General features: G+C 40.7%; 1 protein-coding gene across 1 annotated transcript; it reads left to right on the top strand.

The window, feature by feature from the left end:
- The first annotated feature begins 12,380 nt into the window (after positions 1–12,380).
- LOC139452242 (conopressin/neurophysin-like) lies at positions 12,381–40,406 on the top strand. Its single transcript, XM_071233641.1, has 3 exons — positions 12,381–12,628; positions 39,155–39,362; positions 39,918–40,406. The coding sequence occupies exons 1-3, from the start codon at positions 12,485–12,487 to the stop codon at positions 40,028–40,030; spliced, it is 465 nt and encodes a 154-aa protein (XP_071089742.1). The 5' UTR covers positions 12,381–12,484; the 3' UTR covers positions 40,031–40,406.
- The last annotated feature ends 31,683 nt before the right edge of the window (positions 40,407–72,089 follow it).

The following is a 72,089-nucleotide window of genomic DNA, read 5'->3' on the forward strand; positions in this document are numbered from 1 at the left end:
TCAACCAAACCCTCTTTGCTGCATTTTTTATTTTAATCTGTAAATAATAAAAATAATAATAATAATAATAATAATAATAATAATAATAATAATGCAGTATTTGGGAGTCTTCACATTCTCCTAAAAGTACTGCTTCTGTAGCACAAGCGCATGACATGATCCATTCGGCCATGTGTGCATTCCAGCTTCCTTAGGAGTATGCAACCCACGTTGCCCGTGATGCAAAAGCACATTTATTTCATCCTACTGGGTACCCACTTTTCTGGATGAACAAAGGCAATTTTCAATTCAAACAAAGCCATTTTCCCAAGAAGCCCCGCCATGTAGCATGTGTTTCAGCGTTGGGCATATTGAAAACATCTAGGTATATTCGTGTATATCTGATGCAGCAGTCAAATCTTAAAGCTATGCTAAAAAAAATCACTTATAATAGTGGATATGTAAATGAAAACAAACCACATAATTGGAATATGTGTGAAATGCTGGACGTCCCGCAAAAAAACAGTACTCGTCTCGCCTGTGCCGCTATTAATATGATGCTTCATTGGAAGCCATTATTGCAATAGGTCACCACCAACTCTTTCCAGGTCGTGAAAGAGGACTGTCTGGGTCGGGTGGTCTGATGCTTAGAAGTTGGATAAATAGGCGTCACTGTGCCTGGACGATGTGGGATCATGATGCACTCTTGCAGTGGTCTATTTGACCAGCAGGCTAATTAAAGAACATCAGTGTGTCAACGCTTAACCACCCGGCTATCATGTGCTTGTAGTTATAGAGTCAATATCAAGCCAATGTCATTGTCTGTCCAAACATAATCATTAACAAACAGTCGTGATAGAGCTGAAATACGTATGATATTTATTGGGGGTACGGGTGGCCCAGTCGTCTAAGGCGTCACAAGTCGCAGTGCAAAGTTGCATCCCTTGGGCACGCCAGAAACATATGATTGTGGGTTCGAATCCCGATTCGCCCCTATTATGTTTCTTGGTTTATCAGCACCATACCCGTGCTAATGGGTTTCACCGAAGTGGTAAACGTCTGAGACATGCATCACTTCGGGCTTTCATCCCACATCAAACTGACACGCTGTGATATAACTGGAAAACCGCCCAACTTACTCATTCAATATACCTATTCATTTATATAATCATTTCAGCCGTTGTACGGTACATCCACGAGATATTTACCATGCGATTAACATGAGTGATTGTCGACACTTCCATTTACTGCACATGGTATGCTATGCCCAATGGAAAACATGCCTATTTAACCTATTAAACATTTCAATATATTCCAGATTCAAATTATATCCACGTCTTATAGGGGCAATATTCCAAGGGCCAACTTCATTGTGATCTTGATCTCACAACGGATGCTGCCTATAGCTGGACAGGATACCCCGATTAGCGAGCACTTACTGTCCTCTCTCCACGGTGGCTCGTCAATAGCTCTTGAACTTGTTCCTATTTTGTTTCCATTGCTTTTCTTGTAACAGAGACACGAATATAAATAACACCAAAGCATCGACATATTTCAATTGTCACAGCCTCTCATTGGAAATACTCATGTGTCATTATTCAGTTATATTTCTCTCTCGCGTGATTCTCTGGAATGAGAACATTTTATAAATTGTCAGTGTAAAGCTCGTATTTCCTGTTGGCACTCCCACTAGAAGCATTAAAATATAAACACAATATTTCCACATCTCTTTAGTGTAATATTGACGCAACACAAAAATAAAATTGGGACATTTTCAAGTTGATATATTTGCCTCTATTCTGGAGAGACATGTGAAATAAATAAACTTTCCTGAAATTGAAATTCAAGAGAATTAAGTGCAATCAGTAACATGTTTTACAGAAGATGCAAACATGCGTAGTTTAATTATTGTGATAGTGTGGGATGCAATCCACTAGTTATCCTCTTATCATCCACTACATTGGTATCAAGTATTGATGTAAAAGTAGAAAAAACGCTTTCTGTAATCATAAGAAATCTTAGCTAAAAACAAAGTCGAGTGTACAATTCCGACTATGTCCTAAGCATGAGTCTATATCATAACCATAAGTTTTATGAATCGCTTTCAGTTAGTGATGATTCCGGGTGTTCCCAGTGGGTGAGCAGTATCCGAGTGAGTAAGAGTAAGAGGTGAGGTGAAATGGGGTTTAACGTCGCGTACAAGATTGCATGTGCATGTATGTGTATGTGTGTGTGTGGCTGCTTGTACTAGTCCGGACTGATGCCGATTTATAGTGCTAGCTCACTGAGATACCATGCCGCAGTTTAACATGAATACCCCACTCAGATACAGTATACTGACTCCGAGCCGACCAGTCCTTGTTTTAGCCCCTTAATGCCGAGCGCCAGACAGGGTAACAACAAGTACCATCTTTTAACGTCTTTTGGTATGACGTGCCCGGGAATCGAACCCCGGACCTTCCGCTCTCCGGGCGGACGCTCTACCACTAGACCACGGAGGCGGTCTCCCAAACACAGGGAACGTGAAGACCTGAAAAACACGGGAACATATGGTACAAGTCATAATAGAGAATTGCATCTGACATCGTGTTTTTCACTGATGCGACAAATTTAGAAATGTCCTCCAAATGCCTCACTCAAAACTTTTCTCAGGCCTTGAATAGTGTTACCCCAAAGAAACTTTTGAGTAAGAGTCGCCTGACTCTCTTTGAAATCTTCATGGAAAGGGCATGTTCGATTGTATTTCAAAATTTGTGGAATGTAGACACCAAAGTCTGAGGCTGCTGGAATATTGCTCGATTGTTGGAAAGTTGGAAGTCGTCTCTCTTGTCATACAACCAAGGGAGAGTTTCTTTATGCCTATATCTAAAATTGAAACAGATGAAACGATTTCACTGGTCTCTTTTATTTCATGTTCAAGTGGGTATGTCAATGGAAGGGGTTTGGCTATTTGACCATCATTGTACGGTAGCATATAATCGATATACCTGAAGCTTATCTTCAGAGTGAGTGAGTGAGTGAGTGAGTGAGTATGGTTTTATTCCAGCAATATCACGGCGGGGGACACCAGAAATGGGCTTCACACATTGTACCCATGTCGGGAATCGAAACCGGGTCTTCGGCGTGACGAGCGAACGCTTTAACCACTAGGCTACCCGACCGCCCCCTTATCTTCAGAATTCCCCTGAGCTTAATATGACAATGCGACAAAAATTCCGATTCATAGGCATAAAGAAACCCATCAGCAAGGGGGGGCACAGTTTGTGCCCATGAGGATGCCTACGTCTTACCAAAATGCTAAATGCTTACTTCGTACATTTTTAGGAGTGTCCACTTCATGTTGGCTACGCTTGTAGTAGTGCTATTGCCTGCGGTGTCTGTCATGTGTCTGTGTGAAGGATTACGATATTTTTTTGGGCTACCTACGCTACCATATGTTCTATCCCAAAATTTTAAACATATTTTATTTTTCTAGCATTTCAAATATTGTTTTCTCACTGACAGTGAAAATACCCCATAACGCCAATTAAAACAAAGTTACGTGAACTTTAATGACAGTTGGATAGACGCAATCATTTTGCTGACACTTTAATAGTTTGAGTTTGGGTACTTAATCGTCCCATAGTCTTCCTTGAAAGATTCCCTCCCATAGTTAAACAAGAGCGGTCACCCTCCCATAGTATAGCACAGTATAGTGAACATCACTTGAAGGTTAGTGTGAGGCATTAACTTGATTGAACTTTGTTTTAAGTAGGAGAAAGTCCTCAATCTCTCGATAATTTTCGCACGTGAAACTTGTTCTCGGCCTAACAGCCTCGAACAAGCTTCACCGCGAGATTTCAGACATTCTCCTATACATAGACAGGTATGTACGCGTTAGACGCCTTGTGAAATAGGCACCTACGGTTGTTACACGATGAACTATTAAACCCTATGTGCTTGTGTTATCAGCACTGATCATATTCAGAGCTGATCGTGTTGGCAAATTACGATTATATTTGGTCTTCTCTTGATAGTATTTCGTCCTTAATTCGACACCCTGTGACGAAAAATCATGAGAGTGTTGGATCGTGTCGACTTTTAATCAGAACAAATCCCCCGATCGTTATATTGTCTAATTTGCAGCCTTTGGGTACACAGTGAATATTCAGACCGGCGATAAATCAATTAATACTTGATGAATGACTCAATTGTATCAACTCTAATTGATATTCCGAAATTATATTTTTTTTATTTTTCGTTATCGGTGACAAATTGAAGCACTGAGAACCCCCACAGTGTCACATAAGGTCCTTAATTGTGTAAATGATCCATTAACTAAAATAGTTCCATTCAGGTGTTAAGTGATCGTACATATCTGTATCTGTCACCATGGCAACATATCTTATGAATGAGTGAGTGAGTGAGTTGGGTTTAACGCTGCTTTTAACAGTATTCCAGTTATATCGCGGCGTGTCAGCTTAATGTGGGAGGAAAGCCCGAAGTGATGCAGGCCTCAGACGTTTACCACTTCGCTGAAACCCACGAGCACGGGTATGGTTCTGACAAACCTAGAAACATAATCGGGGCGAATCGGGATTCGAACCCACAATCACAGTCAGGTTTCTGGCGTGCCTAAGGGACGCAACTCTGCACAGCGAATCGCGGTGCCTTTGACGACTGGGCCACCCGTGCCCCCACATATCTTATGACACAGATGTAAATACTTATATTGATACAGTAGCAGTGGTACTAAGTAAAGGCCTATCTTCATACTCTTCATCATGCGTAGAATGTATGCGCAATGTACTCGTACTTCTATGTTGTGTATCGCCGCACTCAGCAAAATATGACGGCGGTCTATATATAATAGAATCTGGGCCAGACAATCCAATGACGTGACGAGTATTGATGTACGCAATAGTGATACAATGACATACATCCGCGAAGTCATCGAGCCTGACCGCCCGATCCCGTTAGTACCCTCTAACGACAAGCATGGGTTGCTGAAGATCTATTATAACCTAGATTTCCACTGGGCCAGTGTACTTAGCATTGTATCACCACGTGTTTTACGCTCGTATTTCTTTAGTTTCGGTATAGTTTCTTCAGTTACTCTGTAGCTTCAATTTGGTTTTATTTTGATTTGCGTTGAGGTACCTTATTTCCAAAATGCTGATGGGGGCACGGGTGGCCCAGTCGTCTAAGGCACCTCGATTCGTTGTGCAGAGTTGCGTCCCTTGGGCACGGCAGAAACCTATGGTTGTGGGTTCGAATCCCGGTTCGCCCCAATTATGTTTCTAGGTTTATCAGCATCGTACCCCTGCTCGTGGGTTTCACCGAAGTGGTAAACGTCTGAGACCTGCATCACTTCGGGCTTTCCTCCCACATTAAGCTGACACGCCGTGATCTAACTGGAATACTGAGTGTTAAAAGCGGCGTTAAACCCAACTCACTCACTCACTCCAAACTGCTGATAATGTATTTCGGACAAAATGCTTTTGTATTTTGTCGTTTAGGCAATTTCTGTAAATTCGTTTGTCGCTTTACGTATCCATGTTTCATTAAATATCATAATATCTTCTTGAAGACTTCTTTCGTCATCAAACGGAGCATGTGTATCTGTGCAGGGTTGCCTCCCGTAGCCGTGCCCGGATACACTGATCGGCGTGTTCGAATCCCAGTTTATGTTTTCCTCGCAAATAAATAGGCCCTACTATAGCTGAAATACAGATAAAAGCGGCGTTAACATCATTTGCGCACTCACTCCACTATACATAACGCTGCGCATGAAGTTACGCTATGACAATAGAGTCTTTCGCAGTCAGCGCCATAATATGTACACGTACGTTGACGTATTTAACGGTACCTCCACTGTGGTTGCTATGTCTGTAACAGTAACTCAAGGTAAATATCTAGCACCCTTCACCAGTATACACGTTATAAGTTCCTTGTGATAAATGATCAAATGTATCCGTTACACACGACACGTTTTGATGGATTTTCTTCATTAGAGTGATCATCTATTCGTCCAAATGCCACAGACGGGCGGGGAATTGGAACAACATTTAAAACGATATGTTTTCATTCTCATTATCGTCACAAATTGAGTATCATCAATAGTCGTGTTATCCGAGATGGACAATGAAGGTCCTATCAGACATGTTGTAGGCGATAGGAGGATAGTACCCAGGGGGATTGGCGCAGCCTTGCGCCATCATGATGGTGTATTAACAAGATTCAATTAACGGAATACTCGTTATCACAAAGCATGCGGAAAATACGCTTACATGGGAGACTACGAAAATTATCAGTGACCTTGAAAGAAGGGCCGGAAATGCCACAAAAGTGGTACATTTGACATTAAAAATATGTTAGGTTTATATAATTTCAGAATCAAATCAAATAAACGTCTTTCTCAGTCTTTTTCTTGTCAACTGTTCATGTGCAACAACATATTATATCATTTCATGTACATTGTCTTTTCTAATAGTAAAAGATTAGGAACACTCAGAAAATTATTCAAATGTTGAAATATTATAATGCTGCTATTTAAGCCTATCAATCTGTCTCATAACTGAACCCTATCCTGTATATTTATTTACTGAAGCCGTTGCTCGGTAAATCTGTTGATATAAATTGTATTTTTGTATATAGTGATCTTTGTTTGTTTGTTTGTTGTTTAACGCCGCACTCAGCAACATGACGGCGGTCTGTAAATAATCGAGTCTGGAACAGACAATCCAGTGATTGACATCATGAGGATCGACCCACGCAATTGGGATACGATGACATGCATCAACCGACCCGATCCCGATATAGTGATGTATGTGCTGACGTATCAATTCTGTACCTCTAATGCCGCTAGAAAGTCGACCTGGGAGTAATAAGTTCAGATCAGTTAAGCCTAAAAACACGTGTTCAAACATTGTCCTTTATCATTCATCCAATCACTAATATAAAACCGCCACGGAAGCGGTCGAGCCCTCGCAACAAGAATTAAAACGTTAAAAGGGTGTGCATGCACGTGTGTGTGTGTGTGTGTGTGTGTGTGTGTGTGTGTGTGTGTGTGTGTGTGTGTGTGTGGCTGCTTGTATTAGTCCGGACTAATGCCTGTTTTATAGTGCAGGCCCACTGATATACCATAAAACAGTATTCTGACTGCGAGCGGACCAGTCCTTGTTTTAGCCTCTTAATGTCGAGCGCCAAGCAGGGTAACAACAAGTACCATCTTTTAACGTCTTTTGGTCTTTAGTAACTCCCGACCTACTGCTCCCCGGGCAGACGCTCTACCGCTAGACCACGGAGTCGGTCATTATCAAACAAGTTGTGCTGGCGCTTGATATAGGTACTAACACCGAAAGAATATAGAAGGTAAAATTCATATCAACTCTGTCTTCAATTACGTCAGTTTAAAAATCAGAATTGTATTAATTAACATGGACGGAAATCAATTTGTGTAGAGAAGGTATATAAACGCCATGAATGTATTATAAGTGTTTACTGAGTTGAATTGTAGCCCTGCTTACGTGCGCTTATTGTATTCAAGCTGAAATTCAAATAACGCAGTAAACACGAACACATCTCTGCCTCTCATCGATTGTCAGAACAAGCCGAAGTAACTGCTGTGGAAACAGTAGACATTGTTCGCAGTTTTGTGTTGAATCGACGCCGACAGCGTACGTTTACGCCGCCGCAACGTGAGCGTCGCCCCACGGGGGAATACGCCCATGACAATACAACTTTGTTCGTAACAGCGTCATGAGGAATCCAACCTTGCCACAAACACAACGTCCTCTCCTTGATTCAGAAGGTTTGTTGTCTGTCTGCTGAAACACAACTTGTACATCCCCAGCGGAGGACATGGTACACAGAGCCTGTTATTGACTTACATGATTTAGTGACGTTCTTTGAGGTAAATCCTTTCTACTTGTGAAGATGGTCTAGAAAGTATTTAGCAAGAGCACAAGGTGTTGATGCCCTTTATAGCGATGACTGAATTATTAATTTGTGGTGAGGTCAAGACGGTTTGTAGTCAAATACCGTAACCTTCTTTTACTTTTATGGGAGGGCTGGTTCTGCACAACAACTTTCCAGGCCATAGTGTGTTATGTCGGTGCCATACATTTCATGTAAACAATATATGCACACTGAGACACTCAAGCTCAGTGACAAATGTGGCTTAAAGTGCAGCTATTAGACACATTTGGTGGAGTTTGGGTCAGTTGGTGTACGCACATTGGCTACATGTTTTCTTTACAGCTGGTGGCAACATGTTTTCTTTACAGTTGGTGGCAACATGTTTTCTTTACAGTTGGGAGCAACATGTTTTCTTTGCAGCTAGTGGCAACATGTTTTCTTTGCAGTTGGTGGCAACATGTTTTCTTTACAATTGATGGAAACATGTTTTCTTTACATTTGGTTGCAACATGTTTTCTATACAGTTGGTGGCAACATATTTTCTTTACAGTTGGTGGTAACATGTTTTCTTTACAGTTGATGGCAACATGTTTTCTCTACAGTTAGTGGCAACATGTTTTCTTTACAGTTGTTGGCAACATTCTTTCTTTGCAGTTGGGGCCAACATGTTTTCTATACAGTTGGTGGCAACATATTTTCTTTATAGTTGGTGGCAACATATTTTCTTTACAGTTGGTGGCAACATATTTTCTTTGCAGTTGGTGCCAACATGTTTTCTATACAGTTGGTGACAACATATTTTCTTTACAGTTGGTGGCAACATGTTTTCTTTACAGTTGGTGGCAACATATTTTCTTTGCGTTGGTGTTACCATGTTTTCTTTGCAGTTGGTGGCAACATGTTTTCTTTACATGTTTTCTATACAGTTGGTGGCAACATATTTTCTTAGCAGTTGGTGGCAACATGTTTTCTTTGCAGTTGGTGGCAACATGTTTTCTTTACATGTTTCTATACAGTTGGTGGCAACATATTTTCTTTGCAGTTGGTACACAAATGTTACTATAGATCTTACGTTCACGTATCACCGCATTTCGTTTTGTGAAGTTACAGCAGTAATATATTTGCTGATTCACATCTTTGGTAAATAAAAGCAAAAACCCTTTCTATAATCATAAGAAAGCTAATACAAATAAAGAAGTTGCCTATTCATAGTTTAAGTCGGCCTTTTGAAATTAACCTTTTGTAATATCTGTCTGGTTCCAGTATATTTTAAAAAAAGTATCTTCCTATAATATTGGATCCTACATATCAAGTATGCATTTGTATGTATTATTGGTATGCATTTGGTTTTTTTACATATATTCCATAAATAAACCGTTCTTTCTCTGTCTCAAAGGCCCGAGTTCGATTCGCCGCATGGATACAACGTGTATATAAGTCCAATTCGTAGTGTTCGCCTCCGTGATCTTGCTAAACGGGGTCTAAAACCATACTCACTTTAAAACATATTGCTATCATCATGACCTCATGGCCTATTTTTGTCAGTGGTGCAATGTTTCTATGTTCTTAAAACATAATAGAAAAACAGATCTAGAAATATGTTTATCATTAATAATTTAGTAAAGAAATTAGTATTTGTGAAATTTACAATCATCTGCGTGTCTGAAAATTATATCTTATGAAACCGAATAGTTAATGCTGTACTGCTGAGATCCACGTAATTATATCTGAAGTGTTTGCCACCAAGCCTTTAAGCTCTTGGGCATTCAAAGGGTGGAGCTGTGTAACTCAGAATGCTTGGATATACCTGTATATGAATATGACTTAATATGCCGAATAATTCTTGAATATATCCGAATGTAACTGAGAATATCTGAAAACACATAAATACGTCAGGCCTAAATACCTCCTCATGATACATTCGCAAGCCACAATATGCATTGTCATGCCTGAAAATGTCTATTTGTACCTTAGAATGTCCCCAAGTTCTTGGACATGCCCTCGTGAATTGATGACGATTGTGCTTCAGTGTATATATATATCAGTATACCTCACTTTTCATCGGTATCCCTCACTCAACATGACACTCAGAAGAACTGAATATACCTGATGACGATTTTATTTTTCTTTAAAGGGAAAAAATGTATCGTCTCATCACATAATCGCCTATGTCGGTAGACAGGGAAGCCGCCCCCATGCTAACACACCAATGTCCTTTGTTTGTGACCCTTCGGTATAGGGGTGGAAATTGGGTACGCTTACTAAGGAGCTATAAATCAAGGACATGGAACCCGAATGGTTTGTTTAAAAGAACAACAACGGGTATCTTTCATTTTCAGAAGATATGCCTAACGCCAACAGGTAATACTTTCTTTAACACTCCTATTTCATTTTAATCGTAGTGGTGGTGGTAGAACTGGTTGAGGAGATTTCATTTTCACATTCGATAACCTTTAAGGGTGCGGTTAATACAGTGGATTCTAGTTTGTAACCAAAACACGCTGACACCCCCATCCCCGAATAGTACACTTCGCGGAGAAACACTTGGAGAATATTCCCCACCTTTAACAAATAACTGAACGAAATATGACTCCAAAGTTGGATATAAACTTAGAAATATTATTCACGACAAAAACTAGTTATTTAAAGGGCCTCTTAACCAGACATTTCACTATAAATGATCATGAATATGTCCAAAATAGTGATGTGATAAAATCAATTCTATTCATGCATTCATATATATCTACTCGTTACACGTGCCACAGTCTGTATATTCGTTGTAAAGATTAAATTTGATTTTTAAATGTTTTTACCGATATGTGATTGTTACAGTGGGTGAGTGAATGAGGTGTGTTTATCCCTGTTTTTATATCTATTTTACTATTTCACTATTAAACTATTTTACTATTTCAGTAATATCTCAGCGTGTCAGCTCTATGTGGGAGGGAAGCCGGACTGACGCGGATCGATCACAGTGTTTGATTTACTATCGATCACTTAATGTAACCTTCACTTTGATTTAGCTGGTTCGTGTTTTCAGGTGTCTAAAATATCCATAGACTGCCTGTGAATCTGTGAAGGGCCTAAATGTGAGTTTCATTTTTATATCTTTAATTAGTCTTTTGGTTTTGTCCTTTTCTTATTAATTTGAATTTCAAACCGTTTTTATCCAGAAATAAGTCATGGCTTCAATAACGCCTACATCTAATTTCGTAAATATGTGACTAACATCTTTATAAACAACTTTTTTTTTAATGGATTTGGGAAAATGAGCAAAACCATCAATGAAGCACCATCCCTTAATGTCTACAAGGGTAAAATTTGATTCTTTTGAAACCATGTAAGGTGTAGGGTTGCAACCAGCTGTCCTAACAAAGGCAATACAAAAAGCAAATGCGTATAGATCACCTTACTAATTCCTCATGCTCTTAGTGGCATCTAGCAACGCCCCCAGCCAAGTTATCACAACACAGCTACCAACAGTGTCGTAGTTGTACTATGTTAAATTTATGAATGAACTGTTCGTGTCGTGTGGAGACAAGTCACAGATCTTGCGCAATTCCGCCAAGAACCAGTCAAACAGACCGGGGGAGGGGTCAACAGAGATAACATGGACAGGCCAGTCCACTGAGAAACAGAGGGATATTATCTGTTATCTTTGATGAATAAGATCCTATTTTTGGTCATGTTCCCTGACGAAATGTTAAAATGTGTCCGATCTGGTTTCAAATTAATTCTTGCTCTACATCATTCTCATGCTTTACTAACACTGGAAACCATTGACATTTCTACACTACTGGGCCTTACATGATCATGTATGTATAGCTTGGAGTTGGTGTACATTTTATTGTTTCCTGAAATGGTTCCATGTGTTTCTCAACACTAACATGGTTCCTCTTTGTTCGGCAGAATATAATGTGGTCTTTAAAGTTTACTTCGAGGTTATGATTTAATAGTTTATGATTTTTGTTATTATTCCTCCGCATACACTGTTATTTGGTATTAGCTGGGTGCGGTTCACAGTTGAACCAACAACGAATGGAATATTGTCCCAAACATCAAAGACAATTATCTTGTATGTAACTGTTCCACTGATTATACTATAAATAAATAGTGAGTTTAAATTTCGTTAAACGCTTTTTGTTTAATACATTAATCACATTCGCACAATAATCCATAAATGTTAAAAACTATAAACCCTTTAATGCTGTACCATTGACCCAAATAAATGAGTTTCCATCCTGTCAGACAATAAGAACATACATGAAACAAAGACGTAACCAGTCAAATATCTCCTTTTGAAGACAGAACCCCAAATCGGACGCATCCTTTCTCTCTCTCCCCCCCCCCCCCCCCCCCCCCCCCCCTCCTCTTTTGCACTGCTACCCTGTCACCCCTCCGGTGGGGGCGGGGTGGAACCTTCCAATGTTGTCATTGAGCAGGGATTTCACCACTTGAGGGAGCGAACACCAAGTCACGTGACGGCAGGCGTTGGACGCCGTACAAATACGGAGCAGGTTTGCTGTACCTTGTATTGATCACGTTGACAAGCCGGCGGGATTTAGAGCAGCGGCCAAACAAAAACTTTCTTCAAAACAACCCCAGCATGGTCTCTGCCAGCGCAATGCAAGTGTCTGCCATCGTTGTTTTATTTGGCTGTGTCATTTCTGGAACCTTGGCTTGTTTTATCAGGAACTGCCCACCCGGTGGTAAGCGAGGACTGGACATGAGTGAACACAACGCACGAGAGGTGAGTAACGCTGTACTTTAGATACTTCTCTCGGTCATCATATCCCACCCTGTTGATACCCGATATATCAGCTGCTTGTCTTTAACCCTCTCTGGTCAATGAAGACGTATATGCCGAAGACGTTCTTTTTTTTTTCTTTTTTTTTAAAAATAATTCCGTAGGTGCATTTCTTTAAAAGTTTCTTGTCTGGATCTGATATAAGCTGAAAAGCTGTCTTTTCATTTGAAACAGCTTAACGGGTGTACAATTTCCAACGTTAATATCGCACCCGGTTCATACCAGAGAGATGTTTCGCTTTTTTAACCCTCTTCTGTCTAGCGCCACAAGGTTGAATTGAAGGATTCTATGTTTTTTTTTAAGGAAACAATTGTGTTGCTGCAGTTCACTTTTTAAAGTTTTTTTTCTCAAGATTTGGCATAAGTTTTAATGTTGGATTAAACGTTTCATATTGGAAAAACAAAGACTGGTAAGTATTGTTAAGAGCATGCCAAGAATGCTCGCTTCTTGAAGTCACAAAAGTTAAAGAACTGGTTAAAAACGTTTCCGTTTAGAATTGAGCCAAAGAACATATATACAAGAACAACTTATGATCTAAAACGTTTCCGTTAAGAATTGAGCCAAAGAACATATATACAAGAACAAGTTATGATATCAAACGTTTCCGTTAAGAATTGAGCCAAAGAACATATATACAAGAACAACTATGATATAGAATGTCGAAAGTTTAGCTGTGCTAACAAAATTACAGTTGTGGTTTAAATTTAATTGACGTCAAACATTTTTGCCATGACATTACTGACTGTTAAAAAATGTCAATTGATGCCAAGCACGTTTTGCCGGTTTGCGATGACATTTCCTTGTGGGCGAACATATTTTTATCGTTTCCAGAAGCGAAAGAAAAAGCTGGTCGTACATAGAAATACTGTAAAATATGAAAATAGTTTCTACTTTCGAGGTTTTCGTACGTTTTGATACTTTTCTTTACAAAAATATATTAAGAAAAGAAACCTTGATTGATAAAAACCAAAATGATATAAATACTGCAACAAGAATACATTTTTTAACTAAGTTAACAACCTTTTATTAATCAGTTATTGTCAGACCCGTGAAGATTCCGGGGTAAAATAGGTCTTTAGCAACCCATGCTTGCCGTAAAAGGTGACTATGCTTGTCGTAAAAGGCGACTAACGGGATCGGGTGGTCAGGCTCGCTGACTTGGTTGATGCATGTCATCGATCCCAATTGCGTAGATCGATGCTCATGATATTAATCACTGAATTGTCTGGTCCAGACTTGATTATTTACAGACCGCCGTCATATAGCTTGAATATTGCCGAGTGCGGCGTAAAACAACAAACCAACCAACCAACCAATTGTTGTTGTTATTATTTTAAATAGAGTAAATAATAACAAAACATTCCTACAGTCAGAAGCAAGCGTGTGCATGATAAATGCGCTGAGACCACAGTTCCAGACCGGAGTCTGGCTACTGTTAAATATGCTGAAATATAACGCGTCTTTTAAAGGAAGCAAGCGTGTGCATGATAAATGCGCTGAGACCACAGTTCCAGTCCGCAGTCTGACTACTGTTAAACACCCTGAAACATAACGGGTCTTTGAAAGGAACGAATTAACGGGGTTCCACTTTCTTATGGTTCTTTCCCAATGTTTGTTAGTGTCCAACGCCGCATTCAGCGGTATTCAAGGTATATGACGGCTGGACCAGACAATCCAGTTATTGACATCATGAACATCGATCTACACAATTGGAATACGATGACATTCATCGACCAATCAACCACCCAATCCTGTTAGTCGCCTCTTACGACAAGCATAGTCGCCTCTTACGACAAGCATAGTCGCCTCTTACCACAAGCATAGTCGCCTCTTACGACAAGCAAGGGTTGCTGAAGACCTATTCTAACCCGGATCTTCACGGGTCTCTTAACATATTGCATTCAGGTTCTACCGTATAAAGGGGGTTCACAAGGGTATTCATAAGTATATAATAACGTGCAGTGCACGTGCGAATAAACATGGTTCCACATTCTGATGACCTCTACATAATTTGTCCACTCTATGATGCAATCCCGATACAAAGAATGTCCAACACCTGAAATAAGTACTCTCAACTTTTACAATGAATTTTTACAAAAGGACTTTATTTAGTTAAGAAATACGCCAACATGCGCTACTGATATAGTCAATTACATTTTATTACAAATCATTTCAAATGTTCTACATCCACTTTTCATCCTTAATGATACTGTCAACGTGGGAATGATTTTTCACATGCACACACAGCATTAGAAGGTTCAGCTAACTCTTCTCTTTTCCTGTTGTCACAACTAAATTAGTTGAAAGCATTACATAAAAAATACTGCTGCATGACAACATCAACTATTTTGATAATTTCAATCACTTCCTGTTACTGTTAAATTCAATGCCATCGCATTTTGAAATATATTAAGTAATGCGTTGAAGTTATCTCACGCCGCATCTAACGATAGCAATGATCTTATAACGTGACGTCATCAGGTGTTGACGACGCTGTTCACACGAGTACCCATCAAGTAGAATATGCCGCGAGCAAGTTTGATGACATTTGTATCCCTTATATTAATGAAATGCAATATGTCGGCATCCAATCAATATATGGCAGGCTCCTTGGGGGCCTGTTCCCCTGCTCGTCAACTTAAGAAATCCATTATTTGCTCTTTTAGAAATATAATTAATATAAAGTATTTGTTTTTGCTAATTATTCCGCATTCTTCGAGTACGAAACCACAGTTGTGAAAAGAGAAGGTCACAGCCTCGTATTATTTATTCTACTATTGACATTATGGATGGCAGTTCATAGGCGGATCCAGCCCCCCCCCCCCCCCCCCCACACACACACACACCCTTTGAAAACCATGTATGCCGTAGGCAGTAAAATTATCTGAGAGAGGATTTTGATGTTATAGACGCCTCCCTTTTAAAAAAATGCTGGATACGCAGCGCGTTCCTGAAATACAATATGGTTGTGTGTCATCTTACACTCTCCATACAAGCCAAAGTGCACGCATTTCTTTGTGCGCTAAATCAGTGTTGATATTATTGTTATATTTTATTACAAAACTGTACTGGTCGTCTTATGGAACGTTACAAACAAAATGTAAGACTAACACTTTGTGAAGAATCACCGTGGCGATTCCAAGTTAAAATTGGTCCCCAGTAACCTATGCTTGTCGTAAGAGGTGACAAAGTGGATCGAGTGGTCAGACTATGGAGCACATGATATCGGAATATCGTACATGCATGGTTTGTCTCGTCCAGTTGGATTATTTACCTGCCACCGTGATGTTGCTGGAATATTGTTGACTATGTTAAATAACAAACAAAGAAACATTGTCAAGAATATCAAATTGAAATATGATAATTCATTAAATATAAAACGTCAATGCCAGAGAATAACCAGTCTCGATTATCCGTCGAAACATAGCGGTGAAAAGCCAGTGACACCAAGTGTTCCTGAAAAGGTTGCGCCTGTCCTGCCCGACCGGTAGCACCCTCCACACAATCTGCATCCAGCAAACATGTAAAAATACGAAATCAGCAACAAAATCGCCGTCATGAAGACGTTGATACATTTCAGAGGGTACAATACAGGGCTCTTGGGTTAACATCAAATATACATTCAGAAAAGCTCATTCCGTGACCTGGCGCAGTTTTAGTTCTTAACAGGAGTGTCAAGTTCCACCTGGGTGTTCCCCTGTCAACAAACCTGCCTACCTTCCGTACAATGTAACCACCAAACAGCACGTGCCACCCGGATCTTTCGCAATCTTGGGGTTCCCAAACTCGGATGTCAACACTGCATTTAACCTGCAAGGCGTGTGTCTTATGAAGCTGTGTAAATACTTTATGTCGGTGACAAGCGAAACGTGGTGCGTCTTGGTTTTAAAGTGGTTCTACCCTTGAAGCTTACAATTACATGTATTATTAATACCATATGAATGTGCTAACACGTGATTTTTTTGGCGATTATTTTATATATATAACGGTTACGTACACAAGAGGGGAACTTTACTATGGTCAAGCGAAACCTATACATATTAGTTATATTCAGATCTTGATATATAACGATATGTTCGTGTATTCATAATTGTAAATTTCTTGGTTGTCTTTGTTTATTAGTAACAGTAATTCCTTTTATTCTTCCAAACTTAATGTACTTATAAGTATTTTGGAGTAAACGGTCATCCTGTTTTTTAGAAAACAGTTTCTCTTAAGTTTGTAGTTTGACGCCGCGCTCAGTAATGCTCCACCTATATGACGTCGGTCTGTAATTAGACAATCCAGTGATTGACACCATGGGCATCGGGTGAGGTGAACTGAGATGAAGTTTAACGTCGCGTCCAAGATTATGCACTTATATAGCGACGTGCATGCACGTGTGTGTGTGGCTGCTTGTACTACTCCGAACGAATGTCGATTTATAGTGCTAGCTCACTGAGATACCATGCCGCAGTTTAACATTAATACCCCATTCAGACACAGTGTACTGACTCCGAGCCGACCAGTCCTTGATTTTGCTCCTTAATGCCGAGCACCAGACAGGGCAACAGCAAGTTCCATCTTTTAACGTCTTTTGGTATGACGCGGCTGGGGATTGAACCCCGTACCTTCCGCTCTCCGGGCGGACGCTCTACCACTGGACCACGGAGGCGGTTCCATGAGCATCAATCTAACCCGACTTTTGTATGTATATGGAGGGCATCCCAGATTTGTACCGATTATTATCCTTGGTTTGTGTCATACCCCCTCTCTTTGGAACACTCAGATGGCAACAGGTTTGGCCTGCACCACTAGAAACTCAAACTGACACGCCATGATATAACTGAAAACAATCCATAAAGGCGTCAAACCTAACTCACTGACACATTGACATCGTATGCTTATAAATGTGAGGGTGCATCCGGTTGTCGAGTATTTGGGACATAGTCTTGACTTTGATAAAAATACCCGTACAGCCCTTGGGATATTCCCCCGGAAACCTCAGTGAATGGAGGGTCACAGGAGGTAGGTCAGCACTTGAAACTCACGACTTAAGTAAATATCCGTCGGGAAGTGTAGTTATCGGTGTTTGTTCCGAGTTATGATATCAGAATACGAAGCCAGAATCTGGCTGTTGGTATGTTTCCTGTTTAAAGGAGTTGGGCTGCCTTTTGTCCAAAATCGGTGAATCGTGTTACAGTAAAGTACGGTTATAACGAACTCAAAGGGACTATTAATTTTAGTTCGTTATAACCGTAGTTCGTTATAAGCATATATACAGCATAACTACAGCAAATAGTCGGGATCAAAAAAGTAAGTTCGTTATATCCGTCGGTTCGTTTTAAGCATGTTCGTTATAACCGTAGTTTACTGTATTTCAAATTACCATAAGTCATCTGTACATCCCGTCCAGTACCGCTGAGTGTACGCTGTTGTCACATGTTGGTTGGTTGGTTGGTTGGTTGGTTGGTTGGTTAACGCCGCACTCAGCAATATTCCAGCTATATGACGGCGGTCTGTAAATAATTGAGTCTGCACCAGACAATCCAGTGATTGACATCATGAGCATCGATCCACGCAATTGGGATCGATGACATGCATCAACCAAGTCAGCGAGCCTGACCACCCGATCCCGTTAGTCGCCTCTTACGACAAGCATAGTCGCCTTTTACCACAAGCATGGGATGCTGAAGACCTATTCTAACCCGGAATCTTCACGGGCTGTTGTCACATGTAAACTGAGGGACAAACGAAAGTACACCTGGTTATTTTATGTAATCAATAATTGAAAGAACTGTTGGTAAATTTGGTCATGTCTATTTAACCATCACTCATTTCTGAAACAGTAAAGTAATCTGTTGCTGGGTAATTTTGTGAAAATATAAAATGATTCAATGACGACTGGGGCAAGAAATGAATTTGCAACAACATGAACACCAGCAAATTTGTGCAGAAATTTTTTTTTAATGATTTTCAAAGATCATATGTCTGAGATACCCATTAGCAGTTGTGAATTAAGTGGTAAAAATTTAGGTTTAAAATCAAATTATTATTTTTTTAAATAAACCTGCGTAGAAGTATTCTTTAAGTGCTGGCTAAGCGCAAGTATAGTTATTTCTTTAAAATGATATCGCTAACTTAAGATATTTTCAATTGAAAATCAAATATTTTGAAATATCAAGTGAGAGGTTTGTTTCTTTTGCTTTTCAGTTTATATAGATTCAGCTGTTCAAGATGTACCTCCTTGGTGTGGTATTCTCTTGTTGCATAAAAAGACTTTGAAATATCAACAAAACCAAATAGTTTAATGTAATAATGTTTCTCACAAAGCTATGCCAAAAGTAATGGATTTCAATATTATATATTTACATTGTGCTGCAGTCAAGGTGTTGATTCAGTCAAATTTCAACTGAACATTTTAACCAGAAAAGGTTTACAGGACATGCCGCGAAAATTGTAAACCTTGGTCCCGTTGTGCAAAACAACCGTAGCGCTACGACTGTCGTAATTCTATGTTAAGGTATGGGAGTTACGATCACCTTAGCGCTAAGATCGCTTTTTACAACGGCACCCTGATCTTTACATCAGTGTATGTCGTCTTTAGTTCAAGGTCAAGTTCGAGGTCAAGTTCAAGGTCAAGTTCAAGAAAGTGTGTATGTTGTTTTATGCATCAGTCAGCCATATTCCAGCAACCTGGCGGCTTGTTAACAATCTAAATCAGGCAACCCAGTGAATGAACGCAAGCACAACGGCACCCGCCGCGGGGTTCAAGGACACACAATCAGTCGCAGAGCCTCATCAACTCATCCCCATTACACTCAGCTTATTTAACAGCGATGTACCTTGGTCCTATTTCGGTATACGGAATTCCATAGGTGTAGAAGAGTTATCGGGATTCTCATTAAACATACGTTCAGTAATAATGTGCAGATTTATAATGCGCCAAACACCCAGCCTACACCAAGCACTACGTTATTGTCCATGTCAATCTGGTTTTCATTCTCATCTCCCTGGGGAGTATATATACAACCGAAGCTGCCTGTGAGGCGCTACAAAGATAAGTCACATTACCATCTCATTCCGGGTACCCATTCACTGCTGAGTGACCGAGGCACATTTCAAACAAAGTCTCTTGCCTGAGGAAACCTCACATGTGTACAAACAGAGATGAAAGCACGCGTGCGCTTTCGCGTGCACGTCGCCATATATGTGCACAATAATCTTGAACGCGACCTCACCTCTTGTTGGGCTCTGCTAAAATTCGTCTACTGATTAACGTTAACGTCAAAATCAAGTAAACGTCAAAGTTGAAGGCATGCACGTCGTATTATAAGTAGAATAATATTGAACGGGTCGCTAAATCCTAGTTCACCTCACCTCACCTCACCTCACCTCACCTCACCTCACCTCACCTCACCATTTGGAGATACGCCCCCTTGACATCTTCCTAGCTCTCCTGTGTCAAAATTCCCATCAAGCAACGTCGGGTCGGAAGCCACTAATTGAAGCTATGCTTGGAACCTGGCCGGTTTTTTTTTGTATATATATATATATATATATATATATATATATATATATATATATATATATATAGTTAAAGACACAAGGAGTGAATGAAGAGATATTATATATAATATTATGTCAGTGTAATAAGGTCTGGGGATATTTCAGTATAGCAGAACCAGTCAGTACACGATGAGCCATTAAACGCACGGCTAAACTGAACGAGCAGTGTGATTGGACATCTGGACATATAAGATTTCCAATTACTATTACGCAGCTCCTTTGCCACTTCATGGAACTAAATTTGTTTAAAAGTCACATTCAAACCCATAACTATATTATTATGGAAATGATATTGTCCTTTTTTTTGCCATAAAAAAATGAACTAGTAATGGACATGTTCGTTTTTCTCCGGCAATCTTGTAGTGAGTACGTTTAAAGCTTCACCCACTCACTCACTCAATCACCCACTCACATGATCGATTTTAGGATGACATGGAAAACAATCTTAAACATTGAAACCTCAAAGTACCTGTAAGAACAGGTCATCAGGCAGGCTCATCGCGGCCTTTGTACCAGTCTCAGACCATGGCTTTGAGCAAAGAATCCCAATTTCCTTCAACAAACGATGGACATTTCGTGAAAGCATGAACAGAATCAATGTTGTAAATTAGCAATTTATTGCACGAATTCACTCACCATATTGTCGCTGATAACAAAGAGTTATTAAAAAGTATTAGATCAGGACAGCCTTAAACGAGGTTAGTTTAATAACGGTATCACTAACAAACATTCTACAAATAGATTTAATGAGAAAGTTAATTATTCAAATCACTCATTGAAAGTATCAAAAATGTAAGAGAAAGGAAAAGGGCTTAATTGAGAAACGCATCCCATTATTCCCAAAACTAAAACCGTTATATTTTATGTTTTATTGAAAAACACTGTTCAAATCATTATCTGACTCGGTTCAGCGTTGTAATGGTCAAGGAACGCATCATGTCCAGTTGGTTTAATTCATGTGATTCATTCTGAATGGTTGAAGGTCTCGAGTTCAAATATAGACGTTCGCAATTTCTCATGAACCATCATGTGTCCCTATGTAGTATAAACCAGAGGCTTAGAGCTGTCGAGTCCTGAAGGGCGGATAAACTGTCATACTGGCCATCAGGCATTACGTCAATTATATTCAGTGTGTAACCTCTGCCACATTAGTCACTTTCCGAGTGGAATTCTTCGTAAGATCGCGTCTCCTGCCAAGTAATGGGTGCATTCAGAGGTACTGGAAGTGTCGCGGGCTGAAGAAATACTTCCGCTCTGGTTGGCTGCAGCAAGTCCGCCATCAATGCGAGTTGTCTGTCTATACTTCCGTCCAAATCAGACCCAATATGTGCATTTGTCTGTCATATAATCCCCTTATATGGTTTGCCAGCCTGTACGTGCCTTGCTGTTTCCCTGGTATGAATATTCCTTCGGTTCGCTGGTGTGGCATAACGTTTCAGAGGGCGGTGAATATGAATGTGTTTTGAATAGCATTCATAAATATATTTTTGTAAGGTTTACTAATTGTTAACAAAAGTCTTGTCAGAGTTGGTATTATTTCATATCCATATAGTCATATCGGAAGGCAACTAGAGATATCATGTGAAACATTTCTTATTGAAATGCAAATAATAAATCATATCCCTTAGATAACAGTAAACAGTATGATCCCGTTAGAATGGTAATCGTATATATATCATATATCGACAACAGATTTGTATCGAACTAGGGAAGACTCTATACATTGGAATGAATTAGGGTTTCTTCCAGTCAATTTTCTTAATTCTAATTTTAAGATGCACAATTTGGATTTTATCTTATGTTTTATTTTGTTCAGTACATGTCTATTTTCAAGAACTCTAATTTTGAAATACGTTTTGTTATATAAGAAGAACGATGAAATGACTGTGAAAGTGTTAGGCGCTACAGTGTCAATATAGTAGAAACAAATAAATAAAAGTAAATAAAAGCGGCAAAAATATGTCCATAATCACAAGAAACCACTGCTTAACCTGAGGTCAGTGTACGATTCCGACTATATCAAGAGCATGTGTTGATGACTCACTATCAAATAGTGATGATGCCAGGTGCTGCCGAATAGGTGAGCGCACCCGTCACAAATACATCCAAAGGCACGTCAACTGTTCACCTGACAAAATCGTTTATTCGAGTTATCCGTAGTTCGAGACAAGCATAGTATTGATAGATACATTATAGGTACATCGAAATATCGAGTTAAAAGAGTTAAGAGTTGAAAAACTTAAAGGCTCAATGATATAGATGTGAGTGAGTGAGTGAGTGAGTATGGTTTTACGCCGCTTTTAGCAATATTCCAGCAATATCACGGCGGGGGACACCAGAAATGGGCTTCACACATTGTACCCATGTCGGGAATCGAACCCGGGTCTTCGGCGTGATGAGCGAACGCTTTAACCACTAGGCTACCCGACCGCCCGATATAGATGTGTGTCTGACGTCTAGGAGAATGGGGGTGTGTGACACATGTACTTAAACGACTCAACGTGGGTTGTTATCAACAATACTATCAAATGACACGAAAGGTTATGCAGCTTTGTCGGGGTATGTGAACAATACCATGTTAATGTATCATGAAAAGACTTGCAGTACTATGAACCATTCATCCTTTTGTACATTTCTCATTGTCCTTTCTTTGTATAAGTGATGGTACGCCATTTTTCATATCATTTGTTTTCATACGTGTTGACTCCCTCCGTGTACTGCTGACATTTTAATCCTCAGTTAAAGGCAACCCTGGTATGAAATCCTCCTGATCTAGTTATTACATGTAAATGGACCTTGATCCGCTTTAGTCGTGTTTGCTTTGGTATATCAAACCTTAAACTCTGTCTCTGTGGTGTTCCATTGTTGTCATCGAAATGACTTCTTTCCAACACACGAAAGCCTTTATTCTGATTGTTGTGTGCTTGGGTGTGTTGATTGTGATTGATGACTTAATCAGATCAGTTGTTAAGCATTTGCAAATCAGACCATGCATTTGGCATTATAGATTGGGACACATCCTCTCTCTATATATGTCATACATTCGTGTGCGCGTGTGTGTGTGTGTGTGTGTGGGGGGGGGGGGGGGGGGGGGGGGGAGTAGGAAGGAAAGATGGTTGATGGGTGAAAGGATGGCTGATGGAATCAAAGGTGATGGTTGGAATAATGATGGTGATGGAAGGAAGGATGCTGGAGGGAAAGATATCTGATGGCGATGTGTGGAAGGATGGCAGCTGGATGAATGGATAGCTGATGGACGGGTTCGGTTTATCGCCACTTTGAGCAGTATGTTAGTTATCTCGACTTGTAAGCTTAACATGGAAAGAAAGACCGATCTAACAAATGAATAGAAGGGTCAATGATTGTAAGGATGAATAGATAGATGGATGAAGGTAAACAGGATAGCCACTTAGCCGCCGTCTAAAAAGTGACATTTGCAAATGAAACAGGGTATTTCACAATAGTTTATTGTACTTTCGATTTCCTATTTGCACGGATCGCAGTTATTTATTGTCGTTATAAAGAAGACAGATTATTTCCGGTAGTGAAGTAGACAACTTCGGTGCAAGGTTTAAAGAACGCTTAAAGGCTTCATGCCGCTATCTTGCTGTGTAATCCTCTCGTACGTTCGTATCACATTCTGGACATTTTGTTTGTTAAAGTTGCTTGGAGGGGCGGTCGGGTAGCCTAGTGGTTAAAACGTTCGCTCGTCACGCCGAAGACCCGGGTTCGATTCCCGACATGGGTACAATGTGTGAAGCCCATTTCTGGTGTCCCCCGCCGTGATATTGCTGGAATATTGCTAAAAGAGACGTAAAACCATACTCACTCACTCATTCACTAAAGTTGCTTGGGGAAATTAGAATGTAAGCGAAACATGTTGCTGTACACCTTTTTTTCTTAAATACTTAACACACCTATCAAACACAAACCAAACTCAAGCAGGTCGGTACAGATCACCAAAAAACAGATGTCATTAAAATCTAATTCAATAGCAAACACAACAATATCTCATCAACGACAATTTTCAGATAGGTAGCCAACCTGTGTGAAAATTAACCAAATATAATGTATAACTATAACATATGACTGAAAGTACTGTTTTTTCTTTCAGTATAGGTAGGTGGGTAGATAGGTAGGTAGGTAGGTAGGTAGGTAGGTAGGTAGGTAGGTAGGTAGGTAGGTAGGTAGGTAGGTAGGTAACGAATTGAAAGAGAAAACACTTGAATTTTGTACTGCGTTGTAGGTACGCCACCGTCATTAGCGCGATAAGGAGTACAATAACCATGTAATTACTTATTGGCCGGAGCTGATGTAGTAGCTGGCTTTATAATGACCTTAGTTTATACATGTAGATATTCCTCCATTAGGTTAATTATCGTTCATCGAACAACGTTTCATGCACAATAACACATATCTAAATAAAGCGACGAAGCCCTTTCCAAAATCATTAGAAATATCTGCTAAAAGCATTGTGCTTACTATGATTCAGACTATATCATGAGCATGTGTTTATGAATCGCTATCAAATAGTGATCATGCCAGGTGTTCCACAGGTGGCATCTGTCACAAACACATGCAAAGGCAAATCAATGTTACATGTAGTCTACACAGATGAGTACAATGTCCTTTCATCTTATATTGTATTAGTTTCACAACAATGGGTATATCCTGATACGATTAAATCAAACGGGGGCATAATAACTGACAATTAGACACTATGCAGACATTGCCAAACATGCACTGTGCATATGTTCCCTAGTTTGATTTTTAGAAACGTTCGCCCTCACGCCTTAACCACAAGAAGGAATAAAACATCATTCTATGTTTCATGTGTGTACACTGCCTCCCATCGGCATAACAATGTACATTATCACACAAACGAGCTATAATATCTCGTCAATCCACTGATTGAGATTTATGTCATACACACGCTGACGAAACAGAAACACAATGGCAAGTCATGAGACATTGAAAAGCCCCCGAAGGCTCTTAAAAACACACCCAAATGACATTATCGACAGACACTGACAACATAACTGTCATACTGTCATTATTGATCGTATTACAAGAGCAGTGTTCTATTGTTGGAACTCAAAGGTCAGTTAGATATACACGAAACTTGATAAATAGGTGAAATTGTGTTTACACAGGACCAACGCAGTCGTGGGGAATATGCCTGTCTCCATGGACGGGATTATATTACAGGCGAATAAAGCCATTGAGGCTGGTTTTGAACATGAACTTCATGACCTTTTGACTCTTTGGAGCACTCAGCAGTGATAGACACATGGTGTCCTCAATCTTACTGCGCTGATTTCATTGTCATGTTAGACTTGAACTTTTACTTCAGATTCAAGTTGACGTTTAGTGGGATGTGACGGGACTAACGTTATACAAATTCATATGCTACTCGTTTTTTGCTTTATTTTATAAAATAGTTCTGGAATATTAGTATATTGAAAGGTTTATAAATTAAAAATATTTTTATGTCATCCTACGAATGCCTGAATAGTTATGATAACGCAATTGTAATCAATTCCTTAATAGGCATTTAAAGCAAGCACGTGATAAAACACACACACCAGTAACGTATTTTGTTATATCGTTTGTATTGTGTTTCTTACGTATTGTTTTCTGCAAAATGTCTGAGGGATGAGTGCTATGTTTATCCTTTTTGTGAACACCTGGTGTCATCACTGATTTTAAGTTGTCATTTCACATAATTTTTACCCGCTTTTTGCCTTTTACGCCCAATGGATTCTGTGATATATGGATTTCTGATGTTTATGCAAAGGGTTTTGTTGCTGTTATTTGATCAAAGAACGGTTTAGGGTTTGCGTCTTCGAATTAATTTCGAGCTAATTAAGCACTTCATCAAGGTAACGAGAGAATGATACTCGTATGTGTTATTTTATTCCTCCTGTGGTCCAGAGCTTGTCTTTCTGGGCAATATAATCTATCATTACTTCATCACAGAACTGGAATTAACTACGCGGGCTATCTCTTGACAAAGTTGTGCCCCTTTGGTTTGCCAGGATCAGCTGTTCGCGGTGTAACGTCTTAACCAGCATTAGGGTTTTATCCCCACATAACGCACATACGTCATGCTGGAAGACTGTTGAATGCGGCATTAACGTCAATTCACTCACTCACATACATAACATGCGTGAGTTTACTGGAAAGCATTGTTAATTCATTGTCTATATCATTGTGAGGCTACGAGGGCTTACACAAGAGGACATTGGCGATAATGGTATCTATTCAGCAATATTGAACGTTTACATACATTGAATCCCTTCACAGTCTCGGTGAGTTCGATTAGGCAGCGCTTCCTTGGAGAAGTTCCATTCGCTGTCTGGGCTGCATTTTGAGGGGACAAGGGCCCTGAGCTGGTGATGAGCCTAACTAGCTTGACTGTGCCAGGATTACCAAAACCTCTTTGTTGCATTTATTTATTTGTATCTGTATATTATAATCTAATGATGATGATGATGATGAAGAAGGTGATGAGGGTGATGATGAAGAAGATGGTGATGGTGAAGAAGATGGTGATGATGATGATGATGATGATGATGATGATGATGATGATGATGATGATGACGGTGGTGGTGGTGACAGGTAATAACAAAGGTAAAACGTACTAAAGGGTCTCGTATGTACATATCACCTTTGCCATCATTCATAATACTCTTCAAACACGATTGCTCTAAAAACTACAAGCTCGTATCAATGCAGATCTTTTTAAGAATAATATCACGTTTTAACAATTCAAGCTCGTTAATCTTTCATTATAACCGTTCCAGCACTCTGGCCTTTTAGTGTAAAGTTATTTGAAAAATCGTCATACAAGTGTACGGTTACGCGATGGAACTCGTCTGGAATTTGTGTGGCGTGTATGTTTGAAATGGTATGATTAGGAGACGACGGGGCTGTTATTGTATTCGCCTAATAGGAAATAAGAGAATGTAACGTCCAAATAATAGGGTCAATATCGATTTAAGTGTGGACATGATTTAATCGGCTTTCGCTAATATGTTATAGACTTGGTATATTTTTAATCTCAGTACGAAGCACTCTCTTTCATACGAGCGAAATGTTTCAGTATTATTTGATTTTTCCTAGTAGTGCTAACCTACTTACATTGAATAAAATGATGATGAATAATTGAACATACTTACATTGAATAAAGTATACATACTGCACAATACATATGTATTTGCCAATAGCAAATCAGTTGCCATTATTATAGTTCACCAACCTTTCGGACATTAACCAGTGGGATTTTTTCTCAGTGATAGCTTATACTCAGCGTCACTGGTGGGTCGCCTAGGTGTGTAGTGTGTTAAACATGAATACATGCCAACAAGCGTCAATAGGTCTGAGTAGGATGACAGTGTGATTTAAAGGCGGAAAAAATGTTGTTTATTCATATGTCAGACTAATTAGATGCTCTTTTTGAAGCTGAAAAATATGACAACGAATATCAAAAGTGAAAAGCTACCCAAAACACAAGTCTGAACGCAACCAGCTGTTCAGCCCTTGCACGTGCAATACATGACGAGTATTAGTCAATCCGGGTATAAAAATTGTTCATTCCAGATACAACTGCACTGCACTCTTGGAAGTTGAAAATGCGACTTGTTTTTTTTATAACACTATTATCTTTTATTATCTGCGTGACCCCCAAATAGTGAGGCTGCATATACTAGATATTGACTGATATATGGAGCATTTCTTATATTTACGTACGTGACAACAGGTCAAGACTGAGAGTTGTTGCGATAGCCTCTGAAGAGACCGCTCGTGACGCCGAAAACACGGGATTTCTAATAGTTCCGGTTGCGCAGGAAATGATGACACTTTTCACGAACACCTGGTGTCATCACTGATTCTCGGTGATCCGTTCATATAGTTTAAATAACTGTTTTGCCTTGTGCGTCATTGGAGTCGACAGATAATCGAGACTGATTGTCCTCTGGATTTGACGTTTTGAGTTTGAACTGTTAAAAGCACAACTGTTGTGATATTGCTGAAAAAGTGCAAAAAGCGGCAAACAGCTTTATTTTTACCTTCACCCATTGTATCTGTCGTTCATCAAATACTGTTTAGTCACTTGATGTGTGAATGGTAGTTGTTCACCTATGTTCTTGTGATGATAAATTAATGCTTCATAACATAAATACCTGAAATATGTATATTGCCTCTAAGACCTAGGTTATGGAGTACTGGTCTTAGAATACAGCTAATTTGGTCTCCGACAAACTGATTACTGCTTGACCTCTGTCCAGAGGTCAGTGAACCTGGGAGTTCCACCTCGTGGTTTAAGGTATAGGGCGTCTGTCCGGAGAGCGGAAGGTCGGTGGTTCGATTCCTGACCGTGTCGCACCAAAAGACGTTAACCGACGGTTTTTATTGTTACCCTGGCGCTCTGCACTAAAGAGATGAAACAAGGACTGGTCGGCTCGAATTCAATATGCTGTGTCTGAGTGGGGTAGCCATGTTTACCTGGGGCATGGTATCTCAGCACACACGCGCGCGCACGCACGTACACACACACACACACACACACACGCATGCACACATATACACACACGTATACCAGACGTGTATACATATATGCACTTATCTTGAACGCGACATTAAACCCAATTTCACAAAGAAATGATTTTTCCCCAAAATCAGCGTTTGTATGCTGTCCCCTGAAACTAAAATCACATGATCCTGAACCCCGTGAATAAAGGACAGTGAGTCATTCTCCCCAAACAAATACTTAACGCGTTTAAAAGGTCGTCAAATTTACAACAAACAAACACAACAATTTGGCTGCTCTGACTCTTTTCAAATGATGGATGATGATGGCGACGAGCGTAAATGCCTGGCGTCGTTCTTCAATGACCAGGCGGTGAGGACTAGATGGATACACATTATCCCCCTACACAGCGAGGCATCTAAGTAGGAAGACAACACAGATTTGCATCAGAAAGCAGGGATCAATGCACACAGAGAAAGCTATGTTTGTGCCCGTCTACAATAGTGGGCTGTTGGCATTAGTCAACAACTCACACGTCTAGAAACTCTGCAACTTCAACCCGAATGCGCACTAATGTTTTTTTGCCTTTTCAAATTGCCGTTGACTTCTTTTGGTTTGTTAGTTTTGTCATTTACAACAGGAAAATCACACTAAGAGATATAACTTGAGTGATCTGACCTATCTTTAAAACGTGTTGACCTGTTGAGTGTTCATGTGACTGTTAGTGTAACGGGAAATGAAATGAATGCGTAATCTTTAAAGACTTATGAATTTCAAATTTTAAACATTTTAAAGTGTTTGATAAAGTGACATATAGATACTTTATATAAAATGCGTCTGGGGAAGGCGGGATTATGTGAGGCTGGGTCAGGTAGGGGGTAAAATGATTGGGACGAAGTTTCACAAATTGGGTCAGTATTGTTGGCATAGTGACATATTGCTGTGACGATTGCTGATCAGAATTTATCGAATATGGTTCAAACATGTCAGTTTCACATTCGTGTCGACCCAAACAGTAGACAAATCAATTTCCAGTAGTCCCCATTGTAGATAAACCCCTAAAGGAGGCAAAGTCCCTGTACAGCCACACGTGATAGGTCTCAGATTGTGAAATTTTAAATATAAACGAGTTAATCTTGGCGAAGCGCGGCAAAGAAGTAAGCAAAGGCCATTTGATCCATTTCACTCTCTGGGTAGATTTATTTACTATGAACAAAATGGTGTTGGTGTATTAGTCACGAGCAGACAGTGGGGGGAGGATCATTTACACAAGATTGAAAAAAAAAACAATCATGAATTTATCAGTAATCGTTTTATCATTCGAAACTGGCGTCCACAAGATACATCGAATTGGTGATATCAAGCGATATACACGAGAGGATATACAATAGGAGGCTACAATTTAATTGCATCACAATGCTTTGGAGACCATTGTGACGTCATCGGATACTATGACGTCACAATGAAATGACATCACTAATCATCACCACCGACGCTTGTTTGTTGGAATTTTAGATGACAAATAGAAATTTACCTTCGTGACTTTTGATATCAAATATATCATCACTCGTTGATAAAAGTCTAAATGTACACAATATGCATTATACACGGAAAGTATGCATTACACACACGAAACATTTTACACAAAATGCACGTTTTGGGCACATTTTATTCATTTTTTAATCATCCATGTCACGAAATTAAGAACAAAATATAACACGTCCCATTTTAATTCTGGAAACCCAAAAGTCCAGAAACACTACGGTCTTTTCCCAGTCTCGGTCAAAGGTATTTACAAAATTAAACAATTAAACAAATGTATCCACACGATTTGTATGTGAATTATATCAATGATGTTCCAGCGTTTCAGGTATGCAGTTATAGATAAAAAGCAGTACTCATATACAAATAGTCAGGACTAAATCACCAGAATTATACATCGCGAGGCTCAAGTGACCTCCTGGAAGATGAGATCGCGCTTGTTACACCATCCACCGACGTGACTGATGGTGACGGTAGGCCCCAATCTGTGTGTGTAATCACTCAATAAACTATGTAAATGTACAGGAAACTGAGGAATCACCTACACACCTCGAAATACATGCGACATATCCATAGATAGAATATTCTTCCGTGCAACCAAACCCAGGCTAACACTGTGGGATGATATGATGGACGCTTTCATTCACCAGATTGTTTTTGTTTGTTAGGGTTCTCGTTTCAGCAAATATTCGGTGGATTATAGCATTTCATATGCAACATTTATCTCCGATTGCTGTGACGGCTAAGTGTTATTTTAACCTTACGACTGACTGTCTGATCCTTGCATGTCAAAATTTGAAGATTTGTGTGGAACCTGATACTGATAACGCGCTTCGTCATTGACGTATTTACGTCTCCTAATTATTGTGGAGTGGGATTAGGGTGCTGTGAAGGGTTAGGGTGACGTTTTGGGGTGTGTGGGTGGTAGGGGGTGGGTGGGGGTGGGGGGTGGCAGTACTTGCGTTTGAGAAGTGTGTAGGGTGTTGTTTGTGTCTGGGTAAATATAGATAGTGGTTCATCAAAAAAAGTATACTGTGATTTCCATGTAGAGCTGCGTTATCTGTAGATCAATTTACACTAAATTGAACTTGGACCCGAATATTTGAGGTTATAAATTTAAAGTCTGTGGTATTAGCAAAGATATTAAGTGCAGTGGCGTGGTGTCAGTCCAGTCTTTTGATTGTGTTTTCCATCTGAATTAAGGAGTGAGTGAGTGAGTGAGTGAGTGAGTGAGTGAGTGAGTGAGTGAGTAGGCCACCTGTGATGGTAACTATACGTGTGTCCAATTGTGATAGGCCATGCCACTTTATACATACTGACATCATCACTGTTCGAAGTGAGTGAGTGAGTTGGGTTTAACGCCGCTTTGAACAGTATTCCAGTTATATCGCGGCGTGTCATGTTAATGTGGGAGGAAAGCCCGAAGTGATGCAGGTATCGGACGTTTACCACTTCGGTGAAACCCACCAAGTACGCAACTCTGCACAGCAAATTGCGGCGCCTTAGACGACTGGGCCACCCGTATCCCCTCTGAATTAAGAAACCACCGACCGCCCAGGCTTAGTTTGTTAAGATCGTAATATTTCACTCACACACATTACAGGCACAGAAAGAGTTGATCAGCTACTACGTAAGCCAACATACAGAGGGCACCCGAATTAAACTCAGCAGCTTTTAGATGGGAAGTTGGTATCCCCTTCAACATTGTTTCCACATCTGTTGATCGGTTTCTTTAACCATATGAATCACATTTCTGCTCTGATTGGCAAAATTAAAACATTGGAGTGAGTGAGTGAGTGAGTGACGCCGCTTTTAGCAATATTGCAGCAATATCACTGCGGGGGACATCAGAAATGGGCTTCACACATTGTACCCATGTCGGGAATCGAACCCGGGTCTTCGGCGTGACGAGCTAACGCTTTAACCACTAGGCTACCCCACTGCCCCTAAAACATTGGAATGAGGCCAAAAAGTTTAACTGATGCTTCAGGTATGTCCACATCTGTGTCGTTCAATAATGGTCAAATAGTGTCCCTTCAACTGAAGTTGGTAACGTCCTAGACCAGTGTCGCGTTGAATATTCCTCTCACATTAAACTGACTCGCCGTGACATTACTACAACATCGGGACGTTATAGCAACCTATCTCACTCAAAGTGTTGTCTTATTCAGTTGTTTAAGATATGCAACGTTGCGAAAAGTATGTAAATGAGAATTTATATACCCATTTATCACGATTCGTTCATCTGCTCTGTAGTTATACAATGCAATACCAAAATTTCAGACATGTGAAGCCAAACTGGATTAAGAGACAGAGCAGCGCGGTCTTACATTTGATACCCATGACTGACAGCTCACTTCCGGGTATTGCAGCTTTTGATTTTTAAGTGCCGGGCTCTTTTATTAGGGGAAGAATGTTGCTTTTAGTTTATCGCATGATTCTAGTGTACGTCACGTCAGGTATAGATAGAAAAGGTTATACTTGTTATCTCCTTTGTCAGAGTGATGGATGAAGATGGGGTGGGAACGGAAAAGGTTCCATGGTTTGACTTTCAGGGATGGCGAAATGAAGAAATGCTCAAAAAAGTTATACTAATTCTCAAGGAAACAATAATTTACCTCGAAGTTCTATTTAATTTATGAAACGGGTTCTATTTACTGCCGTAAGGTCGACTTTATGAATTCTTACACAGATATCGATAACGTATTGCTTTTGAGACAGAGAGGCCTGTCTCGATGAAAATGCGAAGATGTGCTTTAAGTGGTGTTTAACCACAACATCAGCCCTGTTCATGGTTTAAATGAACTTTTAAGAAAGAATGCATTTTTAAGCGTTCATTTTTAAAGATAATGTATTTTCTACTGCACTAGGCTACATAAAACAGACCCTGTCAGAAGGGAGGACATTTACATGTCTTAAGTAGACACAAGATGCTAACAAATTTCCTCTCAATTCTTCTGAAGTGCACCCCCTTAAGCATGACCCTGGTGGCTCCCCAACCAAAAAGCCAAATAATATCCAAACCTTTCCACTAACCACGAAACCGAGGCTAAACCAACTTAATGCCTTGATTGGCAGTTGAACGTGAAGAGCACGAGACATAGGCGCGTGCTTAACGTCCATTTATTGTTAATTTCACCTTGTCATTGCCGTATCATTTTCACTTTAATCAATAGCAGCCGCATGTTTGGATATGAATCGCGAGCTGATGACTTTAGGTGCTTAATGGGAAAACCCCTATTCTTCTCCTGGACCGGATTGTCAATTTCGCTTTTCTTAATCCATTCAAAATGGAATGAACGTCATAGCGATTAGTCGCTCATCTCACTTGGGACGCTGATTGGTTGATGACCTGTGAGCTTACACGTTGTCTCCTCTCAGGTCCACGCTTGCTTTTGCTGACTGACACATTAATGTGCAAGATAAATATAATACTTTACCGCAAAAACGGCATTCCTGTAAGATTGTCAGTTGCTAGTGGAGACCTCGCGATGATTTCAGTAGAGTTGACATGGCTACCTCTTAACTGTTTTAAAAGGGAGACAAATTAAAACCGATACACTGAATTCGCTAAGGCAACTTTTTATTATGTTTGCAAATATTTTCTCAGTAATTGATGCTTCCAAGCGGTGACGTATTTCAGATGATGGTTCTAATCGGGCGTGGATTTGATAACATTACAGGAAATAGAACATGATTCCCAATCGATATTTTACAGTTTAGGTGATAGTATTCATCGACAAAGATAGTCTAATCTTTGCTCATATTGACCTGCTTGTGTGTGACTTTCAAACTTTCATCTTCCCATAAACTGTTATGCCATTTTAGAATGTTGATTTCGATGTAAATGGTGCTCATTGAATATCGTTTATTCCAATTAATGTTCCTTCTACTTGAAATATCGGAGACATAAAATACTTAAAAATTCAAAAAGGTATTAATTTCCCTATAGACAATCAATAAATCAACTTCTAATTTAATGTTATGCCTTGACTTCAGCCATACTACCTACCATTTAAAATTTTTTAATTTTTGAAGAGTTTTACATGTGAAATCATTTACCTGATAACAACTACGCGACCTAATATGTGTACCAAAAAGCTTTTTATCCTTTTTAAAAAAGACGATTGATTCCTACAACATGTGTTACATATAAATATCGCACACATGGGATGGAAACACACTTACGCGAACCATCAGATGATCGTCCGGATTAATGAGTGTTTGATTTAACAAATGGACACAATAATGGAAATCACAAGCAACATCTATAGTTTATCTTTCTTCTTTAAAAGATTATGGACTTCTTTTAATATTAAACTCAAATCGCTTAAATTACCAAAAATTACACATCATTGTCGTTTGAGATCCATTCATATCAGTTTCACCACTAGTTTGTCTTTTAGTCCCTATGGAATCGGCAGGTAATGGTTCCACAGATTGTCGAGACTGATGATGGTCTGGCGTTGACGTTTTGAATCTGAGTGTTTACTTCATCATGTCCGTGCACCCCATCAAACTGTCCTATATTCGCATAACATGATTCTCTCCGGGTCATAGACAGATACTCGACACAGATGGATCCGATGTCCCGCAGCTTGCAGGGGCTCAATGAGTTCCTTCTCCTAGAAGCATACGCTTGAACCTCTTCATTTGCCTTTTATCTTTGAGTTTCGTGAACATGCCTGCTGCATGACATTTGATGTGTACCGTTAGGGCATGTCGTGTATCGGCTGCGAAGTGGTCTGTCAGTTCATAACACATATGTTTCGCAAAATGTTTCCACAGCGTTAGGACATAACAGTGAGTTAACAGTCTGGTACGACATAACAGTTAGTTAACAGTCTGGTTCCACGCTACGCTATGGTGGGGGTACCAAAATGGGCTTCACACATTGTATAAATGTGGGAAATCGAACCCTCGTGTGTCCGCGACACTGCTTAATCGTCATTTGAAGGCAATAGTCATATACAGTAAACTACGGTTATAACGAACTGACGGATATAACGAACTTACTTTTTGGTCCCGACTACTTGTTGTAGTCATGCTGTATATGTACTTATAACGAACTACAGCTATATCGAACTAAAATTAGTAGTCCCTGTTCGTTATAACCGTAGTTTACTGAAATTTACGTTGAAATCGCAGTGTTAATTGTCGTTTAACATACACATCCTCAGCATGATATAAGTAAAACATGTTCAAGCCATCGAAATACATCTTACTGGATAACGAATACAACCGTAAATGAATCAAATTACACTGTTCTATACAACGTTCCTCGTCCGCACCATACCCGAGAGTTGTGGATGAGGATGCTTACCCTTTTCACGAACATCTTTTAGTGATCCATTCATATAATTTTCACCGCTATTTTGCCTTTTATGCACAATGGAGTCTGTTTGGGCGGATAATCGAGACTGGTGATTTTTGGCCGTTGATGGTTTATGATTACCAAAGCGGTAAACAGCGATATTCTAAAATGCCCTTTGTTCTACCTGACAATGTACTGAAAACGCATGGGTCAATCCTTCCTGCCAACACATACAAAGTGAAATGGTCAAATGTATCAGGCCAAAATGTCATTGCGTGTTTGTCACTCAAATCTTGGCTGCCCTGAGATAAGTGATCATCACTGTTCCCCTGAAGTATAAGATAGATATTTAACTAAATAACATTTCCAAATCCAAAAGCCTGGTCTACAAATAGATGCATTCGTATTTCATCACGAAGGCTTTCTAAATATCCTTTGCTTGATAGCATTTTGACATGAACGACGTACACTTTACAAACACATAATGTATTCTCTTAATGTGGCGCATCTGCGGTTCCCAGAGCCATAACGCCTCTACATACTTACCAAAAGAGCAACTTTGGACAGTATTAGATTTGGGTAGTTTCCAGCAGACATAAAATAGCATTAGCAAAAGTGTGGGCTGCTCATTTGGAAAGTGAAAAGCATATTGAGGGTAAATAAATGGCTTATGTAGAGACTTGGATCGACTCCCAAGCATTTACTCCTCTTGAAAGCATGGCATATTTCCTCATACGACCATTTGATCTGATACTTTAAATCAAATATCGCACCAAAATCCTTGGCATTAACAATAGGTTGAGTTAAAGGTAGTACTGACTTTACCTTATTATCGCGTCACCTTAGGGACTCCCAGCATCCCGTATACTCCATATTTATTGCAAAGTGCGAGTGAGCTTTTTATATCAAGCCAGGCGCATCACAATGGATTACAACAGATGCGTCTTCATACTCTGTACCCATGTTGGAAATAGAACCACGCCCTTCGATCAGCTACCTCGCCGTATCTCAGCTGATGATGATCGGGCGGCTAATATGACAGAAGTATAGACAGACAAATATTTTATTAAAGTCTTATCTCAACATTTGATACACAAAATTAAACACAAATAAATAATAATAATAATTATGATGATGATGATGATGATGATGAATTCTTTCAGATAAAAGACATCCATCACATCTTCCAGTTTCAACTCTTAGGGGAGCTACACCACATCTAAAAAGGGCCAGTGCCCTTCTATATGGACGAGAGATGTTACAATTTACTCAAAATTCACAACCAAATTCATATTTAAAAGTAGAATAGGTTCTTAGTTTGTTACCATTTCTTCCAGTTTCATTGCCTGCTTGCGAGACTCCGTGTTTCCATTTATGTGCATAACCATTAAAAAAAATTCAGTAATTTGTGATGCAACATAAGGGATATGATAGATACATGTATGTTTTCAAAATGACATGATGTTTGACATGAGCCCCATAATTCCAGTTACCTTTTTTCATCATTGCTACATCATAACTCCAAATAAACATATGTGTGATATTGTGTCCTTATGTTTTATCGTTACGATACGACGTGGGTCGTTCATCTAACCCATTAGTGTCTGGACCAGACTTCATATTTACAATGTGTGTGTGTGTGTGTGTGTGTGTGTGTGTGTGTGTGTGTGTGTGTGTGTGTGTGTGTGTGTGTGTGTGTGTGTGTGTGTGTGTGTGCATACATGCATGCATGCATAATAATAGCTGTAAAATGCACTTTATTGAAATACTTATTATGAAATATACAAAGACTTCTTGCGCAAAGGTACGTCGGTATTGTTTGTTAATTTTGTAACCAATGTGAAATACATAACAATTTTAGCATAAAATATATAAAATACTAAAATAAAATGATAGTAAAATAGCACAGTTGTTCCCGATATATAATATTAACATAGTTACAAAACTGTTAAAGTAATCCAACGAGGGTTTAGTATTTTATCATTTAAGAATATGACCCTCACAACCCTACAATGGGCTAGCCTTTTGAAGGAGCTACCATTTTCACTCTGTGAATATGACATGCAACTGATAACACTTTCTAAATGTCAAATTGCGTCGTCAATACATCATAAACAACACTTTTGTGTTGGTGTCATTTAAAAATAATATATAATTACTGAAAATGCGGGTTGTGAAAATGTGTGGAAATATTAACCGCTTTCGGAAATTCTGACACCGGGACTAAATTTCCACACAAATAATTGGCCAATTTGTAAATATCATGTGCATCTCATCGTAACATGATAATGTTAACATTTTTGGCTCACGGCTGCACCCCTCGCGCACGTGCCTCATTAGTCAGTTCGTTCTATGGGGTAAATATGTTATTAATTACAGAAATTAATAACCCAGATATAATGTGTCAGTGTACACAAACTTATCACCATAACTACACCACCATCAACATTCGAGGAGAAGTGAGGGAAGCTCATTGCAATTTTGTCATGTACTAGGCCCTCGACCAAGTACATGGGGTGCTTTTTTAGGTGCAAAACTTGCCTTTGCATGTGTTTGTGACGTGTACCACCGGTGGGATAGAACACGCTCACCTTTTCGCGAACACCTGTTATAATCGCTGTCTGATAGTGATTCATAAGCGACATAACATGAAGACCAGGTCTTCAGCAACCCATGTTTGCTGTGAAAGGTGACTATGTTTGTCGTAAGAGGCCACTAACGGGATCGGGTGTTCAGACTTGCTGACTTGGTTGATGCATGTCATCGTATCCCAACTGCGTGGATCGGTGCTCATGATATTAATCACTGGATTGTCTGGTTCAGACTCGATTATTTACAGACCGCCGTCATATAGCTTGAATATTGTTGAGTGCGGCGTTAAACAACAAACAAACAAATCATGAAAGACATACTCATGATATAGTCGGAATTTATGCATTCAAATCTGTTATGTTGCTATTATGGAAATGATTTTGTCGCTTTTATCCTAACACTAGTTATTAGATTGATGGGGGCGGTCGGGTAGCCTAGTGGTTAAAGCGTTCGCTCGTCACGCGGAAGACCCGGGTTCGATTCCCGACATGGGTATAATGTGTGAAGCCCACTTGTGGGGTCACCCGCCGTGATATTGCTGGAATATTGCTAAAAGCGGCGTAAAATCATACTCACTTACTCACTATTAGATTGATGACATCATAAAATAACTCTTTTCGAGAACACCTGGTGTCAGCAGTGATTTTCAGTCAGCCGTCTCTCCCTCTCCCCCCCCCCCCCTCTCTCTCCCTATCTCTCTCCCTCTCCCCCTCTCTCTCTCCTCTCTCTCCTTCTCTCTCTTTCCTCTCTCTCTCCCCTCTCTTTCCTCTCCCTCCCTCCCTCTCTCTCTCTCTCTCTCTCTCTCTCTCTCTCTCTCTCTCTCTCTCTCTCTCTCTGTGACTCATTGATTATTTATTGTGTCTGAACATTACTGACTGTGCGTAAAAGAACATGTACTCACTCATGGATGTCACTCACAATAATACCATTGTGTTTACAGTGTATGGCTTGTGGTCCCGGTGGTAGCGGACAATGTGTAGGACCGAACATTTGCTGTGGGAGTGACATTGGATGTTATTTTGGAACCCAAGAAGCCAGTATTTGCCAAAAGGAAAACGAAAGCACCACGCCATGTGTAATACGGGGGTCAGCCTGTGGGTCAAGAGGTCAAGGTCACTGTGTAACCGAAGGAGTGTGCTGTGATGAAGGTGAGTTTTTCTGTCAACAGTTACGAGGGGTCGGGTAGCCTTGTGGTTAAAGCGTTCGCTCGTCACGCGGAAGACCCGGGGTTCGATTCCCGACATGGGTACAATGTACGAAGCCCATTTCTGGTGCCCCCGCCGTGATATTGCTGGAATATTGCTAAAAGCGGCGTAAAACCATACTCACTCACTCTCTGGCATCAGTTACGGTTCCTTGTCTTTACATTGAAATTATTTTGTTGCGTCCAATCTTATCCAAATTCGAGTTTAAATTCAACTATATCATATTTAAAAAGGGGTAGCTCAGTGGGATAAAGGTATGGGGAATTACATCCCTTGGCTATCAGATTCAGTTGGTCTTGGGTTCAAACCCAAGATTCACCCCTAGTATTGATCTGTTAGCACCATGCCCGCATTCGTGGGTTTCACCAAAGTGGTAAACAAATACCACCCCACAATCAGGTCGAAATATCGTAATAAAACCGAAATTGTGCACAAAGCGGCGTAAAACCGCCTTGAAACTTTGCTAAAGTGGCCTCATGATTTGATTTCATTTTACAGAGGCGTGTTCCTTTAACTCACGATGTGATGTTCGAGCAAGTGATCGGCAGACGTCCAAAGCAGATTTGATTAAACTTGTTCAACAACTTCTTCGCTCAAAAAACTACGACTGAGAGAAATAATGCTGCGTCGCTTTATTATGTGACGAGCTCGAGAACAGAGAGTGACAAAGACTCCGCGTATACTGCCAAACACAGGAAAAGACAACCACCAACACGCTCGCCTTGGCGTAACCCTGCATTTACATCATTCATGTGTGACGATGGAGATTAATATATATATATCTAAAGAAGCGTTATCGTATAGATGTCATTCTTGAATCAAGGAAATATACAGCTTACATCACATTACTTTGTTTTAGTGTTAATTGCTTTTGATTGAATGTTTTAAGGTAAAATAATTAAATTCACATATTAAATAAAATTGTATACATTATTTATATTATAGTGGATGGATTCTTTTATCTTGTTTTCATTAATAGACTAATGACGTTTTTGTGATGAAAAAAAAATTGTCACCGTGGAATACTGGATATCCCAGGACGATAGAAAAAACACGTGTATATGCCTTCATATGTTTCCTTGATTTATGGTACCAAACATACATCACATATGAATCATGCGCATTATTTCTCTCTACAGACCAGTAGATTATATCGCCCCTAGATAATCTGTATTTGGTTGTACTGTACTGAACGTATTTGAGATGACCCCGTCGAGGACTTGTTGTCGGAACCCTACACAAAGACGATAGCAGACCCCCTATCATATGGACTGATAAGAATATGAAATTTGTTGTAACACGCAGGTTATGTTACTACAAGCTCTCAAGTTCAAGAGAATTATCGGATGATAAGCGAATATTAAGACGTGATGATTTTAGTTTTAAAAAAAAGTGTTTTGTCCGAACCATACAGTGTTTAACATACAGCATCAATAAAGATTCTTTATAGAAGCAGCCCACGTTTTTATTTATTACATATTAGATAGCTTTGCGATAAATCGCAAAGAACATTGAGCGAGGCATGGTTTATTTCACGATAAAACATCGTTCTATCATGACGTCATTTCTGGGGATTCGAACATGCCCTCGCAACTTAATAACGTCGTAAATTGGACGCCATTATTTTTGAGAGGGGAGTGTCTAGTGAGTTGTTCCCACAGATATAGCTGGATTTCGTAGATAACCGCAATGGCCGAACAATCGCGTCCAAAAGTGGGGAGATATGACAATCGGTATTGGGAGAAAAGGTACAGATAATCTACGTGAAAATTGTGAGAATATCCGGGAAATACCAAATTTAAACCCCCGTTCATAAAATGGACTTGTCCGACATTGCCGAGGTCGGATTGTATTCAGGGAGTCATCAAATTTATTTAAATACGGAGAAATATTTTTAAAGCTTGTACATTTTATTGACGTCCAAGAGGCTTTACATAATATTGATATCTCTCATATGTGACATGTGGCCGAGTTTTATTGTACAATAAAATACTGCCGGGAGAATAGGTGAGGTGAAATGGGGTTTAGCGTCGCGTCCAAGATTATTGCACTTATATAGCGACGTGCATGCACGTGTATGTATGTGTGTGGCTGCTTGTACTAGTCCGGACTGATGCCGATTTATAGTGCTAGCTCACTGAGATACCATGCCACAGTTTAACATGAATACCCCACTCAGACACAGAATACTGACTCCGAGCCGACCAGTCCTTGTTTTAGCCCCTTAATGCCGAGCGCCAGACAGGGTAACAGCATATACCATCTTTTAACGTCTTTTGGTACCACTAGACCACGGAGGCGGTCAAATCTTTGTCAAGAGGTGACGGGACCAACACAGGAAATGACATGTTTGGGGGCAAGGTCGCTAGGTCCGCGCAGTGATCTTATTGGTTGATCAGAACACACCCTCAGGATCCGTGTGGAGGTATCTTTCAGTAACATTTTCAGCGTCCGTGATTGTTAAATACGTGTTTTGCTTTAATCGCAAAAATTAATAAATCATTTCAGATATTTGTAAAGCAAAATATAAGAACCGCTTGACAGGAAACGAAGTGTAACTGCCAGATTCAAAACGGCTGGATGGCATTCTTGCGTATTAGTGTCCTGCTTTTGGATCTTTAGCTGGACTTTCGGTAAAAGATCGTCAAAACTTTCCTTTCCCATGCGAATTGTAGTTAGACTGTTCATTCTCAATTTCAAATTCTTGAATTGTATTGTTGTATGCTCCATGAATGTCGCAACGGAGACAACTTCTCTTTTTCTTCGCTTTGGCATTGCCGTCTTCTTCACATAATATCAATCGTCTGGAAACAAATTACCGCGAGATATTATGAGATCGACACTTAATCCGCAGATCGAATCGTGTGAGTCGTAGCAAATCGATTAGTCGATATTCGTTACAACCACCGAACATGTTGTACACAGTATGGAAATCGGTAGGTCGTTACTACGTGCCGATCCATCTGACAAATTCAGGAACATCCCAGGACTATCATGGTATAGCAATCATAGGCGCTTGCGGAGTTTGGTCATGACCTTGACCTTCATTCACTAGTACATATCAGTAACGCAGGACACACTCACCTGTTCCGCGTACTCCAGGTACAGAACTAAACTGTGATTATTGAGTAAAAGACTTTCAATGTGTCCTGTATATATTTGCTGGAATCTGGTGTGCTTTTGATAATCGACCCTTTGTGTCTTTCGAGAAATTATTGACACTAAAACAAATGACTAATTTAACACCGTATCTCACATCGTTGCTTTCTTTAAACCTGGCAAATATAAGATCCAGCTGGACAATGTGGTAAATACCATTTCCAGAAACGATAAACTGGATGTTTTGTTCTCGTGTTTACAATTACCGCTAGAAATGAAGATTTCCAACTGAAGACATATTGTACTTGTACAATTCATATACAATTACAATCACAACAACATTTGACAAATTAAACATTGTCGACGGTAATTTTTTTTACCTAATGTATGTAAATAAAATGTGTGCATATTCATACAATTCTCTTTTTTTCTAATGGCCGTAAGATCAAACATGTAAATGTCACTTTTTAAAGAATTGCAAAACTAATGTTCTATGTTTCCTTCAAAAGTCTTTGATCACAGTCATATCTATTTCCGACCGTGGTCTAGTGGTAGAGCGTCCGCCCGGAGAGCGGAAGGTCCGGGGTTCGATTCCCGGCCGCGTCATACCAAAAGACGTTAAAAGATGGTACTTGTAGTTACCCTGTCTGGCGCTCGGCATTAAGGGGCTAAATCAAGGACTGGTCGGCTCGGAGTCAGTATTCTGTGTCTGAGTGGGGGTATTCATGTTAAACTGCGGCATGGTATCTCAGTGGGCTAGCACTATAAATCGGCATCAGTCTGGACTAGTACAAGCAGCCACACACACACACATACACGTACATGCACGTCGCTATATAAGTGCAATAATCTTGGACGCGACGTTAAACCACATTTCTCCTCACCTCATATCTATTTCCTAAATAAAAGCGACGAAAACTATTTCTATAATCATAATAAATCATGCTAAAAGCAGAGTCCATTGTACGATTCCGACATTATCATCAATAGATGATACCAGGTGTTCACGAAACACAAACACATGCAATGACAAGTAAATTGTTTACCCGAACACACTACGGGAACATACAGTTCAAGTTGAAATTGAATTGAATCGGACATCATTTTAGTCAAAAGTGCGTCAAATCTGGAAATTTCCTCCACACGTCTGATACAAAACACACAACAAATGATGATGGACAATACCCAAATAGACCTTAACATTGTCATTGACAAACATCTGACTGAATAAACACCGATTAATGAAGTTTAACAAAAGAACAGCGCTATATATAAAATCCTTGAGAATAAGTGGGAAAAGGTCAAGCTATATGGGTGAAGCGTCTACTTGAAGGCTAGTTGTCTACTAGCATGATTAGTCCTTCATCACAGACGATGATATATAATCCGATGGTCAAGAGAGCAAATGACCAATATGACACCGACCAGAAGCCATTAAACCAATCAGAGCGCTGCTTTCCTTCACTGCCGAATAGCCTGTCACTTTGGGTAACATGTATATAATCAACCATAGTGTTTATTCCAATGGGGATACCCCACTATAGAGTCACGCTTGTTCTCGCGGAGTTAATGAGACTTTACGAGCTTTCCTCGAGCTGTGAGTTGGGACAGTTTAAAAGCTTTCCAACCATTCGTGTAATTAAATAGACATAACACTGTTGTCAGTTAATTTCGCTATGGAAGTTCTGTGTTTAGGCATTTTAAATGTCCGTGCATGTGTCACGACTTTAATTCGCTCTTGGAATTAGTTTACAACAGAATGAAACGATGACTTGGGAATATGAATGGGAATAAGCCCGACCACCGTCCATCCGAATGATTGGCTTCCGTACTACCAGGCTTTAGGATTAAGGATATCTGCCTGTTTGTTTTCAGTTGGCTGGAAACTGGTGCGTTGGTGTATTCTGACGTCATTTGTTACTCGTCGATGGTAGCCTATGCAGCCGGGATTCGTTGTCACATCGTCAAAGATTCGGCGCGTCACAGCAAACTACTTTTAAATCTCGTTTTATGACAGCCCCAAACGCCTAGAGCAAACATGAAGCACAGTTTAGCTCTTTTTTTAACCGCAGACGCTTTGGAGACGTCAGAAACCGTGGGGTTGAATTTCAGATTTACCCAGATCATGTTTCTAGGGTTTTCAGTACTATACCTGTGCTGGGGGATTCAATAAAGCAGTCTACGAAGACCTGCATCCCTTCTGGCTTTCATCGCACACCAAGCTGAAAAACGGTTAAAATAAGCGTTAAACAAAACAGCCTCACTCACTCACTCACTCTTCAACGAGGATGCTCCTACACTAGGGGGCACGGGTGGCCCAGTCGTCTAAGGCGCCGCGATTTGCTGTGCAGAAATGCGTCCCTTGGACACGCCAGAAACCTATGATTGTGGGTTCGAATCCCGGTTCCACCCAGATATGTTTCTAGGTTTGTCAGCACCATACCCGTGCTCGTGGGTTTCACCGACGTGGTAAACGTCAGAGACCTGCATCATTTGGGGCTTTCCTCCCACATTAAGTTGACACGCCGTGGTATAACTGGAAAACTGTTAAAAGCGGCGTTAAACCCAACTCACTCACTCACTCCTACACTATAACCTCCTTGCGTAATAACACGTCAGTGTTAACTTGCTGTGCTGACACTACACTGCCCGTGGCCACAGCATTAAAGTACAGCCCAGTGGTGTAACGCACCTGGCCCGCTGTACTAAACTGAATGCATTATATATGCCAGTATCAGGTGATCGGCGGTTCGAATCTGAAATGACTATAATTTTTGGTTTATCAGCGCCATGCCACTGTTCTCGTCTTTCAGTGATCCATTCATATTATTTAACAGCTATTTTGCCTGTTAAGCCCAATGGAATCTGTTTCGGATAATCGAAACTGGTTATTTTCTGTCCTTGACATTTATATTTCCAAGCAGTAAACGTCAGTGACCAACGACTTCTACGGCTTTCATCCAGCTGTTTGGCCAAATCATGAGGTTTAACAGCTAGTTTTCCCAACGGACCGACTTAGATAGAAAAAAGTTCCAAAGCTGTGTGAGAGAACGAAAACGGTATTGTCACGTTGTAGCTACTCTCAAAATCAGCTGGTGAGTTGCGGTGAAATGGGGTTTTAACCTTGTGTTCAAGACTTTTGCACTTATATAGCCTGTGTATGTTATTGTAGGTCTGAGTGTATGTGTCTGTGTCTGTGTGCGTGCGTGCGTGTGTATGTTATTGCACGTCTGAGTGTATGTGTCTCTGTGTGTGTCTGTATCTATCTGTGTGCGTGTGTGTATGTCTGTGTGTGTGTCTGTGTCTGTCTGTGTGCGTGCGTGTGACTGCTTGCACTAGTAATAATAATAATAATACTTTTGCCCACGGGGATTTCATGTAGCAGTTTAACATGGATATCCCACTTAAAGTCTTTTGGTATGATGCGGCCTGGGGATCCGCTCTCCTGGCAGACGCTTCATCCACTAGACCAGGAAGGCTGTCTCAAAGAGAACAGTAGATAGATGAACGCTAATGGGACCAATCGCCGCCAGTGTCCCTCCGAAGACAAAAGACTGAAATATTCAAGTAACAAAGAACAAGTATCACTAGCGTAAAAGAATGCACTGTTAAATGTTGAAATAAAATCATTATAATGTCTTTAATACCGCCATTATCTTAAAAATTGAATAAAATCAACATAGAAAACAACCCGAAAATGAATATATTATGATCGAGAAAGCATAATGGGTTCCCTGTCAACTTAATGATGTTTTCATGACTTGGCATGAGTTTCGCAACTCAACTTCTGTAATGGGGGTATTGTGAAAAAAGTACTGTTCAGTCTTAAATTTCAGAACAAACAATAAAAAGGACTTGACATCAGACCTTGACCCGGGTTTTACCTTCCCTTTAGTATGCAGTGTCCCCGTAAAAAAAAATGCTGAAAAATTGCACAAATTGAGCTGTGGACAACTCAATCACTCTCTTTGATAAATGTGCAGACTTGGCGGGTCTGGCTTCGTGTTTTTTTGTTTGTTTGTTGTTTAACGCCGCACTCAGCAATATCTCAGCTACTGCGTACCCACCTACCCACTGATAACACTGCGAACGCACCTCCACACTGATAACACTGCGAACCCATCTCCCCACCGATAACACTGCGTACCTACCTCCCAACCGATAACACTGCGAACCCACCTCTCCACCGATAACACTGCGAACCTACATGTACCTCCCCACCGATAACACTGCGAACCTACCTCCCCACTGATAACACTGCGAACCCACCTCTCAACCGATAACACTGCGAACCCACCTCCCCACCGATAACACTGAGAACCCATCGCCCCACTGATAACACTGCGTACCCACCTACCCACCGATAACACTGCGTACCGACCTCTCAACCGATAACACTGCGAACCCACCTACCCACTGATAACACTGCGAACCCACCTACCCACTGATAACACTGCAAACCTTTCGCCCTACCTATAACAGTGCGAACCCACCTCCACACTGATAACACTGCGAACCCATCGCCCCACCGATAACAGTGCGAACCGATCGCCCCACCGATAACAGTGCGAACCGATCGCCCCACCGATAACAGTGCGAACCGATCGCCCCACCGAAAACAGTGCGAACCGATCGCCCCACCGATAACAGTGCGAACCGATCGCCCCACCGATAACACTGCGAACCGATCGCCCCACCGATAACACTGCGAACCCACCTCCAAAACGATAACACTGCGAACCCATCGCTCCACCGATAACACTGCGTAACCACAGACCCACTGATAACACTGCGAACCCACAGATAACAGTGCGAATGGTCCACTTTACCGTATTTAATATCCCAAGTCCAAGTCAAAAGTCTATGTCAATACGCTAGGAGTATCCGAGAACTTATCCTTAAGTCCCTATATTTATCGTTTAAATTGTTCATCAAAGTAATAAAATCATTAAAGATAGAAGTCTGTGTCAATACCTTAGATGTATCCGAAAATCTATCATGGAGTCTTTATTATTATCGTTTAAATTGTTGATCAAAGGAACACATCATTGAAAGCTCTATTCTGTGGCTTTGCCCATCAAAAGATGAGTGTTTGTTTTCAGTTTGCAAGCCATGGCTTTGAAACCATATCTGCTGGTAGTTAGTTTCGGTCTATTATTAGCGTGGTTTGTTCCGTTAGCTTGGAATTACGCACAATACAAAGCAAAGCGATTACACGACATTTAGATTTAAAACCAAGCAGAGAAACAATCTCAGCCTTAAAGTACTACGCCCACTATACTTCCCCACAATAGAGCAACAAGTAACCTTCAGCATCCCGTGTTCGAATCCAAGCATCGACCTATATATGATACTTAGTGTGCCAGCACTGTACATGCCCACAGGATTTCACCAACAGAAAACTTTGGATTTTTCTTCTCTCATCAAGCTGACAAAATGTGCCAATGGTTCAACGTAAATGTTCAAAGCGGCGTTAAACAAGACTCACTCACCCAAGACCGAAAGTCATAACTGACAAGACTAATAAAGATATGTTGCTTAAAGCAACGTAAAAGCGATACTCACTCACTCACTCACTGTGTGTCTACGACGTGACTGAGAAAGACTTTCACTTGTGGCTGCACTCAACAAGAGAGCGTTAACTTCGCAAACTATCGTTTTATTTCACAAAAAGAGACGCTATATTATGCTTTCGCTTACTGAACTTCATGATCTTCTTCCTAAATCATAGTGTCGTTGAGGAAGACTGAAAGTAGTTCATTAAGTGTCATTTCCCTCGATTTTATAAATTCAGAGCAAATAATATTACATCCTCAACTACAGAATTAACTTCTTTTCTATAAATACGCTTATTTCGTAAAACTAACTTTCAATTGAACTTATGAATTAAAAACTGATTCACTGGGCATCGAACTTCTCAGGTTTCATAGTGCAAGGCATCTTCGCCCCAAGGGGCAGATAGAGTGGTGTCCCTTTGAAACATAAAACACAAGCTCCTTCCCAACGCGTGACACCTTCGTTACACTCTCGGTAACATCGCTGCCACAAGTTTGGGCGCGGCAATTACAAGAATCTTGAAATTTGCCCTCTAACCCCAAATGTAGTAACGTTGAGACTTTTGTTTATATCTTTGGGAATGCCATGATATTTCATTTTGAAAAGGTTTACGACGGACCATGTTTTCCATATGAATTTACTTTGTTGTTTTATTAATCAGATTGGTTCGAGATTGCAGACTAACCAAAAATCAACCAACTTCTCCATTACATTCTTACTATATCAATAACACGATAGTGAAACAGAAATTCAAATTGACAAAAGAAGAAAGTAATTTAGCAGCGATAAGTGTATTCGGCGTCAAGACAGTCGTCACTTGTTTGTAAACATAAAGGTCATTCGGTTGCGAGTTCAACTCCAATCATGGTTGTGGCCACCTCTTCACAGTGGGGAGTTTTGACTGGTGGCAGCGATAGTACAGAGAGGTCCGCGAACGGGCTATCGCTGTGAGGAGCTTGCATAAAACAAAATGGCCGTCGTTCTACACATGGCTACCGTAATGGCGCTCTCTGGGCGTGCGTCTCACCTAGGATCCTGTCATACGCTTAATGTAAGGACTTATCACATTTACACATGTAGAAGAATTGTGTATTGCATCGAGACATGCATACGGATTTCGTACCTTAGAAGTGCCGGGATCCCCTAACGCTGGATTCGATAGCGTTCATACTTTGTACCCAAGTGGGGAATTGAACATAGGTCTTCGTCGTGATGAGCGAACGCTTTAACCACTAGGCCACCCCAACGGCCAACCACCTCGCGTAATTCTGGATGTAGGGGCCGGATGTTGCGTACGGTTCTGCTACTAATTGGTCTCAACCCAGGAATTGTCATAATTGTTGATTTTGGCAGTTTGGTACCGATTCCGCAGATGCTCCATCCGAATATGGTCGTCTTGTTGATGTGACGTCACATGTTGACGACCGGCATGTGACCAGTCAGTCGTTTTGCACTGCTGAAGATAATGTCTCCAAAGTAATGATATTGTGTTTTGATAAAAATTTAAATGTCTGGCAACTTTGTTTTGCACCATTCCTCTTTGCAGCATATCACGGATCGTAGACGTTGATTTTAAGCAAGCCGTGGCATTGGATAAGCATTATTTACGGTTAAACAAAAGTGTTTTCATGAGAACCTGATAGCTAAACAATCATTATGTTCTGTTCACGTTAAAGCTCAGGTGTGAGTATCATGCTCCCAACAAACACAAAAATATCCACAATTTTCGCCTTACGTTAACATGCGCGTGCAAACTGGGAATCACGACCTTAAATTCGAGATGTCTTCATGAAACGTACTAAAATATTTGTATTTAATTTCAGAATACTTTCATTTTTATTGATCTTTATATGAAGCGAGGTTACTTTTTTCCATCAGTATAAGATTAGTTCTTTCAAACTTTTCTAAAGAGAGTGAGATATTGCTACGAATCTGATGTAATTTTAGACATGACTTACTGTTTGTCACAGAACGCTACAAGACGCATACTACCTGGACTTAATGGGTTTTTTCAAGGTAATTGGCACACAAAGACATTGTAAAAGAAAATATGTGAATGGGGCTCATGTCCAACAAGATTTCCGCAGAAAAAGTCTATTCCAACAAACGAATTGAATCAAATCATTGAAGAGCCAAATGCTTGCAATCAGAGAAGATTCCTATCGCGAAAATTCAAACATGTTTGACACAGAAAATCTGGCCCTAAGTCGCAATTTATTATGGCACGCCTTGGTTCCATTCTTGGCTAGCCAAACGTTCGTTCATGTTTGAAGTTGAAGATAAAGGGAGATATTTTTTTTTATCTCACACATGACACAGCAGGCCAAACCAAAACGGGACTTACGAATGATGAACCATTAGCTGAAACACTGTTACAACTATGACATGAAACTGAAACACTGCTGCACCTGTGACATAGAACTAAAACACTGTTACACCCGTGACATAAAACTGAAACACTGTTACACCCGTGACATAAAATTGAAACACTGTTACACCCGTGACATAAAATTGAAACACTGTTACACCCGTGACATTATTGAAACACTTACACCCATGACGTAGCTGAAACACTGTTACAACTGTGACATAAAAACTGAACAACTGCTGCAACTGTGACATAAAACTGAAACATTGTTACACTCATGACATAGCTGAAACACTTACTCCCATGACATAGCTGAAACACTTACTCCCATGACATAGCTGAAGCACTTACTCCCATAACATTGCTGAAACACTTACTCCCATAATGTAGCTGAAACACTTACTCCAATAATGTAGCTGAAACACTTACTCCCATAATGTAGCTGAAACACTTACTCCCATAACATAGCTGAAACACTTACTCCCATGACATAGCTGAAACACTTACTCCCATAACATTGCTGAAACACTTACTCCCATAATGTAGCTGAATCACTTACTCCTATAACATAGCTGAAACACTTACTCCGACGACATAGCTGAAACACTTACTCCCATAATGTAGCTGAAACACTTACTCCCATAACATTTCTGAAACACTTACTCCCATAATGTAGCTGACACACTTACTCCCATAATGTAGCTGAAACACTTACTCCGACGACATAGATGAAACACTTACTCCCATAATGTAGCTGAAACACTTACTCCCATAACATAGCTGAAACACTTACTCCGACGACATAGCTGAAACACTTACTCCCATAATGTAGCTGAAACACTTACTCCCATAATGTAGCTGAAACACTTACTCCCATAATGTAGCTGAAACACTTACTCCCATAACATAGCTGAAACACTTACTCCCATAACATAGCTGAAACACTTACTCCCATGACAAAGCTAAAACACTGTGACACCCGTGACATAAAACTGAAACACTGTTACTTTTCTTGGTGCAATTAAGTCAACTCCCCAGAGAAAAATCTAAATGACATTCGTAGAAAGTATTTACATGTCCTTGTGAAAATGCTGAAATCACACGGTCCGTAATCGGATTCCAAAACAAACTTATTCGGGGGCGTGGCCTAACGGTGCAGCGATGCGTGGCAAATGTTTCATTGGCTGATGTGTTGGCCGACTTGTCATGCTTGGTGGATACGGTTGCGTCGATCTAAATGTGTTGCTGTTTCTGTTGATCCTACAATAATAATATTGCATGCATTGCTGTGTGTGTGAAACTACCTTCGATCTTGACAAAATTAATTGAATAATTAAAATAACAATTAATGTCTGAAAAGAGCTTAGGACTAACATCCTGTTTGAGTACCATAAACGGTGACGTCGAGCAGCTGGCCAAGGGATAATGTTTCCTTTAGCAAAATACATCCGAACATCCAGCAATCGTTTACTTCAAAATAAATAATATACTGTTGGTGAAAAAAAGTATGAGCACGGTATTAAATATTGTCTGATTTGGCCAATTTCAACACTGATTCTCCCCCACCCTCCCTAACTGAAACACAGTTATATCCCCCATAACTGAAACACTGTTACCCCCCACCCACCCCAACTCCAACTGAAACACAGTTACACTCCACCCCACCCCGAAACTGAAACACTGATTCACCCCCACCACCCCTAACTGAAGCACTTTTATATCCCCCACACCGTTATATTTAAACCAAGTACATTTAACCTTTCCATTTTCATAATTCACAGTCCAGATCTGAAACAGCATTTTGATAATCGTTCACTGGTTTCTGGTTGGCAAGAAGTTGTCTCTTGTCCCTCTCAAGGTCATGGCCTAGGTTTCGATACTTCTTCCTCTTGGATGGCGTGAATCCACCTGGATTGTGATCGCAGTATTATCCTGCTCAACCTGCACCATCTCAATGAATTTGTACATATTTAAATGCCCCACCTCGATATGATTTCTGGCGTTGTCCCACTGCTCAGAGACACATAGTTGTGCTTCCTAACAAAGACCTCTTTTGCGTTTATGATGGTTGGACATCCTCTTTGAAAACATTCCCAATGAATGGATGTTTGACGTCTGGTATTAATCGTGAACTTGTATCCGCCAAAATCCAAGTGCCGAGCCCTCTTAGAATTTGGAATAAACTGTAAATGAACCTGGACACCAATTATTTTTTTTATCTGAGATTCCCCCTTTAATCCCCTATTGCCTTACCCATCACAACGCTTGGAGGATAATTTTCATTTTTGAGGACGATTTGGCGTGTGTTTTTTATCGGTTTTTTTAACACTATTTGCAATTTTAAAATTTGAATTTGCTCAAGCATTTGTGATCAAGTATGCCATAAAGTAGTACAATGTGCAAAGTCGCTGTGTTGACTTAACTTGCCCCTTAAAAGCAAAACTTTGATGAAACTTATATCATCACTGAAACTCAGTGAGGACACCAAGTGACGGCGAAAAGGGTAAGCATTTCCTGATCTACCAGCACCGGCTCAAGGCTCACTCGTTCACTGACACTTTCAGAAATGATATAAACCCTTATTCTTGGCAATAATGCTAAACAGCACAATGCTACGCAGGTTCTTCTGGGGCTTTGAGAACGATCCTTGAGAAGCAGTTTCTCTAAACAAAGACGTATCACTACCTCAGTAAATTAACAAGAAAAAGATTATTTTTTTAAACGACAATACTTGTAAACTACAAGCTCAAGGAAAATCTAAAACCTTTGAAATTATCACTTATTCAATGACAATTATCTGTTACAGGCCTGCACAACCACTCAAGGAAAATATCGTTTTATTCCTCATAAACAGAAAATCGTGGGAATACTTTTGATTTAAGCACCGCCAAATGACATAGCTACTGGCCTAAAGAAAGATGTTTACGGCAAGCTAGTACATCCGTAGGCGACATCAGTTAAAGCAGTTATTTCATCGAGACCGTTGAGCAGTTGATGCGCAGTAGGAAACATAATACCTGTTCCAAAACTAAAAGGTCACATTTCTCAACAATCTCACATACGTGTGTGACAGTGTGAGTCGGGGGCACGGATGGCCCAGTCGTCTAAGGCGCCGCGATTCGCTGTGCAGAGTTGCGTCCCTTGAGTGAGTTGGGTTTAACGCCGCTTCGAACAGTATTCCAGTTATATCACGGCGTGTCAGCTTAACGCGGGAGGAAAGCCCGAAGTCATGCAGGTATCGGACGTTTACCACTTCGGTGAAACCCACGAGCATGGTGCTGACAACCTAGAAACATACTCGGGGCGAACCGGGATTCGAACCCACAATTATTGGTTTCTGGCGTGCGCAAGGGACGCAACACTGCATAGCGAATTGTGGCACCTTAGACGACTAGGCCACCCGTGTCCCTACTGTCCAAAACAGCTTTACATCCCCCTCACTCACTTTTCCATAACGCTCTAGGAAATGTAAATACTATCTCAACACGACATCAGTTGAGTGTTACACGATCAGTGCTGTCACTAGTAACGAAACAAAATGTCTGCGTTCGAAGCCAACTTTGAATACGCTTGTCTAGTTATTGATAACTGACACTGTGATTTATGTCAGTGAGTACAAGATCCGATTGTTTATGTTTATTTAAACTTCTATTTTCTTTGGCGACGAAAAACATATTCCAAAATGTTTCTGTTAAAATTATCTGTTCAAAGATATTGGCATAACAGCGGGCGTCGAAATAGATGACCAAAAGAATTTATCTCTACAAATCATTATTGTCACTTTTGGGCGACATGCTGCTGTGTGAAGGATCTTTAAGCAAGTGCGACTTCGTGGAGACAGATTTGTATAGGAGCGAAGTGTTAAGTGTTACAATAAACACATCGATCGAGCATCAAATTGCATCGTGACAGTCGACATTTCGATCTAGCATTACGTTGTCAGTGTCACAACACCGATCTAGCATTACGTTGTTACCGGCATCATGTCGATCTAGCATTATATCGCATGACTGCAGTCACCATATTGCACTAGCATCATATTTCATTGTTACAGTCACCATATAGATCTAGCATTAGATTATTCCTGTCACATATCGATCTAGTATCACATTGTTACAGTCACCATATAGATCTAGCATTAGATTATTCCTGTCACATATCGATCTAGTATCACATTGTTACAGTCACCATATAGATCTAGCATTAGATTATTCCTGTCATCATATCGATCTAGTATCACATTGTTACAATCACTATATCGATCTAGTATCACATTGTTAGTCACCATATCGATCTAGTATTAGATTATTCCTGTCACCGTATCGATCTAGCATCACATTGTTACAGTCACCATATCGATCTATCTCCATGTTACATTGTTACAGTCACCGTATCGATCTAGCTCCATGTTACATTGTTACAGTCACCGTATCGATCTTGCATCACATTGTTACAGTCACCATATCGATCTAGTATTAGATTATTCCTGTCACCGTATCGATCTAGCATCACATTGTTACAGTCACCATATCGATCTATCTCCATGTTACATTGTTACAGTCACCGTATCGATCTAGCTCCATGTTACATTGTTACAGTCACCGTATCGATCTTGCATCACTTTGTTACAGTCACCGTATCGATCTAGCATCACTTTGTTACAGTCACCGTATCTATCTAGCATCACTTTGTTACATTCACCATATCAATCTAGCATCACTTTGTTACATTCACCATATCAATCTAGCATCACTTTGTTACAGTCACCGTATCTATCTAGCATCACTTTGTTACAGTCACCGTATCAATCTAGCATCACTTTGTTACAGTCACCGTATCGATCTAGCATCACTTTGTTACATTCACCATATCAATCTAGCATCACTTTGTTACATTCACCATATCAATCTAGCATCACTTTGTTACAGTCACCGTATCAATCTAGCATCACTTTGTTACATTCACCATATCAATCTAGCATCACTTTGTTACAGTCACCATATCAATCTAGCATCACTTTGTTACAGTCACCATATCGATCTAGCATCACTTCGTTACATTCACCATATCAATCTAGCATCACTTTGTTACAGTCACCGTATCAATCTAGCATCACTTTGTTACAGTCACCGTATCAATCTAGCATCACTTTGTTACATTCACCATATCAATCTAGCATCACTTTGTTACATTCACCGTATCAATCTAGCATCACTTTGTTACAGTCTTCATATCAATCTAGCATCACTTTGTTACAGTCACCGTATCAATCTAGCATCACTTTGTTACAGTCACCGTATCAATCTAGCATCACTTTGTTACAGTCACCATATCAATCTAGCATCACTTTGTTACATTCACCATATCATTCTAGCATCACTTTGTTACAGTCACCATATCAATCTAGCATCACATTGTTACAGTCACCGTATCTATCTAGCATCACTTTGTTACAGTCACTGTATCGATCTAGCATCACTTTGTTACAGTCACCATATCGATTTAGCATGATATTACTTATTTTATAACGTTCACGATATTATTTAAACCACCCGGCAAGAAGAAATATACACTTAAGAACTGTATTTGACCAAAAACTTACAAATGTTGTCAGAACATTAATGGGCTGAAAGGAATCGCCGAAACACTACAAACTTAAGGTCCAAAACATAATTAAGATACCAGTATCACCACCTAATAACCATTTCTTGTTTGTTTATTTTTAGCCACCATCAAACACGGATGTATACCTTCGTTTCCCTGTAGTTTGTTTGCGCATGTGTCCATACAAGATGTCCTTTAAACGTTGTACCATTGCTATAAAGAGAACACCACACGAGTAATAACCACATGGTATCAGATCCTATTCTGTCCTAAAATCCCACTATGTCATGAGAAACGTGACTCAATACGGATAAAATATGGATATAATATGGATAATACAAATATAATCATGATATTCGTTATTAAAGAAATTGCCCGAGGAGCATGCGTGGCTGTTTAAATGCCTCAACAGCTTCCCATGGCCATGACACTGTTGACACGACTGTGAATATCTGTCAATCATACCCTCCTACCTGGACGCGATCTAGAGAAATACCTGCGTTACCTTATCAACCGCCGCTGTAAATGGAATACCATCAACTATAGCCCACAGTGGTCCCATTATGGGGATCAGATTCGTGTACATCAAGTCATCAGGATTACCTACATTATTTACCCTTTTGAAGACTTGTTTTTCACATTATACTCATCAAAATTCTCCTCCGAGGCAATCATGGGAAGCAGGACGTGTTTTTTGTAGTCCGGAGTTAATTTAGAAAGTTATTTGGTTTTAATTTTATCTCAATTTAGATGCTAATTCATTCCGGTGTTCGGTATAAGGTGCACGTCTTTGTGTTGGCTTAGTGCTCACTGACCACAGCTTCGTGGATGACGTAAACGCCATCAACGCATCAACATCAGAGACAACGTCGGTATATTAGACTCAACGAGTCTCATCAATTTATGACGTTATATATACACACAGTTGGAGGTATATTAACCAACACGTCACATACACTATGTACACACAGTTGGAGGTGTATTAACCAACACGTCACACACACTATGTACACACAGTTGGAGGTAAATTAACCAACACGTCACACACACTATGTACACACAGTTGGTGGTGTATTAACCAACACGTCACACACACTATGTACACACAGTTGGAGGTATATTAACCAACACGTCACACACACTATGTACACACAGTTGGAGGTATATTAACCAACACGTCACACACTATGTACACACAGTTGGTGGTGTATTAACCAACACGTCACACACACTATGTACACACAGTTGGAGGTATATTAACCAACACGTCACATACACTATGTACACACAGTTGGAGGTGTATTAACCAACACGTCACACACACTATATACACACAGTTGGAGGTATATTAACCAACACGTCACATACACTATGTACACACAGTTGGAGGTGTATTAACCAACACGTCACACACACTATGTACACACAGTTGGAGGTAAATTAACCAACACGTCACACACACTATGTACACACAGTTGGTGGTGTATTAACCAACACGTCACACACACTATGTACACACAGTTGGAGGTATATTAACCAACACGTCACACACTATGTACACACAGTTGGAGGTGTATTAACCAACACGTCACACACACTATGTACACACAGTTGGAGGTTGTATTAACCAACACGTCACACACACTATGTACACACAGTTGGAGGTATATTAACCAACACGTCACATACACTATGTACACACAGTTGGAGGTGTATTAACCAACACGTCACACACACTATGTACACACAGTTGGGAGTGTATTGACCAACACGTCACACACACTATGTACACACAGTTGGTTGTGTATTAACCAACACGTCACACTCACTATGTACACACAGTTGGTGGTGTATTAACCAACACGTCACACACACTATGTACACACAGTTGGTGGTGTATTAACCAACACGTCACACACACTATGTACACACAGTTGGAGGTGTATTGACCAACACGTCACACACACTATGTACACACAGTTGGGAGTGTATTGACCAACACGTCACACACACTATGTACACACAGTTGGAGGTGTATTAACCAACACGTCACACACACTATGTACACACAGTTGGGGGTGTATTAACCAACACGTCACACACACTATGTACACACAGTTGGAGGTGTATTGACCAACACGTCACACACACTATGTACACACAGTTGGGAGTGTATTGACCAACACGTCACACACACTATGTACACACAGTTGGGGGTATATTGACCAACACGTCACACACACTATGTACACACAGTTGGAGGTGTATTAACCAACACGTCACACACACTATGTACACACAGTTGGAGGTATATTGACCAACACGTCACACACACTATGTACACACAGTTGGAGGTGTATTGACCAACACGTCACACACACTATGTATGTACACACAGTTGGGGGTATATTGACCAACACGTCACACACACTATGTACACACAGTTGGGGGTGTATTAACCAACACGTCACACACACTATGTACACACAGTTGGAGGTATATTGACCAACACGTCACACACACTATGTACGCACAGTTGGGGGTACATTAACCAACACGTCACACACACTATGTACACACAGTTGGGGGTATATTGACCAACACGTCACACATACAATGTACAGACAGTTGGGGGTGTATTGACCAACACGTCACACACTCTATGTACACACAGTTGGGGGTGTATTGACCAACACGTCACACACACTATGTACACACAGTTGGGAGTGTATTGACCAACACGTCACACACACTATGTACACACAGTTGGAGGTGTATTAACCAACACGTCACACACACTATGTACACACAGTTGGAGGTGTATTAACCAACACGTCACACACACTATGTCCATGCAGTAGGACAATTAACATAATCAAAGCATATCTGTACAACTGTTGTTTTAAACAAAGTTTTACTAAGTTGTTATTAGAAATGCGCTTGTGCACATACAGCCATACATAAATAATTCGAAGAATATATAGACGTTTTTAAGTGACTCTGTAAAGCATATCATCTTTAGTTCTGTAAAAGAGGACGCTAAGTTCTGGAATATATAGGATTATCTTGAAGATCCGGGTTACAATAGGTCTTCAGCAACCCATGCTTGTCGTAAGAGGCGATGATGTTTGTCATAAGAGGCGACTAACGGGATCGAATGATCTGACTCGCTGACTTGGTTGATGCATGTCATCATATCGCAATTGCGTAGATCGATGCTCATGTTGTCAATCACTGGAGTGTCCGGTCCAGACTCCATTACTTACAGACTGCCGTCATATGGCTGGAATATTGCTGAATGCGGCGTAAAAAACAAGAACACACATGACAATGGCAACTACGATACCGGTCATACGGCCATCGAATGCTTCAATCACAACACCGCTCATCCGAAAGTAGGGGCGGTCGGGTAGCCTAGTGGTTAAAGCGTTCGCTCGTCACTCCGAAGACCTGGGTTCGATTCCCGACATGGGTACAATGTGTGAAGCCCATTTCTGGTGTCCCCCGCCGTGATATTGCTGGAATATTGCTAAAAGCGGCGTAAAACTATACTCACTCACACACTCACCCCTGAGCTTGAACTCCTCCTTCAGCACCGTGTCCCTGCTCTGTATGACCAAAGTGTCACACGTCTAAGACCCGCGTAATCTCATGCTTTCTTCAACACTAAAACCTAACTGGCAAATATTAGTCTATAAAATATTTCCCCAAGGCGCGATAAATTGCATTTCTCAAACCGAAGTCAACACAGTGTGACACATCTTTAAAGAAACGAAGAAAGGACGTGTTTACACAGCCATTTATTTTATGTCTCTGTAATATAAACTGAAACTGAAAGTGTCATTTGTGTTTTAAAACTGCAGTAACATCACTTATGCACTACTGAAATGATTGCCATAACACCTGGTGTTCGCGGTGAGAAGAGGTTCCTGGTTTAAAAAAAAATTCCATAACTGTGTAGAGTATGGTTTAGGTTTGGTTTCAATTGACGAGGATTGACTTACAGAGATGCGTCCTTTAGTCGTGTCAAAGTTAAACCGGGGCAGTCGGGTAGCCTAGTGGTTAAAGCGTTCGCTCGTCACGCCGAAGACCCGGGTTCGATTTCCGACATGGGTACAATGTCACTTGCATCACTTCGGGCTCCCTCATCAAGGTGACACGACGTGATATAACTGATAAACCGTTCAAAGCGGCTCAGATAACGTGAAGCCAATCTGGTGACTCTGAAGACTTATGTAGCTGTGTCAATATGACTGACATCTACTTGGGACGTATCTAGATGTAATACTGAATTGTGTAAAAGTAAGATTAGAAATTTAATATAAGCCATTAATTGAGCAGGTCGATGCGGGAATTTAGTGACTCAAGTGTCTGGATCATGTATTCATTCATGCTTAAAGGTGTAACACTATCGGGTAATTATACCAACATTTATCTACTTCACATCAGACCGCCACCGTGGTCTAGTGGGAGAGCGTCTGCCTAGAGAGCGGAAGGTCCGGAGTTCGATCCCCGGCTGCGTCATACTAAAAGACGTTAAAAGATGGTAATTGTTGTTACCCTGTCTGCCGCTCGGCATTTAGGGGCTAAAACAAGGACTGGTCGGATCGAAGTCAGTATACTGTGTCTGAATGGGGTATTCGTGTTATACTGAGGCATGATATCTAAGTGGGCTAGCACTATAAACCGGCATCAGTCCGGACTAGTAAAAGCAGACACACACACGCGCGAATGCACATCGCTATATAAGTGCAATAATCTAACGCGACGTTAAACTCCATTTCACCTCATCTCACTTCACATCTGTACACATCTACATTGAAAAAACGTAAATTAAACATTGGTGTACAATTCGTTGTGCAGAGTTGCGTCCCTTAGACGTACAAGGAAGCTATGTTCACAGGTTCGAATCATATATTCGCCCGATAATTTTTGTTATTTTGTCAGCACCATACCCACGTCCCTGGGTTCACCAAAGTGGTTAACATCCAAGTCCTACATCAATTTGGGCTTTCCCTCCACATGAAGCTGACACGCAGATATAACTGAAATATTGTTCAAATCGGCGTGAAACCCATGTCAGCCCTTCATTCACTCGGTTTACAAGACAGAAATTTCAAAAAACATCTACTACATAAATGTCATCTTGAATTAGGTGTTTATTTATACTGTACAAAAGCAGACAAACACAGTATTTCACATGTGTCCTAAAAGAAAACGCACTAAACCTTGTTATGTGTTACGTCAAGTAAGCTGGAATTGTTATTACGAGATAAACTGAGCAGTTAAACTGTTGAAAAATAATGTGCTTACAGAGAATCCATTTTACAGGCATAATGTTGTCAATGTTTTTTTCAGGTTTTCGCCAATTTCAACGAGCCAACAATGGCCGTCATATCACAGGACCCCTCCGTGGTCTCGTGGCTAGAGCGAAATATCGGTGGTTCGAAACCCGACCGCGTTATACCTAAAGGCGTGAAAAGACACTGGTTGTTACCCTGTCTGGCGCTCGCTCTTGCAATCTTTAGTGTGGCAGTATTGGCCAACTTATGAATGAACCGTTGGCAGCTAAAGCGGCTCTTCGAACGCCAATAAAGCATTCCCACTATCCAAACTGTTGTATCGAGTCGCAGTGAAGTGTTCTGATAGGACACAGACTCCTTCATGGGCACCTGAGTCTCGTACCGATTTAGAAGAATGACAAATGAATTGTTGTTGTTGCCCTGCCTGGATTTAGAAAAATGACAAATCAGTGGGCTCGCGTTATAAAACCGACATTAGTCCGGACTAGCATAAGCAGCTGCCCACACACGTGCATTCATGTCTCTGCAATAATCTTGAACGCAACGTTTAAACTCATTTCACCCTTCCTCATGCCACGGTTTTAGTACAGGTACAAGGGACGGTACCGTGTCAAAGACATTTGTACGGATTATCCGGACGAGGGGCGGTCGGGTAGCCTAGTGGTTAAAGCGTTCGCTCGTCACGCCGAAGACCCGGGTTCGATTCCCGACATGGGTACAATGTGTGAAGCCCATTTCTGGTGTCCCCCGCCGTGATATTGCTGGAATATTGCTAAAAGCGGCGTAAAACCATATTCACTCACTCACTATCCGGACGAACGAATGGCGAGGGGTGTCAGGATAAAAGAGGTTTTCTTGAAGGTGAAACACCTTCTCATCGTGACAAGGCTGCAGGGGTGGCAAACACTGTCCACTCCCATGCGCGACAACGTGCATAGCCACAGATCTAAGACAGGAATGACGTTAGTATTTATTATTTCCTGTACAGGACACAGCCATTGATCAACAACAGCTTCTCGTCACCGACAATCGTGCAACTGGGTTAAGACTACTCTGAACCCAGTCACCAAGAGAACAGACAGACCACTTGACAGCGACCTAACCTGGCTTACAAATGAGAGCGTGTCTTTGATAGCACCGACAAACATTCATACCGACAAGAATTTTAGTGCAACTAATCGGAAAAACCGAGTAAATTTAGGAACATGACACCACCAGGCGTGTTTATCAGGTATTAGCACGACTCTTATCGCTAGCATGACACCCACGACGCTTCCTTATCATTGACATGACTCAGTGTATTAAAGGATAGATTTACGATTATTCATTTTTTAAATTTAAGCTTCTATCCCAATGCGTTTGATTATCTAAGCGTTGATGGTTTCATTGATACTGCAGTCATGGATGGGTTTCGGAAATAGTTAGTATTATTTAGGTATACTGAGGGGCAAAAGAAACTATACCTCTCAGTCGTTTTTGTCATATGGTTGATTGTCAACTAAAAATATCTTAAGGTAACAATATTGCATCATACAAATAAACTGTACCGGCGCTTAGTCAGAACTCAAAGAATACTTCTACGTGGTTTTAAAAAAAAAAAAATAATTATGTTTATTTTTGTTAATAAATAATAATACACAACTTCTGATGGGTATCTTAGACATCTTATCTTTGAAAATCAATATATTTGCATTTTTCGCTGAATTTACATTTAAAACATGGTAGGATTATGTGGCTGCAATTTCATTTCTTACCCCAGTCTTCATTGAACCAATTATTTTTACACAAAATTACCCAGGCAGTTGTTAACATTACACACTATTGCAGGAATGAGTGATGGTTAAATGGACTTCATAATAATTTAACAACAGTACAATTTTCAATTACATTAAATAAATCAGTATACCTTTCCCCTTCAGTTAAGTTTTTTGTGAAATCAAACTGTACATCAAAACTTTAAGGTTAAATCAAATTATATCATATCAGGATATTCTATAATAAAGCATGAGTGGCTATGTGTTGCACTTGTCATTGCAAAGTTATATTTCCTGATTGTGCTCGATGTGCTTTCTATGGGTAAGTGAGTGAGTGAGTGAGTTGGGTTTTACGCCGCTTTTAACAGTTTTCCAGTCATATCGCGGCGTGTCAGCTTAATGTGGGAGGAAAGCCCGAAGCGATGCAGGTCTCAGACGTTTACCACTTCGGTGAAACCCACGAGCACGGGTATGGTGCTGACAAACCTAGAAACATAATCGGGGCGAACCGGGATTCAAACCCACAATCATAGGTTTCTGGCGTGGCCAAGGGACGCAACTCTGCACAGCGAATCGCGTCACCTTAGACGACTGGGCCACCCGTGCCCCCTCTGTGGGTAAGATACGCCTAGGTTAGGGTCATTAGGACATATGCGACTTATTGGTTTGCGCCACTTTTAGCAATCTCAAGCACACTAGAGCACCATTGGATTTGGTTGTTACGGTGTCGTCAGACCCTGACGGTATGGATTGTTCATCCTGGAGGGTTGGACCAATGATATATCATGCCTCAGTTAAACATGAGTACCCCACCCAGACACAGTATACTGACTCCGAGCTGGCCAGTCCTTGTTTTATCAACTTAATGCCTATCGCCAGGCAGGGTAACAACAAGTACCATCTTTTAACACCGTTAGATATGACGCTGCCTGGGACCACAGACCTTCCGCTCTACTTGCAGACGCCCTATGCACTAGACCACGGTGGTGGTCTTCTTTTAAGGACAACGTATTGCTGATAATGCTGTTAACAAATGTGAATACACATCCATAACCTGAGATTGACATGAAATGTAAATATTTTAAAGATAATTTAAAGAAATTTGTCAATCAGTTGCAACTGCTGGAAGTTACGGGTCACTTCGATGCATCCTCCATATCTGTTGGTGTACAGAGTTGCGTCCCTTTCGTGCCTTCAGGATCATCTGATCGTAGTTTCGATTCCCAGATTCGACATGAGAATGATCCTTGCCGTGTCACGAAAGAGGTTAAAACGATTAAGTACTAGTTTCATCACTCACTTATTAAGCTGCCACGCACTGATATAAATGAAATATTATTTATACCGGCTTGAAAGACCGCCTCCGTGGTCTAGTGGTAGAGCGTCCTCCCGGACAGCGGAGGGTTCGATCCCCGGCCGCGTCATACCAGACGTTATTCTTGGGTATTCATGTTAAACTGCGGCATGGTATCTCAGTAGGCTAGCACTAGAAAATTGGCATCAGTCCGGACTAGTACAAGCAGCCACACACACACACACGTGCATGCACGTCACTATGTAAGTGCAATGATCTTGGACGCCGCGTAAAACCCCATTTCACCTCACCTAAAATATAACCTAACCTAAACGGGCTTGAAACCTCACTCACACACTCACTTGTTTAAGTGTTGTATTTGATATTATATTAATTCGAAAAATTATATCGAGTTCTATATAAAAAAAACGAAATACAAGCGGGAACCCGTGTGGACGACTCGATACAATCACTAATGAAGGTATTGGAAAAAATATGACATTTCCTTTCATGCAATCTCTTGCACTAAAATCGTGTGTGCTCTGGCCTCGAATGATAACACACCTGTAATTTATACCTGTATCGCTCTCTGATAACCCCAGTTTGTTAATACAGGTGATACAGTATGATTCACTTCCGCGGACAAATAACCCTCTCGTGTTATTTAGTACGGCGTGCGTGGTATTGTATAATAATTAATTAATGACGTCATCACAAGTCTTTCAAAGATGGCGTCGGTCCTTTGGGGAAAGGGGCATACTCTAACAACAAAAAAAGAATTATTCCCGCGTGCAGTGAAAGCTTATGTCGTTACTTTTCCTTATGGTAGCAACCTGCTGTTAAGGGGTTAACAAAAACCTCAACTACAATTTCATCGTCACTTTTCAAAATAAAATATTGACAACCATATAACTTGTTTTATCGTTTTTACAAATCGGAAATCTCCATTATCACTGAGATGGTAAAGGTCAAATATCTCTACAGCTTTATCATCCGTTTATTCCAGACATGGAATATACGACGTGGGATGATGAAAGGTAGAGGGAACTAATAGACTTTTCACGTAGGTTATGTTAGGCCGCAGTCTAGGGAAATCGGAAAATGGAAACCATTAAAGATGACAGATCTACCGACATGGGAAACTGCCTCTTCGAGTTTATATAAGATGGACCGTAATAGAATAAGAAACACGGCTGAATGACCTGTGATTGTCGAATTTTGATATCATGAAACCCTGTTAATTGTAATGTCTTTTATAACATGTAGCGACTGAATTCTTTGATAGGCATAATTAAGAGTGAGTGAGTGAGTGAGTGAGTGTGGCTCTACGCTGTTTTTAGCAATATTCTAGCAATATCACGGCGGGGGACACCAGAAATGTGCTTCACACATTGTACCCATGTCGGGAATCGAACCCGGGTCTTCGGCGTGGCGAGCGAACGCTTTAACCACTAGGCTACCCGACCGCCCCGCATAACTTAGAAGATGACGGATGACAAAGTGGACACAATTTATGGATAACCACTTCTTTAATACTGTAAAGACGACGTTACGTTGTAGATCCTTATACTGTTGCCATCTATACCGACACGTCGCCTTTACAGTATTAAAGAAGTTGTTATCCATAAACCAAGCCCAACCATAAAATAAACCCCTGAACCAAGGCGAGGAGACTATGGCTGGTCACCAGAGGCGGCGATATTAGATCGGGTGGGATTTTCGTGCTCTGGTGCCCCGATGGCTAGAATGGTTGGACAAGATGGAACCGATCCCCGACCTGGGGTTTCCCTCATTGCAACTGCCTGACCCCAATGCGAGTCGGTTCTGAAGGCAAGTATTTGGTACTGGGGACCTATTCTGACCCGTTCCACTGCGCTTTGTATTGTCCTTTTGATTGACATGTATTTTTAATGACGTTTTTATTTCATAGACGTTTAGTACTTTCGTGAACACCACCATTTTGTATATTGTGCTGAAAAACCAAGACACACACACAGAGTGAATTTGGGTGGTTCGATCTCCAGATCTGTGAGGTGAGGTGAGGTGAGGTCAAAAAGTCCCGCTATTCATTCAGCAGACGATGTAGACGAAAAAATATTTTCTTTTATCCAGTCAGATCGCTGACATTTTTTTCAGTGCGGAATGAGTTGTTGTCAAGGCCAAGGTCGTCTATGGCGGACGGAGCACGGCAAATGGTTTATCGAGACGAATAAATGTTCGTAAACTCATTATACCATCAAGTTAATGTGTCGAGGAAAGAAAGACGATGGACGGGCTGACAGGTGTCATCGATTGAACGTGTTTTGGCGCGTGGTATTTGAGCACACGATCCAATAAACAAAACAATCGGTAAGGTAGCGGTACAAATTCTGAGCAGGGATTTTGGCTCGGCATCGAAAAATCACGATAATTTGAGCTTCTGGAGACGCGAGCTCCAAAACAACGGCTTCGATTTTCTTTATCTATGTCTCATTGAGAATCTAAATGTATTGGCTTGAAATGAGTGTACGTTTTATAGGGGTATTTACAGTGGACATTGTTAAATTCGTCCTCGAAGGAATTTGGTGAACTGTGTGTGCAACTTGTAGCTGCTATTTGTTTGCGTTACAAGCCCCTGTGCTAGTCCGGACTAATGCCGATTTTGTAGTGCTAGCCCACTGTGTTACCATGCCGCAGTTTAACATGAATACCCGACTCAGACACAGTATACGAACTCCGAGCCGACCAGTCCTTGTGTTAGTCCCTTAATGCCGAGCGCAAGGCAGGACAACAACAACTCATTCGTCATTCTTCTAAATCGGTACGGAGTATGTGTCCAATCAGAACACTTCACCACGACTCGATACAACAGTTTAGATAGTGGGAGTGCTTTATTGGCGCTCAAAGAGCCGCTTTAGCTGCCAACAGTTCATTCATAAGTTGACACACGTGCACACTATCGATTGCATTGTGTGCGATAGCTGCAAAGTAAATCTCGTGACATATTTATGACGGTGCTTCGTGTCCTGCCTGATGCCAGTGATACAACCTACGCCCAAAACGATTCAATCTGCCGCACGCAGGCACTTGGCACAAAATCGACGCGCATGCGCAAAATGCATATCCCGGCAACAGGCTACTTTAAATGGCGTTGTTAACTTGTGAAGTCATCTCGAAGGTATTTTAAAATAAGCTATAAATCCAATGTAAACTGTAGCTTCCAATGAGCTACTCATATCCTCTTATCACGTTTGACAACGGATTCATTTGTGCGACGCAAATACCGTTATGCTTCCGCGCGGAGAAATTCATCTGACTGGTATACTGTAATAGATAAATTAAGAGAAGTAACGCGGATCGCTTTATTTGGACGCTTAACATACATGTGCGCAAGTTCTTTACCATTAGGGGGCACGGATGGCCCAGTCGTCTAAGGCGCCGCGATTCGCTGTGCAGAGTTGCGTCCCTTGGGCACGCCAGATACCTATGATTGTGGGTTCGAATCCCGGTTCGCCCCAATTATGTTTCTAGGTTTGTCAGCACCATACCCGTGCTCGTGGGTTTCACCGAAGTGGTAAACGTCTTAGACCTGCATCACTTCGGGCTTTCCTCTCACATTAAGCTGACACGCCGTGATATAACTGGAATAATGTTAAAAAAGCGGCGTTAACACCCAACTCACTCACTCACTCTTGACCATTGATCAAAATAATAAACCAGCTTCCATTACTGGAATGTAATGGTAATATTTTCAAAAGTTTTGATAAAGAACGCTGACACAAAATCAATGGGGTGGGCCTGATCGGTATAAAGAATGTGACGCATCACGCGGCTAGAGAAATAACCATTTTAAGGAACATTGTTCAGCCGCTGACAATTTGTTTCCAATTTCACGTGACCCGGTGGGATCGCTCACTTCAAACTCGAGTTCGATGTCAGTTGAAGATGTTTAATTTTCAATGAGCATCCTGTCATCGCCGTTTCTGCAAACTGATTGTTACGTTGAAGATGTTTGGACGTTGTAAAGGATGTGTGTACAATGTGTTTCATTTGGATCTCATTGTTAGTAACCGTTGTTAAAATGTGGGTGAATTATTGCGTGAAAGTGTGTTTTGAGTGAGTGACTGAGAGTGTGTTTGAGTGAGTGAGTGAGTGAGTGAGCGTTTGAGTGAATGAGTGAGTGATACAGGGCCGATTAGGTGTATGATTAGCGTAACACTTAGTCTATTTAGGCATTTCTTTAAAATATTTGTAATTCATTTTTCAAAAGAACCTTTCCTCTTCTGCTGTTTTGATTTGTGGAATCAAGGTTTAGTTAAATGTAGACTTGCCAAGGCTTTTAGTGAAAAAAAAAAAAAAGATATATATATATATATATATATATATTCCACAATCGTGGCGACCTGTGAAGATTCCGGGGTAGAAGAAGAATAGGTCTTCAGCAACCCATGCTTGTCGTAAAAGGCGACTAACGGGATCGGGTGGTCAGGCTCGCTGACTTGGTTGATGCATGTCATCGATACCAACTTCGTGGATCGATGCTCATGATGTCAAGCACTGGATCGTCTGGTCCAGACTCGATTATTTACAGACCGCCTTCATATAGCTGGAATATTGCAGAGTGCGGCGTTAAACAACAAATAAACAAACAAACACAATCGTGGCGCAGGACTAGCTTATGACATGCATATAATACTAGCTATGCCTTGCTAAAATCTTCTTCGATTATCCAGATAGTGATACCCGTATCTCCGTATCTGATAAACATTATGACGTCACCATATGCATCACTCCAGTCACTCTTCCCACATAATGTTTCATTTTCTGATTGGGGATTTAATAAAATATTTTGATACTCTTGCGGGTTGTGTATATGGTGAACATCTATAGATACATATACAAAGGATAATATAATATCTTCATAACATCGATTCCCTAATTTGGAAATGCGTAAATCCGTACGATGTCCCGTTGAAAGGGACTGGCCCGTGGTTTCACTGTGGTACGTTGAGCATCATCTGACAACTAAATCAAAACACTTATGATGATGAGGAACGATACGCTGTCAAATATCTTTTAGATTTTATAAATTTGCCGTAAGTGGTTATAATGTGGATCCATGTGTATTCCGGGTTAGATAGGTCCGCAACCCATGCTGTTGAAGAGGGCTACGAAACAGATCGGGTGGTTAGCCTTAATGACCTGGTTGATAGGGTGTCGTCATACCCCCCGGCGTGGACGTTGCTCACAATATCGATCACTGGATTGTCTGGTCCCCGAGTATTTACAGGCCGCCGTCATATAGCTTGGATGCTGCTGTATGTGGCGTTGAATAACAAACAAACAGTGGTGATATGTCAAGGCATTCTCCCCGCTTGTATTGTCTACTTAATCAATGTACTTGCATTTCCATATTAAGGAGGGGGCACGGATGGCCCAGTCGTCTAAGGCGCCGCGATTCGATGTGCAGAGTTGCGTCCCTTGGGCACGCCAGAAACCTATGATTGTGGGTTCGAATCCCGGTTCGCCCCGATTATGTTTCTAGGTTTGTCAGCACCATACCCGTGCTCGTGGGTTTGACCGAAGTGGTAAAAGTCTGAGACCTGCATCACTTCGGGCTCTCCTCCCACATTAAGCTGACACGCCGTGATATGACTGGAATACTGTTAAAAGCGGCGTTAAACCCAACTCACTCACCCATATGAAGGATCGTGAAATGTAATACCGTGCCGGTATCGTTGACCGTGAGCTCGAATAAACCTCAGGGACCTGGCCGTTTGCGTGTCATCGTACCCCGACGGCGTGGGACGTGTTCATAATATCAACCACTAGCTTGACTGGTCCAGGTGGCTGTCATACACCTGGAATATAGTGCCTCATTAAACATCAAACAAACAAACAAACAATAATGATATACACTGAAGTATGATAAGATATGACAAGAAGCATGGGGAGTACACCCCCATGACGCACACATCCTATAAGTGTAAGGGACAGCCGCTCTGGATATTTTGGGGTCCTTAGGTATTCTGTCCGCCACTAAGTTCCAAGACCGTAATAATTTGCTGTGTTGTGTTGCGACACTTACCCATGCTAGCATACGTGGTCGTGGCTTCGAATCAACGATTTCCCTTGGTTTATCTGTACTGTCCTTTCACCGGTAAAGGCCTAAAACCTGCATAACTTCAAATTTGTCTTCAACATTAAGTTATATAAAGCTTAAAATCTAAATATGTTGAAAGCTGCTTCAAACGAACTTCAGTCACTCACTTTTTATCTGGTTGTCTATCTATCGTGACTTCACAGATGCTTGTAACGACGTTTGAGGCAAGACTGGTAATTACTTTTCATACAGTAGCTGATCACGACATTTAATTTAAACATGTTATATTCGTTTGAAACGTGTTGCCTGTATTTCCGGTATTTTTGTTTCACGGCGCATGTTGATTTTGTTGTCTAAGCTGTGGTGAAACATTGCCATATTAAATGAAGCGCTCCTACAATCTGAAACAACTCCCCTGGAGTGAAAATAATGTCGTATTTTATGTCATTCTATTCTTTCCAGCTCTAAAAGATAGGCGAACACACACGTGGACCATAAAATGTCAGAAAGGTTCACATGTTAAAGTGATTTACTATATTTTGACACATGAAAGCACAGGTGATATGCAGGACACTATTGCTAGATTTTCAACTTGCTGGTTTGATATCATGCTCGTGTTTCTTTCTTTGTTGTTAACGCCGAACTTTACATTTGGTGGGGTGGTCGGGTAGCCTAGTGGTTAAAGCGTTCGCTCGTCACGCGAAGACCCGGGTTCGAATTCCGACATGATACAATGTATGAAGCCCGTTTCTGGTTTGAAAAGACAACTGACGCCCACACCACGTCATGATACGACTGAAATTATATTTCAAAGCGGCGTTAAGTTCTACATCTCACTCATACTTAAACATATTCCGTTGTTGTTGTTGTTGTTGTTGTTGTTGTTGCAATATCTGTCAACTTTCTTGTTCTTTTTGCTTATATGAAGGTTTGACCGATACTAAAGAACAAGTTGTTTGAGGGCACATTTCAAATTAAACTACTTATTCATTTACCGTTGTTACAGTTTCTGTCATGTGAGGGGATTTAACAAATTATTTTAAAATTTGAAATGTCTCTTAAAGTTTTCTTTGGAGGAATGAGTTTCTGTATATGTTTATCCATTAACGTTTCTGTTCAAGATCACATATCTTGTAGATTTTAATAATGTGCCGGGAAAAGGTGTTAATATGGATCCATGGGGTTTCAATGTTAGATAGGTCTTAGGCTACAAAACAGATCGAGTGGTTCGTCTCAGTGATCTGGTTGACAGCGTGGCATCGTACCCCGACGGCGTGGATCGTTGCTCACATTATCAACCACTGGATTGTCTGTTCCTCGAGTATTTACAGGCCGCCGTCATATAGCTGGGATATTTCTGTGGGATGACGCTAAACAACAAACAAACAGTGATAGTGTGTCAAGGCATTCTCCCCGCTGTTTTAGCCTGGCTGTCTTCTTAATAGGGAATCCATGTACTTGCATTTCCATATGGAGGGTCGAGAAATTTAATACCGTGCCGGCATCGCTGAGCGTGTGCTGGAATACAAGACTCTGCCTGGTTAGGTTACTTGATCTATCAGCTCCACCCCCGCGCTCACCAAACGGTAAACACTTCCCCCCACATACTT

Source organism: Haliotis cracherodii, unplaced genomic scaffold (genome assembly GCF_022045235.1).
Source record: "Haliotis cracherodii isolate W230 unplaced genomic scaffold, xgHalCrac1.p SCAF_9, whole genome shotgun sequence".
In the NCBI taxonomy this organism is placed as follows: Eukaryota; Metazoa; Mollusca; class Gastropoda; order Lepetellida; family Haliotidae; genus Haliotis; species Haliotis cracherodii.

What these genes read in the sequence shown, in the direction of transcription:
- LOC139452242 (XM_071233641.1), top strand. Translation starts at nt 12,485, where the DNA reads ATGGTCTCTGCCAGCGCAATGCAAGTGTCTGCCATCGTTGTTTTATTT. An exon ending in GTGAACACAACGCACGAGAG is followed by an intron (nt 12,629 to 39,154) that starts GTGAGTAACGCT and finishes TTGTGTTTACAG; the next exon opens with TGTATGGCTTGTGGTCCCGG. An exon ending in AGGAGTGTGCTGTGATGAAG is followed by an intron (nt 39,363 to 39,917) that starts GTGAGTTTTTCT and finishes TTCATTTTACAG; the next exon opens with AGGCGTGTTCCTTTAACTCA.